The sequence below is a fragment of the Vitis riparia genome, chromosome 12, assembly GCF_004353265.1.
Source record: "Vitis riparia cultivar Riparia Gloire de Montpellier isolate 1030 chromosome 12, EGFV_Vit.rip_1.0, whole genome shotgun sequence".
Classification (NCBI taxonomy): domain Eukaryota; kingdom Viridiplantae; phylum Streptophyta; class Magnoliopsida; order Vitales; family Vitaceae; genus Vitis; species Vitis riparia.
In genome coordinates this window covers 20,738,348-20,793,092 of record NC_048442.1, presented here as the reverse complement: position 1 = coordinate 20,793,092, position 54,745 = coordinate 20,738,348, and the positions used below count along the sequence as shown (strand labels likewise).

At 31.8% G+C, this 54,745-nt stretch overlaps 4 protein-coding genes and 1 pseudogene across 4 annotated transcripts; all 5 read left to right on the top strand.

Moving 5' to 3' along the window:
• Nucleotides 1-8,003: 8,003 nt before the first annotated feature.
• Nucleotides 8,004-14,916, top strand: LOC117926225 (receptor kinase-like protein Xa21). Its single transcript, XM_034845303.1, has 4 exons — nt 8,004-8,493; nt 10,244-10,729; nt 10,849-13,935; nt 14,286-14,916. Exons 1-4 carry the CDS (start codon nt 8,139-8,141, stop codon nt 14,621-14,623), a joined length of 4,266 nt encoding a protein of 1,421 aa, XP_034701194.1. The 5' UTR covers nt 8,004-8,138; the 3' UTR covers nt 14,624-14,916.
• A 12,586-nt stretch (nt 14,917-27,502) lies between these two features.
• LOC117926091 (LRR receptor-like serine/threonine-protein kinase GSO1) lies at nt 27,503-31,458 on the top strand. The gene is made up of 3 exons (XM_034845175.1): nt 27,503-27,775; nt 29,298-29,783; nt 29,900-31,458. The coding sequence occupies exons 1-3, from the start codon at nt 27,670-27,672 to the stop codon at nt 31,456-31,458; spliced, it is 2,151 nt and encodes a 716-aa protein (XP_034701066.1). The 5' UTR covers nt 27,503-27,669.
• Nucleotide 31,459: 1 nt separating this feature from the next.
• LOC117926227 (receptor kinase-like protein Xa21) lies at nt 31,460-33,377 on the top strand. The gene is made up of 2 exons (XM_034845304.1): nt 31,460-32,550; nt 32,888-33,377. The coding sequence occupies exons 1-2, from the start codon at nt 31,470-31,472 to the stop codon at nt 33,235-33,237; spliced, it is 1,431 nt and encodes a 476-aa protein (XP_034701195.1). The 5' UTR covers nt 31,460-31,469; the 3' UTR covers nt 33,238-33,377.
• An 11,060-nt stretch (nt 33,378-44,437) lies between these two features.
• LOC117926090 lies at nt 44,438-47,582 on the top strand (annotated as a pseudogene).
• A 5,326-nt stretch (nt 47,583-52,908) lies between these two features.
• On the top strand, nt 52,909-54,512 carry LOC117926260 (trans-resveratrol di-O-methyltransferase). The gene is made up of 2 exons (XM_034845343.1): nt 52,909-53,694; nt 54,041-54,512. The coding sequence occupies exons 1-2, from the start codon at nt 52,924-52,926 to the stop codon at nt 54,341-54,343; spliced, it is 1,074 nt and encodes a 357-aa protein (XP_034701234.1). The 5' UTR covers nt 52,909-52,923; the 3' UTR covers nt 54,344-54,512.
• Nucleotides 54,513-54,745: the final 233 nt, after the last annotated feature.

The window sequence follows — 54,745 nt, the reverse complement described above, 5'->3', positions numbered from 1 at the left end:
TTTTTTGACAAATGTAATAATCATTTGAAACTACCAACAACATAATGAGATTCAACATCTACAAAATTGACAGGATTTATGTTAGGATTTATAACATAATCTAATTAGATTTATATGTTAGCATGAGCAAATTACAAATAAATTATTTAGTTGAGTAAATTACAATAGATATGATATTTTATATCAAAAGATAATTTTTACTAATGAATACATTAACTATATAATATTGGAAATGAACATTGAAATTTTTTAATAGAAAGAGTGTAGGGTTAAATTAAATTCAATACATTGAACTATCATACCAAATGCTTTTCACTTTGATTGATTTAGCAATTATTATAAAGCTTATAATTTTTAGAAAATAAGAAAATAAATTTTAAAAATCATTCACAAAAGGTATATAGCTCTATTTGCAAGTGGGGTTTTGTCTACCGTGGCATGTGGACTACGACACCGTGATAGCCCACTCTTCACTGCACCAGGCTTGACTCGAGGCTAGCTCTTTTGTCCCTTTTGGAAAACTGCACCGTAGCTGCCGCCCCTTCTTGGCCGGCTTAACCCACTTCTCCAAAAGCGGTTGAGGGTGTTCTTGTCACTTTAGGGACCACCACACAGGGGTTACCCAGCAATTACTTTGTTCTTTCTTCATTCTTCCTACATTGCTCCGATTGCATTATGACATATGCAAATGCTGTAGAATTGTTGATATGTCTAACGAGAGACAGCTGTAGCTGCTCTAGTCATAATCCACGCATTCCATGAGGTGTAGGAAACACCAAACTTTGTGTTTGGTCAATCAGAAAATGACTCTGGATTTATAATTTTTGTGGGAGTTGGAAAAGTCTTGCTTCTTTGATGATTATCCAATGATTCAATCAGGACAGATAGAAAATGTAAATCTTCATGTATATAGGTTTGGAAGTTATTTCTTCAGAAAATATAAATATTCATGTATATATGAATCTTCAACAAGCCCTAATTTCACCTCTATAAATTTGTTATTCCACTCCCATAATTTGTGTCATGCTCCCATATTATATTACTCTTCTCCAATAATCGTTGATTCTGCTTTATTAATTCCACTCCAATATCTTTTAATTTCGCTTTCAAGGACAAAGATATAAATCTTCTATTCTATTAATTTATATCATGATCTAATTGCTTTGTGTCCTTAGTCACATTGCTTTGTACCCTTGATCACATTGCTTTGTAGCGAGGTTTCATTTCTTCATGTTTTTGTCCCAACTGGTTGATCGTACCATAGTTCCTTTTGCTTTGCATCCCCGTTGGTACAAATCAAATAAATAAGCTATACTCAACTGTCAATGGTGTGCACCCAATTCATTTGTATTACAACCATATGCTATATATCACATTCAAATGGAAGTATTCTTATAGAATTGATATTGATGTTAAACACTTGACCAAATGTTTCATTATTTAGACCAAAGCTCAATGGCAAAAACAATGAAGGATAAATTATTAGATCAAGTAGACTTTAGGCTTTTTATTGAGCTAAAATATTTTTATTAGATTATTAAAAATCGGATACATGCTCAAACCTAGCGCTTAATTAAGTACTCAAATTTGGCGCTCAAGCACGAGAAGCACTCTAATTTTGAGCATTTGAAGTAGATCTTTCCAAATTTGAATTCCCAATTTTGTTTTGATTCTTTTCATGTTTTAAGAATTGGTTTTTGGAAACTTTAGGTGTCTATCCACTAGGGTTTCATCCTTGAATAAATATTATGTCTAGGAATTGTTTTCCTTATTGATGGAAATTTGAAAAAAAGATTATTAGCCTTTATGGATTTTAACATTCCTAGGTTTTTGTAATTCTCAATCTTTGAGTTCATGAGAGAGATCTGTATTGCTTTAGGTTTTGAGATAGTCCATTTATTGTATGTGTGGTTGTTGTGTTTCGGATTTGAAAACTAGTATATGTATTGAAGAATAAAACTTAAGGATAACATCCACCATATAAATTTGTATATTTTTCTTCCAAAAGAAGATTTGTGTTTTGTGGTCTCTAATCCTATGGTTTTTATATCTGTATAGTCTTTGGGAGACTTTGTGGATGGTTTTCCACATAAAAATTGTTAGTTTCTCTTCTTTCTCCCTAATTATTAAAGAGGAATTAAAAACAAAAATATGGATAACTTAGATTTCCTATGAAGGAATTTGAAAATATGGAAAATAAGTCTTTCATAAAATATCATGGTTTTAAAAATCGGACTGACCGGTCCAACTGCCGATCAGTCTGACCGCCATCCGATCATGGTTCTGGTCCGGTCTGGTCCATTGGGCAGGAATAGCATTGAACCAGGGTCGGATCGCTTGAGCCAACAATCCAACTGGTGAACCGGACGAACCGGTCGGTTTCTTTCGAATCGGCTGGTTCAATTAAATTAATTTTTTTTTAAAACAATATCAAAACGACGTTGTTTTGGAGGGCATATAATGAAAATCAAAGTTGCAAACTGCAAACCCTTCCTCCTTCCCTCGGAGGAGCTGCCGAGCTGCCGCTCCGCCCGCCATCAAAGCGTCGCGGCTTGTGACAACCAGACAGCTCCCGCCAGCGGCCGTTACAAGCCGACAACCCTCCTTGGCATCGCCTCTTCCCAGTTCCCTGCTGCGGCATTGGAAGCCAACGTTGGAAACTTCCTTGCTGCTGGAAACGATCCCAATCGGCTAATTATTTGATGGTGTTGGACGACATTTGGGACATCAACATTGACTGGTATTTCAAGTTAAAGGAAAAGTTGAAGTTTCTAAGTGGTGATGGTAGTGGTGATGGGCACGTCATCATCACAAGCCGACTCCCCCAGAAAGCATGAATGATGGTGGGCCCTCACAATTTGTATCACATGCCACCTCTATTAACATCCATGGAGCACGTGGTAATTCAGAGGAAAATTGGATGCACTTAAAAAATATAGGTTGAAATTGAAGGATGAGGTTATAGAGCAGTGTGATGCCCTACCATTAGCAATGCACATTGTGGGAGCTGTGATTGAGGACCAAATCTTGGGAAAAGGGTAATGTTTGAGCAATTATGGTATTGTTGGTTTTTATTTGTTTTAATGGTTTCATAATTTAATTCATTTAGAAAATTTTATATTATGAAATAAGGTTTAAAAGTTATTTGTTAATTGTTAAAAGAAAATCCATGATTTCAACTTTAGATGAAATTTATTAATTTTTTAATTTTTAATAATATATAAAATAATAAAATATATATTTATAACATCACTGGTTTGATTGTGGTTCGACCACTGGTCTAACCAGTGAATTATGAACTAGTAACTTTTTTTATTCAATGACCAGTACAATTCTAAAAACATTGTAAAATATATTAAAGCATCTTTTAGGAACAATAATCCTAAAAAATATGGAATTATTTAAGCAAATTAGATTAAAAAAAAAAAGCAATTCATCAAACAAATTCATAATTGAATGAAATAGCATGACCATTACTATTGATACATCTATGTCAAATTATTAAATAGATTATATCAAAGTTGTTAAAACAATTTTTTCCAAGGAGGTGGTTTCCGACCAATCTCTTTCTTCTTGAATACACCATTAGATCGTGATATGCAGACAGATCTATATGCAAATTGAGTTTTGTCTCCTGTGGAATGTGGACTAGAGCACCGTGATAACCCACTCTTCACTGCACCAGGCTTATTTCTTTAGAAAATGTAAATCTTCAGAATCTCCAATAATCCCTAATTTCACATCCATATCAATGGTGTGTGTACCCCATTCATATTTATTACAACCATCGGTTATATATATCACATTCAAAATCATAGACAAAGAAAGAGAAGCGAAATGGCATCTTTTAGCAAATTTTTGCTTGCAAAAATGGGGATTGGTAGTTGAAAATTTTATTATTATTGATCTATCATTTCCAAGTAAAATCATCAAAACCTTCTAAATGTGATTATTCTTTCATTAGAGGGTTGTCAAATTTCTTGTTAATAAAGTTTCACAAAAGATAAGAAAATAAAATTATAAGGTATAATATAAGTACTTTTTAATATTATTATTATTATTATTATTATTATTTCTATTTTGTCTATCATTAATTAATTAATTATATATATATATATATATATATATATATATATATATATATATATATATATATATATATATATATATATATATATATTGATAATTTATTTAAAGTTATAAATTTGTTAATATTATTACATAGTTATGGATTTCTTTAATATAATATGTTAAATGTTCTTTTGAGTAAAGGAATATTGTTATTGCTTTTATAATAATATATAGAAAAAAAACAGTTAATGATGTATTTTTTGACAAATTTAATAATCATAATTCCATATTTGAAACTACCTACAACAATAATGAGATTTGACATTTATAAAATTTAAAGGATTTATAACACAATGTAATTAGATTTATATGTTTAATTTACATGAGCAAATTACAAATAAATTATTTAGTGGACTAAATTACAATAGATATGATATTTTATATCAAAAGATAATTTTTACTATGAATACATTAACTATATAATATTTGAAAAGAACATTGAAATTTTTTTATATAATGTGTAGGGTTAATTTTGCAAAATAAATTATCTTTAGTCTTTAATGACTTTCATTATCAAGAGTTAAATTAAATTCAGTACATTAAACTATCATACCAAATGATTTTCACTTTGATTGATTTATCAATTATTATAAAGCTTATAATTTTTAGAAAATAAGAAAAAAAATTTTAAAAATCATTCACAAAAGGTAGACAGCTCTATTTGCAAGTGGAGTTTTGTCTACCGTGGCATGTGGACTACGGCACCGTGATAGCCAACTCTTCACTGCACCAGCTTGACCCAAGGCTAGCTCTTTTGTCCCTTTTGGAAAACTGCACCGTAGCTATCGCCCCTTCTTGGCCGGCTTAACCCACTTCTCCAAAAGCGGTCGAGGGTGTTCTTGTCACTTTAGGGACCACCACACAGGGGTTACCCAGCAATTAATTTGTTCTTTCTTCATTCTTCCTACATTGCTCCAATTGCATTGTGACATATGCAAATGCAGGTAGAATTGTTGAATATGTCCTAATCCATGCATTCAATGAGGTGTAGGAAATACCAAACTTTGTGTTTGGTCATGCAGAAAATGACTCTGGAATTATAATTTTTATGCAGAAAAGATTATTGGCCTTTATGGATTTTAACATTTCTAGGTTTTTGTAATTCTAATCTTTGAGTTTGTGAGAGATCTGCATCCCTTTAGGTTTTTAGATAGTCCATTAATTGCATGTGTGGTGTTGTGTTACGGATTTGGAAACTAGTATACGTATTGAAGAATAAAACTTAAGGATAACATCCACCATATAAATCTGTATATTTTCCTTCTAAAAGAAGATTTGTGTTTTGCGGTCTCTAATCCTATGGCTTTTATATCTGTGTAGTCTTTGGGAGACTTTGTGGACGGTTTTCCACATAAAAATTGTTGGTTTCTCTTCTTTCTCCCTAATTATTAAAGAGGAATTAAAAACAAAAATATGGATAACTTAGATTTCCTACGAAGGAATTTGAAAATATGGAAAATAGGTCTTTTATAAAATATATTAAAGCATCTTTTAGGAACAATAATCCTAAAAAATATGGAATTATTTAAGCAAATTAGATTAAAAAAAATCAGCAATTCATCAAACAAATTCATACTTGAATGAAATAGCATGACCATTTCTATTGATACATCTATGCCAAATTATTAAATAGATTATACCAAAGTTGTTAAAACAATTTATTAAATTATTAAACAGATTAAATAGATTGAATTATCCAAAAAGGAAAGAGTAGCATGTCAATAACCAATGTTTTTGCACCACTTTAATAAGTGAACTGCACCATGGTTATCACTCTGGATGGGACTGCATTGAAGCCCTTTCTCACCTCCTAGGACATCTTTTTCCAAAAAAGGTTATTGCTCACGAATTACTTGATAGACGTTAAGATTACTCACAGCTCTCACTGATCTCACGGGTATAACGGCTGCTGCTTGCTGCTGTGCTTCAGAAGTTGTTGCACTTCTAAAGTTAGGTAGTTTGTTAGACTTTGTTAGATTAGTTAAGCTGTTACACAGCGGAAAATTCTGCCGTACGGAAGTGGGTAGCGTACCTGCAAAATTCCTGTTGTTGGATCAAAAGCTTCCAATCAAGACTGAATGCCTTTGCACCACTTAGCTGGACTGCACCATCGTATTGCCTCTTCTTGAATCCGCTTTGCTTGACCAACTTTTCAGGTTTCTTTCTCGGTTTTGGCAGGACTGCACTGTCGTTGCCCGAGCTTGCCCTCCATGACCCACATTTTTCCAAGGAGGTGGTTTCCGACCAATCTCTTTCTTCTTGAATACACCATTAGATCGTGATATGTGGACAGATCTATTTGCAAGTGGAGTCTTGTCTATCGTGGCATGTGGACTACGGCACCGTGATAGCCCACTCTTCACTGCACCGCAGCTGTCCCTTCTTGACCGGCTCAACCCATTTCTCCAAAAGAGATTGAGGGTGTCTTGTCCCTTTAGGGATCACCACACAGGGTTTACCCACCAATTACTTTGTTCTTTCTTCATTCTTCCTACATTTCTCCAATTCCATTATGACATGCAAATGCTTGTTGCATTGTTTTGAGTGTGTCCAGCTGGAGACAGTTGCAGCAGCTCTGGTCATAATCCTTGCTTTGAGTGATGTGTAGGAATATCAAACCTTATGTTTGGTCATGCAGAAAATGACACTTGAATTATAATTTTTATGGGAGTTAGAAAAGTCTTGCTTCTTCGATGATTATCCAAAGATTCAATCATGAAATCCAGAAAATGTAATGAATGTCCAACAATCCCTAATTTGGCACCCATGTCAATGGTGTGTGTACCCCATTCATATGTATTACAACCATCTGTTATATATATCAGATTGAAATGAAAGTATGCTTATAGAATTGATATTGACTTTAAATGCTTGATCTAATATTCCACTACTTAAATCAAAACTCAATGGCAAAAACAATGAAGGATAGAAATTAAAAATTAAAATAAAATTATTTTATATAAAATGAAATAAAAATACCTTTGAAGCTCTTCATGTATATAGGTTTGGAGTTATTTATTGCTTCTTCATTGACTGGATTTCTTCTATGTTGTCTAGAATATATACTAGAGATAGCTCAAAACACCCACAATCATATACAAAGAAAAAGGAGCGATATGGCATTTTTTTAGCAAATTTTTACTTACAATCTATTTGAAAATAAAAATAACAAACATGCTTATTTTTTGTTTTATTTTTAAGGTTCAATAGACTTGATTTTCAAAGCATATAATAAATTTGTTTTTGAGAAAATAAATGTCTTTACCCTATTACTTATTTCAAAATACATTTTCTAAAAGTATAATGTTTTTGAAAAATTTCGAGTTTTTCACGATTTTTTTTTTCTTGAGTAATATTACATTTTGGATTTGGCTATACTTCTAATTGTTTTTTCAATATATTCCATAGAGAAGTTAAAATACATACTATCACTGTTTCTCTCTTTCTAAATTAATTGAAAAAAGTGGACTAGAAAAAGCATCATTTTCCTTTCTAATTAGCATGCACGACCAATAATATAGTCACTCCATTCATCTATCTATCTATCTATATATAATGTCATATTGTACAATGAACTTGTAAAATGAGTGGAGAAGATCTCCAAAATGTAATTAAGATGGCAAATTCCAAGCATAAGATTGATGGATTTAGTTTGAATGCAATCATGGTTGAGTTGTAATTATATCAAAATTGTTAAAGTGATTTATTAAATTGATTATTAAATTGATTATTAAATAGGTTACAATCTTCTAAAAAAGGATCGAGTAGCATAGGAAGTGAGAGTACCAAGTTAATAACCAATGCTTTTGGATCCACTTATATAGTTCCATGGTTGTCACTTTGGATGGGACTGCATTGAAGCCTTTGTCCACCTCTTTCACCCACTTCTTCCATGAAGGTTGTTGCACACCAATTACTCTCCCTTCCTTATCCCCTACATTTGTAAACCACATCCTCTCCTTCGACATTTATCAACAACCTTTTTTTCTTGCTCTTTGAAAGGAAAGATGCATCTCTTTTCACCTTGTGTTTCAGTGTTTGTGTTAGTGCATTGTTGGGTGGCTTGCTTCACTCCCACAGTGTTCTCCATCAATTTAGTTGATGAATTTGCTCTTATGGCCTTCAAAGCCCATGTCACATATGATTCCCAAGGCATTTTGGCAACAAATTGGTCAACCAAAAGCTCCTATTGCACTTGGTATGGTATTTCTTGCAATGCTCTTCAGCAAAGAGTTTCTGCAATCAACCTCTCTAACATGGGTCTTGAAGGAACTATTGCGCCACAAGTCGGCAACCTCTCATTTCTTATTTCTCTTGATCTTAGCAATAACTACTTCCATACCTCTCTTCCTAAGGAAATTGGTAAGATTCTCGTAATTGTTGTCTACTTTACAGGTTAATACTCATGTTTCCTGCTTCAACATATAATATCAATAAAGGTTGGGGTTATCATGATTTTTGGCTTTCAATTGTGATGAAATAGTTGAGTAATTGATAAATTATAGTTCAAAAAATAATATTTATATATTTGGTAGATTGGATTGTTGAATTATTGTGACCATGAATGATAACTAAAATAGGAATGATACAACTTTAACTTATTCTCTTTATTTTGATATAAAATTCATTTTAATTAAATAAATCATTATACAATTTAAAAATTAGTTTTATTTTTTTAATTTCCTAAAAATTATTTTCTTTTTTCTATTTTGAATGAACTCAAGTAAACACAATTATAGTAATGGTAATGATTTTTTATTCTAATTTTTAGAATGAATAATATCAAATACAAGTCAGAATAAACATACACAACGATAATAAAAAGTTTCAGCTAACAGTGTATTTTTCTTTTTCAGTTATAAAATTAAATAATTTATTTATAGTGATATTTTACAATTGATAGATATTTTCAAATATAGAAAATTTTGATCCAACAAATTATATTATTAAAAAGTGAACATAATTTAATGTAATATATATACATTAAAATGTAATAAAATATTTAATAGATATCAAATAATTTATATATATATAGCTTTAATTTAATTTACTATAAAATATTTAAAGCTACAATATAATATTTATTTGTGATAAACAGTAGTGGATAATTTTTTTGTTAACATTCCCAATAAAAAAATAAAAAAATATCAATTAGTTAATTATATTCTATCTAATACCCAACATTTGTGTTAAGTGTACAATTAATTTCACAAATTGTTATTATAAAGTAAGAAACATCATTGTGCACACAATTCAAACCATCGTATAGGTTCCAAATTGTATTCAATCAAACCAAAATGCACTACCCTTAAATGCTTGGCAACCATCAATATGTAGTTCATGATAAGTTTTCCTCAATATTAATGTCTCTTGCAAATGTTATCATCATGTTTGATTCCATGAAAGTACTAAGAAAAAAATACTGAAAGAAGTCATTTTCTTATATTTGATTTTAGCATAAAAATATGAAAAAAAAAATCAAATATAATTAAAATTAATTTATTTTAAAATTATTTAATTTTAAATAGAAAATTTAAAACAAGTGAAGCATATTTCAAGTAACATATAAATAATTTGTTGACTTTAAATCTAATTTTTCTATTTTTCTTTTAATTTTTTTCCTATTTTTCCTCTTTATTTTCATTCCCTCCTATTTCTTTGGAACTAAATAAAACCTATGACTATGTTTGGTTCCCAAAAAGTTATAGTGACAATACAAAGGAAAGAAAATAAAGAGTTTCTTAGAAAAAAAGAAAAAGTGAAAACAATAAAAAATAAATAAACTTGAAGTTAATAAATTATTTTTATATGATCATTCAAATTCATTTAACATAAAAAAATAGATTTAAATTTAATAAATTAATTTTATATGTTTCTTCAAATTTATTTACTTATTTTAATTCTTCCATACGAAGATATAATAATTTTAAAATACATAACATTATAATTAATTTTAATTATATTTTTTTCCCTATTTTCTACTATAAAACCAATAATGAGAAAATTATTTTCCCTTAATATTTTCTTTTCTTTCTTTAATACTCTTCTCAACCTAACATAGTTTTTATGTTCATAATAATAATATTTTAGATATTTTTTCATTTTATTTTAGGTAAGTGCAAGGAGCTTCAACAGTTGAATTTATTCAATAATAAACTGGTTGGAAGCATTCCAGAAGCCATTTGTAATTTATCAAAACTTGAAGAGCTATATCTTGGCAATAATCAGTTGATCGGTGAAATTCCAAAGACGTTCAGTCATCTTCGTAATCTGAAGATATTGTCATTGCGAATGAACAACTTAACAGGTTCCATACCTGCCACCATTTTCAACATATCTTCTTTGCTCAACATTAGTCTCTCCAACAATAGCCTCTCTGGAAGTCTTCCCATGGATATGTGCAACACCAATTCAAAGCTCAAGGAGCTTAATCTTTCATCAAATCACTTGAGTGGAGAGATCCCCACCAGTTTAAGCCAATGCATAAAGCTTCAAGTAATTTTCTTACCATATAATGAATTCACGGGAAGCATACCAAAAGGAATTGGTAACTTGGTGGAGCTTCAGAGATTGTCTTTCCGGAATAATAGCTTGATAGGTACACTTTTTCTTTCCTTTCTTTTCTTCCTTTTTATTTGCTCACTTTCTCTCGAGCTTTCAAAGATGTAAGCAACGCATTGAAGTTTTTCCAACCCACTCATTTTAATATTCTTGCAGGAGAAATACCTCAATCACTGTTCAACATATCTTCATTGAGGTTTTTGAGTCTGGCAGCAAATAACCTAGTAGGTATCCTCCCTACAGGCATGGGTTATGATCTTCCCAATCTTGAATTCATTAATCTCTCAGCCAATCAACTCAAAGGTGAAATCCCCTCCAACTTGTCGCATTGTCGAGAGCTCCGAGTACTATCATTATCATTCAATCAGTTTACTGGAGGCATTCCACAAGCCATAGGGAGTTTATCGAATCTTGAAGAATTATATCTTGGTCATAACAATTTGGGAGGTGGAATTCCTAGAGAGATTGGGAATCTTCATAATTTAAATATTGTGAACTTTGCGTCTGCCAGACTTAGTGGTCCTATTCCTGCTCAAATTTTCAACATCTCTTTGTTGCAAAAGATTGATTTCAGTAATAATAGCCTTTCTGGGAGTCTTTCAATGGATATCTGCAAACATCTTCCTAATCTCCAAGAGCTCTATCTTTCTTGGAATCAGCTCAGTGGTCAACTTCCTACAACTCTGTCCTTATGTCGAGAGCTCCAAGTACTATCATTATCATTAAATCAGTTTACTGGAGGCATTCCACAAGCCATAGGGAGTTTATCGAGTCTTGAAGAATTATATCTTGATTATAACAATTTGGCAGGTGGAATTCCTAGAGAGATTGGGAATCTTTCAAATTTAAATGTTTTGAACCTTGCGTCTAGTAGAATAAGTGGCCCTATTCCTCCTGAAATTTTCAACATCTCTTTGTTGCAAAAGATTGATTTTAGTAATAATAGCCTTTCTGGGAGTCTTCCAATGGATATCTGCAAACATCTTTCCAATCTCCAAGGGCTCAACCTTTCTTGGAATCAGCTCAGTGGTCAACTTCCTACAACCATGTCCTTATGTGGAGAGCTTCTGTCACTGTCACTATCTTACAACAAATTCGCAGGAAGCATACCAAGAGAAATTGGCAACTTGTCCAAGCTTGAAGTGATTTATCTTGGAAGAAATAGCTTCACAGGTACTATTCCACCTTCATTTGGTGATTTAAATACCTTACAAAAACTTCATTTGGCAGAAAACAATATTCAAGGTAATATCCCCATGGAGTTGGGGAATCTCACCAACTTACAAATATTGAATCTTGGCCAAAGCAATCTAACGGGGATAGTACCAGAAGCTATTTTTAACATCTCTAAGCTGCAGGTCCTTTCACTGGAAGGAAATCACCTTTCAGGCAGTCTCCCATCAAGTATTGGAACTTGGCTCCCGGATCTTGAAGGGCTTTTTATAGGAGTCAATGAATTCAGTGGAAAAATTCCAACGTCCATTTCCAATATGTCGAAACTTATCTTCATGGACATAAGCGACAGCTACTTCACTGGGAATGTGCCAAAAGATCTAGGTAACTTGAGACGACTCCAGATCCTCCACCTTTCACGAAACCAGTTGACTAATGAACATTCAGACTCTGAGCCTGACTTTTTTACATCATTGCCGAATTGCATTTCTTTGAGAAAATTGTGGATCGATGGTAATCCTTTAAAAGGCATTATTCCAAATTCATTGGGGAATCTCTCCATTTCTCTTGAATGTATTGAAGCGAGAAGCTGCCAACTCAGAGGCACCATCCCTACAGGGGTTAGTAATCTAACCAACTTGATTGGTTTAGGACTTGATGATAATGACTTGACAGGGTTGATTCCAACATCACTTGGACGCCTACAGAAGCTCCAGGCGTTGGGTATTTCTCAAAATCGAATACACGGATCCATTCCTAGTGGTCTATGCCATTTGACAAACTTGGGATTCTTGGATTTGAGTTCGAATAAACTTTCCGGAACAATCCCTAGTTGCTTTGGGAATCTTACTGGACTTCGTACCGTCAATCTTCACTCCAATGGACTAGATTCTGAGATACCTTCATCTCTGTGGACCCTTAGAGATCTCTTGCTTCTTAACTTGTCTTCAAACTTTCTCAACAGCCAACTACCCCCAGAAGTTGGAAGCATGAAGTCCTTAGTGGCATTGGACCTGTCAAAGAACCAATTTTCAGGAAACATCCCAAGCACCATATCACTTCTTCAAAACCTGCTCCAACTTTACCTATCCCATAACAAGCTACAAGGTCATATTCCCCCCAATTTTGGTGATTTGGTGAGCTTGGAATACTTGGATCTGTCTGGGAACAATTTATCTGGTTTTATTCCCAAGTCATTAGAGGCTCTGAAATATCTCAAATACCTGAATGTTTCTTTCAATAAGCTACAAGGAGAGATTCCAAACGGTGGACCCTTTGCAAACTTCACTGCTGAATCTTTCATCTCCAACCGAGCACTTTGTGGAGCACCTCGGTTTCAAGTCATGGCATGTGAGAAAGATACTAGAAGGAACACAAAATCACTTCTCTTGAAATGTATTGTCCCACTGAGTGTATCATTATCAACAATAATACTAGTGGTTCTCTTTGTTCTATGGAAGCGAAGACAGACTGAGTTAGAAGCTCTGGTTCAAGTTGATTTATCGCATCCCAGAATGCGTATGATGATTTCACAACAAGAACTCCTTTATGCAACCAGCTACTTCTGTGAAGACAATTTGATTGGGAAAGGAAGCTTAGGCATGGTATATAAAGGGGTATTATCCGATGGGTTGATTGTTGCTGTGAAGGTTTTCAATTTGGAATTGCAAGGAGCTTTCAAGAGTTTTGAGGTAGAATGTGAAGTAATGCGGAATACTCGCCATCGAAATCTTGCCAAGATTATTAGTAGTTGCTCCAACTTGGACTTCAAGGCCTTGGTGCTTGAGTATATGCCTAATGGGAGCTTAGAGAAGTGGTTGTACTCTCACAACTACTTCTTGGATTTTGTCCAACGATTAAAAATTATGATAGATGTGGCATCAGGGCTAGAGTATCTCCATCATGATTATTCAAATCCTGTGGTTCACTGTGACTTGAAGCCCAGCAATGTCTTGTTAGATGATGACATGGTTGCACACATTAGTGATTTTGGCATTGCGAAACTGTTGATGGGAAGTGAGTTTATGAAGCGAACCAAAACCTTAGGCACCATAGGCTATATGGCACCAGGTGAAGTTTCCAACAACTTCAACACATTCACATATTACAATGATATGAACATATGCCATTTTTTTTTTCTCTCAACAAGCTGGTTTTCCTTTTGACCAACAAGCACTAGTTGGCATCAAAGTTTTACATAATGAACAACTAATATTACATGCAGGTAGCAGGTTAGAGGATAAGTTATTGCAAGTTTTCTAGGTTTTTAAAATTGTTTTCAATCATTGGCTCTTCATAAATGTCTTATATCTTTTTTGACTTCTTAATACTTAATATTTTTTCACAAGAAGGTCGTTTTTTATTAATATTTATCTTTCTTAGTTCATTTTATTAATGAAAACTAATATGCAAGCATGCAGAGTATGGTTCAGAGGGAATAGCATCCACAAAAGGTGATATATATAGTTATGGGATCATGCTGATGGAAACTTTTGTGAGGAAGAAGCCTACAGATGAAATGTTTGTGGAGGAACTAACCTTGAAGAGTTGGGTGGAGTCATCAGCCAACAACATAATGGAGGTTATAGATGTCAATCTTCTAACAGAAGAAGATGAAAGTTTTGCCTTAAAACAAGCTTGTTTTTCTTCCATCATGACATTAGCCTTGGATTGTACCGCTGAGCCTCCTAAGAAGCGAATTAACATGAAAGATGTTGTGGTTAGACTCAAGAAGATCTTCAACAAATTGCTGATATAAGGACTCCACAATTAAGAAAAAAAAAAGGCATGAAGATCATGTCCCTTTCTTCCACCCTGAGCTTGTTTAAGAGTTCACAAATCAAGAATTGAGGGACCATTGGGCATGGCCTGCTAGGTAGTTCAAAGTTCCTCATTATATGAACCCTATGCAAATTATGCTCAAGTGTTTGTGTAGTTCCATCCATTTTCCTTAATGTAATTCAACTTGAATAATGTCATGGATCTGAATGCTTTTATTTTGTATTTTTCTAATAGCATAATATTAAGTGAAGGTGCCCAATGCATAACTTCTAGAAGAACATTTTGTGCTTTTCGTTTTAAGATATGATAGACTTTACTACAATAAATTATTTGTCTATGATTGATCACTTTAGCAAACTGTCTAGTCAAAATTGACCTTTGCTTGCAGACATCTTACTTAATTTCTTATAACTTGCAATTACTTCCAAATTATGTATAATTGGATTTCGCTTATTTCAAAATTATGGCTCATGAGAATTAAGAAGTTCGATAATTCATATTCAAATGTGTCTTTCATCTTCCAAACATGTTTTATGGTTTGAAAAGAATATAATATAAATTGACAACAATTAGCTATTGAAAGAATAGAGTAAAAGTGGTGCTCGTTTTACTCAATCAGATATATGACATGATCAATATTTATCATGTAATCTGAACAATTTTGAAAAGGTCAACAATTTTAATTCTGTGTTTGTATTTGTGAGAATTGAGATCTCAAATTTGAAAAAGAATTTAGAAAAATTAATGTTAAAAAAAAAATTGAGTGAAGATTAACTTTGGGGATGATATATACAAGTCATTTGTCAATAGGAAATAACTTTTTTGAAAATAACCATCATGGTAATGTGGGTGTCACATAGCATTGCTAACCATGGTTTTGTTTCTATAAACAAAAATTTGTCATTTCATCAAAGTCATATAGTAATCAACGAAGTTCGAACTCAGATTGAATTTTTGAATCAAATAGATATAACTTAGATTTCCTATAAATACTACAAATTAGGAATTTGAAAATATGGGAAATAAGACTTTCACAAAATATATTAAAACATCTAGTAGGAACAATAATCCTAAAAAATATGGAATTATTTAAGCAAATTAGATTTTTTTTTAAAAAAATCAGCAATTCATCAAACAAATTCATAGTTGAATGAAATAGCATGACCATTAGAATTGATACATCTATACCTATAAAAGAATATTAAGGTAGGGAATTCTAAGCACAAGGTTAAGGAATTAATTAGTTTGAGTCCAATTAGATGTAATTATTATTTCGAAGTTGTTAAACAATTTATTAAATTATTAAATAGATTACATAGATTAAATTATGAAAAAAAAAAAAAAAGTAGCATCGGAAAGTGTGACTACCAAGTCAATAACCAATGTTCTTGCACCACTTTGGTAAGTGAACTGTTATCACTCTGGATGGGATTCCATTGAAGCCCTTGTTCACCTCTGAGGACATTTTTTCCAAAAAAGGTTGTTGCTCACGAATTACTTGACCAACGTTAAGATCACTCACAGCTCTCACCGGTCTCACCGGTGTAACGGCTGCTGCTTGCTTCAGAAGTTGTTGCACTTCTTAAGTTGGGTAGTTTGTAAGACTTTGTTAGATTAGTTAGACTGTTACACAATGGAAAATTCTACGGCACCGAAGTGGGTACCGCACCTGCAAAATTCCTGTCGTTAGATCAAAAGCTTCCAATCACGACTGAATGCCTTTGCACAACTTAGCCGGACAGCTCCATGTGCAATTGGTTTTTTTTTTACCCCTTTGGTAGGTGGACTGCACCATCGTTGCCTCTTCTTGAATACGCTTTGCTTGACCAACTTTTCAGGTTTCTTTCTTAGTTTTGGTAGGACTGCACTGTTGTTGCCCCTGCTTGCACTCCATGATCCACTTTTTTCCAAGGAGGTGGTTTCCCACCAATTTTTCTCTTCTTGAATACGCCATTAGATCGTGATATGCGGACAGCTCTATATGCAAATTGACTTTTGTCTCCTGTGGAATGTGGACTACAGCACCGTGATAACCCACTCTTCACTGCACCAGGCTTGACCCGAGGTTAGCTCTTTTGTCCTTCTGGAAAACAGCACCGCAGCTGTCCCTTCTTGACCTGCTCAACCCACTTTGTTCTTTCTTCATTCTTCCTACATTTCTCAAATTGCATTATGACATGCAAAGTTTTGTTGAATTGTTTTGAGTATGCCCAACTAGAGACAGTTGCAGCAGCTCTGGTCATAATCCATGCTGTCAGTGATGTGTAGGAAATATCAACTTTATGTTTGGTCACGCAGAAAATGACACTTGAATCATAATTTTTACGGGAGTTAGAAAAGTCTTGCTTCTTCGATGATTATCCAAAGATTCAATCATGAAATGCAGAAAATGTAAATCTTCCTGTGTATTGGTTTGGAACTTACTTCTTTAGAAAATGTAAATCTTCATGTATATATGAATCTCCAACAATCCCTACTTTCGCACCCATAAATTCCTTATTCCACTCGCTTTCAAATGAAAGTATTCTTATAGGATAGATATTAACTTTAAATACTTGATCAAATATTCCACCACTAAAACTCAATGGCAAAAACAATGAAAGGATAGAAAATAAAAAATAAAAAATAAAATTATTTTATATAAAATGAAATAAAAATACCTTTGAACCTCTTCATGAATATAGGCACCGTTTGGAGTTATTTACGACTGATTTCTTCAATGTTGTCTAGAATATCTATTAGAGATAGCTCAAATACTCACAATCATACACAAAGAAAGAGGAGCGATATAGCATCTTCTTACTTGCAAAATGGGGATTGGTAGTTGAAAATTTTATTATTATTAATCTACCATTTCCAAAGTAAAATCATCAAAACTTTCTAAATTTGATTATTCTTTCATTAAAGGGTTGTCACATTTCTTTATAATAAAGTTTGATAGAAGATAAGCAAAATAAAATTATAAAGTACAATATAAGTACTTTTCAATAATAATAATAACATTATTATTATTATCATTATAGTTATGGATTTCTTTAATACAATACGTTAGATGTTCTTTAAGTAAAGGAATTATTGCTTTTATAATAATATATAAGAACATTAGAAAAAATAGTTAATGATCGATGTAATTTTTGACAAATTTAATAATCATAATTTAACATTTAAAGCTATCATCAACAATAATGAGATTCGACATCTATGGAATTTAGAGGATTTATAACATAATCTTGTTAGATTTACATGTTTAATTTACATGAGCAAATTACTAATAAATTATTTAGTCCAGTAAATTGCAATAGATGTGATATTTTATATGAAAATAATTTTTACAAATTAACACATTAACTATATAATATTTGAAAATAACATTTAAAATTTTTTATATAACGAGTATAGGGTTAATTTTGTAAAATAAATTATCCTTAGTCTTTAACTATTTTCATTATCAAAGAGTTAAAAATAATGTGAAACTAAATAAAACAAAAGGTTAATTAATACTACAGTTTTTTTTTCCTTTTTGGACTAAAAATATCCATATTTGCATCATGAAAAACCATATCCTTGAGTAAAAATTTTTTTAAAAAAATATTAAACAATGTGTATTGAACCAAACCAAAACTATAAAATATAAAACTTCGAATATACTTCCTATTTTTTTATGTTTAGAAACAGAAATAAAAAAGTTCTATGTAAGGGTTGGTCGGGCCATGTGCTCTGATTAGTTCAACTATTAAACTGGCAAAATGATTTAACAAGTCGAGTTTGAGAACTAGTTAATTTACATAAAAAAAAAAATTTAACTGTTTTCTTCTAAACAAATGTTTTTTGTTTGAGCTATATATTTGAAAACTAAAATTTCCATAAAAATTTATTAAAACATTAAACAAGTAATCAATATAAAAAGATTAATTTAATCACTCATATTTCTAGTCATTAAACTGAACGTTGTCATCAACAAGTACTTAACATTTATATAACCTTGCTAATCAAAAACATAAATATGATTTTTCTTAATATATATATTAATCATTATTTGGTTGTACAGGAATTTTAAGAAATTTAATTATTTTACTAAGAAATTCATCATGAAGCCTAATTTGTAAAGTTACAAAAAAAGTCCATGAAATGGAGCTTTTTGTTGAAAGTTGATATCTTATACCATATTTTAGTTTTTTATTTTCATTTTTTTCCTTATTCTTTTTTATTAAACATAAAATTTAAAATGGCATAAAAATTTACTTTTTATGTGAGATTATATTTTAATATTTACTTTGAATAACTTAAATTAATTTTTTGATCAATATTCATCATTGAATTTGAACAATTTTGAAAAGGTCAACAATTTTAATTTTATATTTTTTCTTTGTGAGAATTAAGATCTCAATTATGAAAAGAATTCAGTAAAATGTTTAAAAAAAAAAAGGAAAAAAAAAATTGAATGAAGATTAACTTTCGGGATGTTATTTACTGTTGATTCTTCAATAGGAAGTAACTTTTTAGACAATAATCACCATGGCAATGTGGGTGTCTCATTGCAGTGCTAACCATGGTTTTATTTCTATACACAAAAATCTGTCATTTCATCAAATCATACGGTAATCAATGAATTTTAAAATCAAATAGAAATAACTTAGATTAAAAAAAATATAAAAAATATAAAAAAAAAAAATCACCAATTCATCAAACAAACTCATAGTTGAATGGAATAACATGAACATTCATATTAATACATCTATATCTATATCTAAAGTGATATAGATATGAAATGATAAATATTTTGTTTACAATATATTATGATGTGTAATTAATTTACTTCTAAAAAGAGGAGAAAATGTTAAGAATATTAAGGTGGAGAATTCCAAACAGAATCTTAAGGGATTAATTAGTTTGAGTGCAATCATCCATGAGTTGTAATTATATCGAAGTTGTGAAAACAGTTTTGTTAAATTGCTAAACAGATTACATCAAAGTTGTTAAAACAATATTTTATTAAATTATTAAACAGATCAAATAGATTCAATTATCTAAAAAGGGGTACCACTGGAAATGGTGACTACCAAGTCAATAACTAACCAATGTTTTTGCACCACTTTGGTGAGTGGACTGCACCATGGTTGTCACTCTGATGGGATGACATCTTTTTCTTAAAAAGATTGTTGCCCACTAATTACGGACATCTTTTTGTTAAAAAAGTTGTTGCCCACTGATTACTTGATAGACATCAAGATCTCTCATCGCTCTCAGTAGTGGAAGACGACTGCTGGTGTGCTTTAGAAGTTGTTGCATTTAGATAGATTAGGTGGTTTGTTAGACTCTTTGGATTAGTTAGACTGTTACACAATGGATATCATGAAAGAATAAAAATAGAAGGAGAGTTGAGTTTTCTGAAAAAACTTTCGTTACTTTCCCTTCCTTATGTCACGCACCAAAACTCATTCCAAGGGCATGATGGTCATTTCACACCTCCTTCATATTGTTACTAAAAATTACCAATTACCAAATTCACAAAATTCTAAAATCTCCAAGTATTAACTTTAAAAAAATTAACACATCAACCAAAGTGTTATTGTCCAAATAACTCCAAATTCAAATAATTTAAATGGAGAATTAAATTTTAACATCTAAATAATGTCCAAAATAAAGTTTGAACTAAAATCCTAATAAAGAAAAATTCCCTAACCTAGCCATCACTCATCACCTGAACTAAGAGTACCTGAAAAATTATCAACGAATGGGCATGAGCTTAAAGCTCAATAAGGAATATCAATGCACTTTCATGGATCAAACATTTTCAATCATACTTGCCAATAGGAAATATAAAATATACTTATTTTCATAAAAACTTTTGAGTTCAAAATATTAATACATTCAAACTTTTTAACAAAACTTTCTCATATTCATTTCAAAACAACTTCTCATCAAAACCAAATCAAATGCATTCAAAATATCTTTACTCTGGTTATAATAACAAATGATGTCCAATTAGGTGGGACTTCACAAATGAGTGGTTAGTTTCAAATTTGTTATAGTTAAGGTGAACAAAACCAAATGTCAACAATTATAACCCATTGACTAGGGTCATATAATATCAACTATTATAACCCGTTAATTAGGGTCGAAAATGTCAACAATTATAACCCGTTAACTAGGACCATATAATCCAGAGTCAAACATTTTATTTCGTTAATTCAAACTTACAAAACAAAATATCATATCTCTTCATTTTTTCATTTTTCATAAATAAACAAAGAAAATTCTAAAAAAAAATACTTTCATACAAAACACATATTTGATCCATGTGAAAAGATAAAAATAATATTTTTACACATTTCAAAATATAATATAAAAAGAAAATTATTTTCTTTTATAAAAATCTGCATTAATTTCCCTTACCTTGAAGAAGCACTCAAAAACTTGAAGTATTTAGCTTGACGAATTTACTCATCACCTAACATAATATCATATACAATATTGATTATCTATCTAAATATATAAATTTGACAATCTTAAAAATATTTTATTTAGTATTAGGGATCCTAATTAATTTTTCATATTAATATTATTACCATCCAATATTATTTTCAACTTCCTAAACAATAATTTATTTCTTTTTTTCTAACTTATCTAAATTAAATCTTTTACGAATATTTATTTGCATTAAACTATTATTATTATTATTATTTAAATCTCCTACTGAAACTTAACAAATACCCCATGCAATTCTTTTTTTTTTTTTTTAACATGCCAAATCCTTCCTACGCATCTTTCATCATTTTTTTTTCCTCTCTAAAGTCAAAATTTTTAACCTCCATACTCACAAATTTTGTGTAATTTTCACATCTGAAACTATATATATATATATATATATATATATTTATCTGGATCTATTCATTTGAGTAATCAAAATTTATCGATCTCCATTAATAAATCAAACTATGTTCATAAATTTTTAATCTTTTTGACCTAGAAATTAATTAAACGAACTCTAATCAAAATTGAGATATTCTAAAGAATATCTAAAGTGTTCAAAACTAATTAACGAATATAAAATATTAATTTAAGGATTAAAAATTTTACTTGAAAAATTAATCTTCAGATCCTAAACCTCCGAATCTTCAACTCTATGCTTTCTGATCTTTCTGATTTCTGTGTAAAAGGGTTTTCTTAATAGAGAATATAGGAAATATCTAATATATATTTAGGGGTTTTAAATACGAAAAGACCTTTTTACCATTATTAAATTACTCTAATTAATTAATAATTTTTAAATTATGATTTTACCCCTAAATTGGGTTTTGGGCATTACACCTTAACCTTAGCGTTTATGACACATCCTAATCTTCTCCAACCTCCTTACCTCTGGTGAGTGTAACAACACTCCATAATCCACTCATCAAACAGAAAATAATAAGTTAAAATAGTAAAGATTTTTCTTCTTCTCATACTTGTGGCTACAAACATTTTTTTTTCTCTTTTTCACTTAACCCTAAATCATAAGGGGTTAAATACATTTGGGGCAAACTCATCCATTCAATAAATAATTTTTTTTTATAGTTCAATTTATCGACTTCTGATATCCTCTGTTTAATATAACAAAATCGGCAAACTTTTGATGTCCTCTATCTAGTATAATAAAACCAATTTAGGTTTCATAATCTTATAATTAAAACATTTTTATTAAATCGTTAAACAAGTTAATAAAGAAGTAGCGTTGGATGTGAGACTAGCTAGTCAATAACCAATGCTTTTGCATCATTGAGACAGCTCCATGTGAAAGCGGTGTGCTTCTTAATTTTTTCCTAATTTCTTCTTGAATACACTTTGCACTAAAGATGCATCCTTTTGACCTTAGGAAAAAAAAAAAGGTTTTTGCCCACCAATTACTTCACCTTAAAGATAGCTTCATGTACTAAAATAACATTTAAAATTTTTTATATAACGAGTGTAGGGTTAATTTTGTAAAATAAATTATCCTTAGTCTTTAATTATGTTCATTATCAAAGAATTAAAAATAATGTGAAACTAAAAAAAAACACACAAAAAAGGTTAATTAATACTACAGTTTTTTTCTTTTTTTCTTTTTGGACTAAAACTATCCATATTTGCAGCATGGAAAACCATATCCTTGAGTAAAAATAAAAAAAATATTACACAATGTGTATTGAACCAAACCAAAAATATAAAATATAAAACTTTGAATATACTTCCTATTTTTTTATTTTTAGAAACAGAAATAAAAAAGTTGTATGTAAGGGTTGGTCGGGCCATGTGCTCTGATTAGTACAACAATTAAACTGGCAAAATGATTGAACAAGTCAAGTTTGAGAACTAGTTAATTAAATATAATTTTTTTTAACTGTTTTCTTTTTTCAAAGTCTAAACAAATGTTTTTTGTTTGAGCTACATATTTGAAAACTAAAATTTCCATAAAATTTTATTGAAACTTTAAACAAGTAATCAATATAAAAAGATTAATTTAATCACTCATATTTCTTGTCATTAAATTGAACATTGTCATCAACAAGTGTTTAACATTTATATGACCTTGCTAATCAAAAACATAAATATGATTTTTCTTAATATATATATTAATCTTATTTTAGTTGCATAGGAATTTTAAGAAATTTAATTATTTTACTAAGAAATTCATCATGAAGCTTAATTTGTAAAGTTACAAAAAGGTCCATGAAATGGAGCTTTTTGTTGGAAGTTGATATCTTATACCATATTTTAGTCTTTTTTTATTTTTTATTTTTTTCCTTATTCTTTTTTCTTAAACATAAAATTTAAAATGGCTTAAAAAATTTACTTTTTATGTGAAAATTTTTATTTTTGTATTTACTTTAAATAACTTAAATTAATTTTTTTTTATCAATATTTATCATTGAATCTGAGCAATTTTGAAAAGGTCAATAATTTTAATTTTTTATTTTTTGTGAGAATTCAAATCTCAAATTATGAAAAGAATTCAATAAAATGTTAAAAAAATAAAAAGAAAAAGGAAAAATAAAAACAAATTTGAATGAATATTAACTTTTCCGACAATATTAATCACCATATAGCAGTGTAAACCATGGTTTTATTTCTATAAACAAAAATTTGTCATTTCATCAAATCCATATGGTAATCAACTAAGTTTGAACTTAGATTGAATTTTAAAATCAAATAGAAATAATTTGGATATCCTATGAATACTTCAAAGTAGGAATTTGAAAATATGGGAAATAAGTCTTTCATAAGATATATTAAAGCATCTTTTAGTAACAAAAATACTAAAAATATGGAATTACTTAAGCAAATTAGATTTAAAAATAAAAATAAAAAAAGAAAAAGAAAAATCAGTAATTCATCAAACAAACTCATACTTGAATGGAATAATATGAAAATTCATATTAATACATCTATATCTATATGTAAAGTGATATAGATATGAAATGACAAATATTTTGTTTACATATATATTATGATGTGTAATCAATTTACTTCTAAAAAAGGAGAAAATTTTAAGAATATTAAGGTAGATAATTCCAAGCAGAATCTTAAGGGATTAATTAATTTGAGTCCAATCATCAATGAGTTGTAATAATATCTTAAAACAGTTTTGTTAAATTACTAAACAGATTACATCAAAGTTGTTAAAACAATATTTTATTTATTATTATTAAATAGATCAAATAGATTCAATTATCTAAAGAAGTGGTAGCACCGGAAATGGTGACTACCAAGTCAATAAATAACCAATTTTTTGGCACCACTTTGGTGAGTGGACTGCACCATGGTTGTCACTCTGATGGGATGACATCTTTTTCTAAAAAAAGGTTGTTGCCCACTAATTACTTGATAGACATCAAGATCTCTCATAGCTCTCAGTAGTGGAAGGACTGCTGGTGTGCTTTAGAAGTTGTTGCATTTAGATAGGTTAGGTAGTTTGTTAGACTCTTTGGATTAGTTAAGACTGTTACACAATGGTTAGTATGAAAGAATAAAAATAGAAGAAAGAGAGTTGAGTTTTCTGGAAAAACTTTCTTTACTTTTGCTTCCTTAACCTCAGCTTTTATGACACATCCTAATCTTCTCCAACCTCCTTACCTCCTGTGAGTGTAACAACACTCCAGAATCCACTCATCAAACGGAAATAAAAAGTCATAGTAGTAGAGTTTTTTCTTCTTCTCATACTAGTGGCTACAAACATGTTTTTTCACTTTTTCACTAAACCCTAAATTATGAGTTAAATACATTTGGGCAAACTCATCCATTCAATAAATAAATTTTTTTTCGATAGTTCAATTTATCAACTTCCCATATCCTCTGTTTAATATAACAAAATTGGAAAACTTTTGATATCCTCTATCTAGTATAACAAAATTAATTCAGGTTTCATAATCTTATAGTTAAAATATTTTTATTAAATCATTAAATAAATTACTACTCGAATTATCTTCTAATAAAGGAGTAGCATTGGATGTGAGACTACCTAGTAAATAACCAATGTTTTTGCACCATTGAGACAACTCCATGTGAAAGCGGTGTGCTTCTTAATTTTTTTCCTCATTTCTTCTTGAATACACTTTGCACTAAAGACGCATCCTTTTGACTTCAGGAAAAAAACACAGAAAAAGGTTTTTGCCCACCAATTACTTCACCTTAAAGATAGCTTCATGTACTACCACATCCTCGTCTAACATTAATTAATTCCTAATCACTCAAGGAAAAGATAGATGTATTTGTAAACTTGAAATTTGTCCTAGGGTCTTTTAAAACCCATTGAATTAGAAATATTTTTACCCTCTTACATTTGACCTATAAACTTTTTATATTTGTTTTGGAAAGAGAGAAATCAGAAATTTTTAAGGGTAAAATTAGGATGTTTTGAGAGAATATCATAATTTTTTGAAATAGAAAATGAGAATTTTTTTGGGGTAAAATAAAAAAAAAAATTGAAATATCAAATTTTTAATCGGAAAATTAAATTTTTTTTAAGGGAGAACTCGAATTTTTAAATAGAGAATAAAAATTATTTTTAGAGAAAATTGGACTTTTTTTTAAGGGGGCATTTTCTCACAACCAAGGAAGGGAGAGAGGGAGAAGAAAAGGAAAAGAAAGAGAGAGAGAGAGAGAGAGAGAGAATGAAAAGGATGATTTTTGCGTGTTTTCCATGTTGTACCCGTTGGATATGGTCATAACTATACACTTTTCTACTTGTAGAGAGTAAAGGTGGTATTATTGTTTTACTTAATAAGATATATAACATGTCAATATTCACCATCAACCATTGAATTTGAGCAATTTTTAAAAGGTCAATGATTTTAATTTTATATTTTTTACATATGAGAATTAAAATCTCAATTTAAAAAAAAATAAAAATCCAGTAAAATGTTAGAAAGAAAAAAAATCAAATTTAAATGAAGATTAACTAATGGGATGATATGTACCTTTGATTTGTCAATAGGAAGCAACTTTTCCGAAAAATAATTACCATGACAATGCGGGTGTCACACCACCATGACCATTATGGTTTTATTTCTATTAAAAAAATAATATATATATATATATATATATAATCTCATCTCATCCAATTAACACAACAATCAATGAAGTTTAAACTTGGTTTAAAGTTTAGAATCAAATTGAGATAATTTAGATTTTCTATGAATATTTCAAATTAGGAAATTGAAAATATAGGAAATAAGTTTTTCATAAAATATATTAAAATATCATTTAGAAATAACAATACAAAAAACATGGAATGATCACTTAAAGCAAATTAGATTAAGAAAAAAAATCAACAATTTGAACAAACTCATACTTGAAATGGAATAACATGATCTACTAATGTCTCTAATCTCCAATGTGATAGAGATATAAAATGATAAATATTTTGTTCAAATATATATTATGGTACATATGCCATCCAATTAACTTATAGAAAGAAAATTCTAAGCACAAGGTTGATGGATTAATTACTTTGAGTGCAACCATCATTGAGTGTGTAATTATATCAAAGATGTTAAATTAATTTAATAAATTATTAAACAGATTACATAGATTGAATGATCCTCTAAAAAAAGAGTAGCATGGGAAGTTGGACTACGAAGTCAATAGCCAATGCTTGAGCACCACTTTGTTAATTTGTGTTTCCTTTTTTTTTTTTTTTCTCCTTTGGTAAGTGGGCTGCACCATGGTGTTGTCAATCTCCATAGGACTACACTGAAGCCTTTTCCACCACCCTAGACCCCTTTTTCCCAAAAAAAAGGTTGTTGCCCACTGGTCACTTTCCCTTCCTTAACCTCAACTTTTAACCTTATTCTAATCTCCTCCAACCTTTATCAACTACCAACTCAATGATCGATTACTGCAATAATCATTAAGTTGTAAATATATGGAAGTTGTTAAAACATTTTTTATTGAATATATAATGCATTGAATTGCCTTCTAATAAAAAAGGAGTAGCATTTGAATGTGAGACTTCACAATCAATAACTAATGCTTTTGCACCATTCAGACAACTACATGTGAAAGTGGTGTAATTCTTAATTTTTTTTCCCATTTAGTAGGTGGAATGTAACATGGTTGTTCCCTCTTGAGTATACACATTGCTGTAAAGATGCCTCTTTTTGACCTCATTAACCCCTCTTTTGTAGAAAAAAAGAAAAGGTTATTTTTGCCCCCAATTACTTTCCCTTGACCCCAACTTCATATACTATATAACATCCTCGTCCAACATTATTGTGTCCACTTCATTTTCTTCTTGCTTTTTCTCCAAGGGGAAAGATGTACCTCTTTTCTCCTTTTGTTTTAGCATTTGTTTTGGTATATTGTTGGGTGGCTTGCTTCACTCCCATGGTTTTCTCCATCAATTTAGTTGATGAGGTTGCTCTTATTGCCTTGAAAGCCCATATCACATATGATTCCCAAGGCATTTTGGCAACAAATTGGTCTACCAAAAGCTCCTATTGTAGTTGGTATGGTATTTCTTGCAACGCTCCTCAACAAAGAGTTTCTGCAATCAATCTCTCTAACATGGGTCTCCAAGGAACTATTGTGCCACAAGTCGGCAACCTCTCTTTTCTTGTTTCCCTTGATCTCAGTAATAACTACTTCCATGCGTCTCTTCCCAAGGATATTGGTAAGATTCTCTTAAACTTTGTCTACTTTATAGGTCAATACTCATGTTTCCTACTTCAATATATAACATCAATAAAAGCTAGGATTACCATAATATTTTACTTTCAACCATGATGAAATAGTTGAGTAATTGATAAATTATAGTTTCAAAAATAATAATTAAATATTTGGCAAATTGGATTGTTAAATTATTGTGATCATGTATAATAATACAGGTTTAATTTATTCTCTTTATTTTGATACAAAATTCATTTTAATTAAATCAATCATTATACAAGTTAAAAATTAGTTCTAGTTTTTTTTTTCATTTCTTAAAAATTATTTTCTTTTTCTATTTTGAATGAATTTAGCATAACTATAGGAACGGTGATAAATTTTTGTTTTAAATTTTAGAATGAGTAATACCAAATACAAATCTAAATAAATATACACAACAATAATAAAAAGTTTCAACTGACTTAGTTCTTTTCTTTTTAAGTTATAACATTAATTGATTTATTTATTGTAACATTTTACAATTGATAGATAATTTCAAGTATAGAAAATTTTGATCCAAAAAAAATTAAATTATTTAAAAAACAGCATAATTTAATGTAATATATTATACATTAAAATGTAATCAAATATTTAATAGATATCAAATAATTTCATATATATAACTTAATTTAATTCAATACAAAATACTTAAAGCTACAATATAATATTTATTTGTGATAAACAATAGTGGATTATTTTGTTGTTAATATTCCTAATAAAAAAATGAAAATTAGTTGATCATATTCTATGTAATACTCAACATTTCTATGAAGTGTATAGTTAATTTCACAAATTATTATTATAGAGTAAGAAACATTATTGTACACAATTCAAACCAACGTAAAGGTTTCAACTAAACCTAATTTCGTAGCAAATGTCAATTTGTGATTCATTCTGTGAAAGTACTAAGAAAAAAATATTAAAGCAAATAATTTCCTTATATTTGATTTTTTTGTAAAAATATAAAAAATCTAATATAATCAAAATTAATTAAAAATTATCTATTTTTAAATTATTTAATCTTTATATAGAAAATTTAAAAAAAATTAAATGTGTTTGAAATAGCATATAAATAATTTATCAACTTTAAATTTTTTTTTCTTTATTTTGTCTTCCTATTTTTCTTCTCAAGTTTCTTTCTCTCATATTTTTTTCCAACCAAATAAAACCTATGACTATATTTGGGAAAATATAAGGGAAAGAAAATAAATAAATAAAATAAATTTAAAGTTAATAAATTAACTTTTTTGTGTTTCTTCAAATTCATTACCTTATTTTAATTATTTGATGCAAAGATTTAATAATTTAAAAATACATAAAATTCTAATTAATTTTAATTATATTTTATTTTTTTTCTTATTTTTTATAGTAAAACTAGAGAAAATTATTTTCCCTTAATATATTTTTTTCTTTAATACTCTTTTGAACCAAGCATAGTCTACATGTTCAAAATAATAATATTTCAATTTTTTTTTCTTTTATTTTAGGTAAGTGCAAAGAGCTTCAACAACTGAATTTATTTAATAATAAATTGGTTGGAAGCATTCCAGAAGCCATTTGTAATTTATCAAAACTTGAAGAGCTATATCTTGGCAATAATCAGTTGATCGGTGAAATTCCAAAGACGTTCAGTCATCTTCGTAATCTGAAGATATTGTCATTGCGAATGAACAACTTAACAGGTTCCATACCTGCCACCATTTTCAACATATCTTCTTTGCTCAAGATTAGTCTCTCCTACAATAGCCTCTCTGGAAGTCTTCCCATGGATATGTGCAACACTAATCCAAAGCTCAAGGAGCTTAATCTTACGTCAAATCACTTGAGTGGAAAGATCCCCACCGGTTTAGGCCAATGTACAAAGCTTCAAGGAATTTCCTTATCATATAATGAATTCACAGGGAGCATACCAAGAGCAATTGGTAATTTGGTGGAGCTTCAGAGATTGTCTCTCCGCAATAACAGCTTGACAGGTACACTTTTTCTTTCCTCTGTTTTTTTCGATCCTCTCTCACTTTTCCTTAAGCTTTCAAATATGTAAGCATAGAGTTGTTGTTTTTCCAACCCACTCATTTTATTTTTCTTACAGGAGAAATACCTCAATCACTGTTCAACATCTCTTCATTGAGGTTTTTGCGTCTGGGAGAAAATAACCTAGTAGGTATCCTCCCTACAGGCATGGGTTATGATCTTCCCAAGCTTGAAATCATTGATCTCTCAACCAATCAATTCAAAGGTGAAATCCCCTCCAGCTTGTCGCATTGTCGACAGCTCCGAGGGCTATCATTATCACTCAATCAGTTCACCGGAGGCATACCACAAGCCATAGGGAGCTTATCGAATCTTGAAGAAGTATATCTTGCTTATAACAATTTGGCAGGTGGAATTCCTAGAGAGATTGGGAATCTTTCAAATTTAAATAGTTTGCAGCTTGGGTCTAGTGGAATAAGTGGCCCTATTCCTCCTGAAATTTTCAATATCTCTTCTTTGCAAATGATTGATTTGACTGATAATAGCCTTCATGGGAGTCTTCCAATGGATATCTGCAAACATCTTCATAATCTTCAAGGGCTTTATCTTTCTTTCAATCAGCTCAGTGGTCAACTTCCTACAACTCTCTCCTTATGTGGACAATTGCTGTCACTGTCTTTATGGGGGAATAGGTTCACAGGTAACATTCCACATTCATTTGGTAATTTAACCGTCTTACAGGATCTTGAATTGGGGGAAAACAATATTCAAGGTAACATCCCCAATGAGTTGGGGAATCTCATCAACTTACAGAATTTGAAACTTAGCGTAAACAATCTAACAGGGATAATACCAGAAGCTATTTTTAACATCTCAAAACTGCAGACCCTTTCGTTGGCACAAAATCACTTTTCAGGCAGTCTCCCATCAAGTATTGGCACTCAGCTCCCCGATCTTGAAGGGCTTGCTATAGGAGGCAATGAATTCAGTGGAATAATTCCAATGTCTATTTCAAATATGTCAGAACTTACGGTGCTGGACATATGGGACAATTTCTTCACTGGTGATGTGCCAAAAGATCTAGGTAGCTTGAGAAGGCTTGAATTTCTCAACCTTGGATTCAATCAATTGACCGATGAACACTCTGCCTCTGAGGTTGGTTTTCTTACTTCTCTGACAAATTGTAAATTTTTGAGAAGATTGTGGATAGAAGATAATCCTTTAAAAGGTATTCTTCCAAATTCATTAGGGAATCTTTCCATTTCTCTTGAAAGTTTTGATGCATCAGCCTGCCAATTCAAAGGAGCCATCCCCACAGGAATTGGTAATTTGATCAACTTGATTGATTTGAGACTCAATGATAATGACTTGACAGGGTTGATTCCAATATCATTTGGACACCTACAGAAGCTGCAGTGGTTCGCTATCTCTGGAAATCGAATACACGGATCCATTCCTAGTGTTCTGTGCCATTTGACAAACTTGGGATACTTGGATTTGAGTTCAAATAAACTTTTCGGAACAATCCCAAGCTGCTTTGGGAATCTTACTTCACTACGAAGCATCGATCTTCACTCCAATGGACTAGCTTCTGAGATACCTTCATCTCTGTGGACCCTTAGAGATCTCTTGGTTCTTAACTTGTCTTCAAACTTCCTCAACTGCCAACTACCCTAGAAGTTGGAAACATGAAGTCCTTACTGGTATTGGACTTGTCAAAGAACCAATTTTCAGGGAACATCCCAAGCACCATATCACTTCTTCAAAACCTGCTCCAACTTTACCTATCCCATAACAAGCTACAAGGTCATATGCCCCCAAATTTTGGTGCTTTGGTGAGCTTGGAATACTTGGATCTGTCTGGGAACAATTTTTCTGGTACTATTCCCACGTCATTAGAGGCTCTGAAATATCTTAAATACCTAAATGTTTCCTTCAATAAACTACAAGGAGAGATTCCAAACAGAGGACCCTTTGCAAACTTCACTGCTGAATCTTTCATCTCCAACCTAGCACTTTGTGGAGCACCTCAGTTTCAAGTCATGGCATGTGAGAAAGATACTAGAAGGAACACAAAATCACTCCTCTTGAAATGTATTGTGCCACTAAGTGTATCATTATCAACAATGATACTAGTGGTTCTCTTTATTCTATGGAAGCGAAGACAGACAGAGTCAGAAAGTCCGGTTCAAGTTGATTTGTTGCTTCCCAGAATGCATAGATTGATTTCACATCAAGAACTCCTTTATGCAACCAGCTACTTTGGTGAAGAGAATTTGATTGGGAAAGGAAGCTTAGGCATGGTATATAAAGGCGTATTGTCCGATGGGCTGATTGTTGCTGTGAAGGTTTTCAATTTGGAATTGCATGCAGCTTTCAAGAGTTTTGAGGTAGAATGTGAAGTAATGCGGAATATTCGCCATCGAAATCTTGCCAAGATAATCAGTAGTTGCTCGAACTTGGACTTCAAAGCCTTGGTGCTTGAGTATATGCCTAAAGAGAGCTTAGAGAAGTGGTTGTACTCTCACAACTACTGTTTGGATTTTATCCAAAGATTAAAAATTATGATAGATGTGGCATCAGGGCTAGAGTATCTCCATCATGATTATTCAAATCCTGTGGTTCACTGTGACTTAAAGCCCAGCAATGTCTTGTTAGATGATGACATGGTTGCACACATAAGTGACTTTGGCATTGCAAAACTGTTGATGGGAAGTGAGTTTATGAAGCGAACCAAAACCTTAGGCACCATAGGCTACATGGCACCAGGTAAAGTTTCCTACAACGTCAACACATTCATATATTACAATGATGCGAGCTTATGTCATTTTTTTTCTCTCTCAACTAGCTGGTTTTCCATTTGACCAAGAAACACTAGTTGGCATCTTAGTTTTACATAATGAACAACTAATATTACATGCAGGGAGTAGATTAGAGGATAATTAAGTTATTGTAAGTTGAAAAATGGAGAGGTAATCATTGGCTCTTTACAAACGTCTTACATCTTTTTTAACAAGAAGATTGGTTTTTTATTAATTATTTATCTTTCTCTATATTACTATTTATTGTTCATTTTATTAATGAAAACTAATATGCAAGCATGCAGAGTATGGTTCAGAGGGAATAGTATCCACAAAATGTGATACATATAGTTATGGGATCATATTGATGGAAATTTTTGTGAGGAAGAAGCCTACAGATGAAATGTTCGTGGAGGAACTAACCTTGAAGAGTTGGGTGGAGTCATCAGCCAACAACATAATGGAGGTTATAGATGCCAATCTCTTGACAGAAGAAGATGAAAGTTTTGCCTTAAAACAAGCTTGTTTTTCTTCCATCATGACATTAGCTCTTGATTGTACAATTGAGCCTCCTGAGAAGAGGATTAACATGAAAGATGTGGTAGCTAGACTCAAGAAGATCCTAAATCAAATTGTTGATGTAAGAACTCCATAAGAAGAAGAAGGCATGGAGATTGTGTCCTCTTATTCCACCCTGAGCTTGTTTAAGAGTTCACAAATTAAGAATTGAGGGACTATTGGGCATGGCTGCCAAGTATTGAAAGTTAGTTATTATATGAACTCTATGCAAGTTATTCTCAAGTGTTTGTGTAGTTCCTTCCATTTTCTCTAAAGAAATTCAGCTTGAATGATGCCATGAGTATATGCTTTTATTTCATATTTTACCATTAGCATAATATTAAAGTGAAGGTATCCAGTGAATGACTTCTAGAATAACATTTTGTGCTTTTCTTTTTAAGATACGGTATAATTTACAACAATAAATTATTTGGTTGTGCTTGATTTGTACGCACAAATTTAATGTTCTACATGATCATTTCCGCAAAGTGTTTGGTCAAAATCGACCTTTTCTTGTAGGCATACTGTACTAAATTTCTTATAACTTGCAATTACTTCCAAATTGCGTATAATTAGATTTGGCTTATTCAAAGTCATGGTTCATGAGGATTAGAAAGATAGAGAATTCATATTCAAATGCCTCTTTCTAATTCCAAACATATTTTATGGTTCAAAAAGAATATAATATAAATTGACAACAATCAACTATTGAAAGAATAAAGTAAAAGTGGTGTTTCTTTTATTTTATCAGAGATGTGACATGATCAATATTTATCATTGAATTTGTGGAATTTTGAAAAGGTCAATAGTTTTATTATTTTATTATTATTATTATTATTATTTTGGTGAGAATTAAGATCTCAAATTGTGAAAAGAATTTAATAAAATGTTAACAAAAAAAAAAATTGAATGAAGATCAATTTTTGGGATGATATATACATGCCTTTGATTTGTTAATAGGAAGTAACTACAAATTCAAACATACATTATGCCTGCAACTCCAATTGATTCATGGCTTCCTGGAACGCATGAAAAGATTTCACACCAGCAACTTCTTTATTCAACAAACTACTTTGGTGAATATAATTTGATTGGGAAAGGAAGCCTAGGCATGATATATAAAGGCATATTATCTAATGGCTTAACTGTTGCTATAAAGGTTTTCAATTTAGAATTCCAAGGAGCCTACCAGAGTTTTGATTCAGAATGTGAAGCGATGCAAAGTATTCGCCATCAGAATCTCATCAAGATAATTACTTGTTGCTCAAACCTTGACTTCAAAGCCTTGGTGCTCGAATATTTGTCTAATGGAAGTCTTGACAAGTGGTTATATTCTCACAACTATTTTTTGGATCTCATCCAAAGATTAAACATCATGATTGATGTGGCATCAGCATTGGAGTATCTTCATCATGATTGTCCAAGCCTTGTGGTGCATTACGACTTAAAGCCCAACAATATTTTGTTAGATGATGACATGGTTGCTCATGTGGACGATTTTGGGATCACAAGACTGTTGACTGAAACAGAGTCTATGCAACAAACAAAGACCTTGGGCACAATTGGAAGTTCCTCACTACTTCTATGCCTATTTACTACAATTTATTTTTGAATTTGTAAATTTGTTTCCTTTCTTTGAACTAGCTTTCCAATTTTTTGATTTTATAATAAAAATAACATGATGCGTAAGTAGAGTATGGCTCAGATGGGATAGTATCCACAAAGGGTGATGTTTTTAGCTATGGGATCATGCTAATGGAGGTATTTGCAAGGAACAAGCCTATGGATGAAATGTTCAATGGAGATCTATCCTTGAAGAGTTGGGTGGAGTCATTAGCCGATTCGATGAAAGAGGTTGTGGATGCCACTCTATTGAGGAGAGAGGATGAAGACTTTGCCACAAAGCTGAGTTGTTTGTCCTCCATTATGGCTTTAGCTTTGACATGTACAACCGATTCACTTGAGGAGAGGATTGACATGAAAGATGTGGTAGTTAGACTTATGAAGATCATAATCGAATTGTTGATATAAGGATTACCTCAAATTGTTACACAACGGTTCATGTCAATAGTTCGAAACATGTGGGAGTTGGTTAAGAGTACAAAAATAACGATCCTCACCATTCTTAGGTATATGTCATGGGTCTTAATGTTTTTAATTCTATCTTTTCTCCATTAGCAGAGTTTTAGAATAAGTTATATCCAAGTGAGTCATGGAAGGGCATATCATGCTTTTATTTTTAAGGTTTAGTAGAGATATTGTGCTAAAGGTTGCTTTGTTCTCAAATAATTTAGCAGATGGGTTTAGTAGAGATATTGTGCTAAAGGTGACTCTTAAAGGCATTTGGCAACAAACTGATCCATTCAACCTTTTCTATTTAATTCATTTATAAGAATTATTTTTTCATGTTATTTATTTTTTAATTTATGTATCATTATTTATATAACATAGTAGTTATTTTTATTTATTTTAAATTCCTTAATGTAATAAAATTAAAATTCTAAATAAATTATATTTAACTAATTTATAAGAATTACTTTTTCATTAAAAGGTTCTAAAATTTCTTGTTTCATAAATTTACACAAAAAAATTAACATAGAAAGCGAAAAAAATTAAAAGGTAAAATATAAGAACTTTTTTATTTTATTTATTTATTTATTATATTTTCTACTTTTATGAATATATTGTGAAAATTATTTTAATTTTATTTCTAATTCCTTAACATAATAAATTTATAATTAGAAGTAAACTCAGTTTGATTGGTTTATATGATTACTCTTTAATTAAAGTGATTTCATTAAAGGGTTCCCAAAGTTAGTATAGTTTCACAAAAGATAAGAAAATAAAATTATAAGGTATAATACAAGTACTTTTGTCGATCATATATTATGATAATATATTTAAAATTATAAATAAATTTGTTATTATAATTGGATGTTTTTTAAGTAAAGGAATATTGTTATTGCTTCTATAGTAATACTTGTTCTTTAATAATGTATTCTTTTGATGAATTTAATAATCATAATTTCATATTTGAAACTATCAACAAATAATGAGATTCGACATCTAGGGAATTTAGAGGATTTGGAACATAATTTGGTTAGATTTATATGCTTAAACTACATGAGCAAATTGCAAATGAATTATTTAATTAGTTGAGTAAATTGTAATACATATGATATTTTATATCAAAAATAATTTTTACTAATTAATATATTAATTGTATAATATTTGAAAGAATATATACTTAGTAAGGCGATTCAGCATCAACTATCCCTAGTTCAAGGTGCATCATTGAGGTCATGGTGATAGCTTTTAAGTAAGGACTCTTGGAGAGGTCGAAGCTATTCAGGTTGCCATCAAAATTGCCCCCTATTACTATAGAAGAATTGTTTTTCAAAGCTCAAAAATACATTATGCTTGAGGAAGATTTGAAATCACAACAATCTCATCGAAAGGATCATGTGGAAGCATTGTTATCAACTAGGCCCTTTAATGGAAGCCAACTCAAACATGGTATAGGAAGATAGGAAGACTGGGAGGATGGGTGAGACCACAAAAACAAGCAGCCCACACACCATGTTAACCAAAGGTGAGAAACCTAACCTCGTCCATGCTATACTTTATTGCAAGTATCATATGAACAAATCTTATAAGAGATAAAAAGGATGAAAAGATACCCAACTCTAATGCCACCTAGGATAACAAAAGAAACGTATACATACTCTCATTCTCACAAGGAACAAGGTCATTGGACCAACAGCGGAAGGAAAAAGATAAGGACTTAATCAAGCTATGTCACTTAAGCAAGGGAAGCTTCAACACTTCACAACATAGTAAGGACTTAATAGGGAAAGGAAAAAGATAAGGAAGAATGATTGTTACCTCTTCTAATAAGGTCTCCTCAAGCTATATATGATAACCATGATCATGGATAATGTGTGCAAAAGTGTGAGAGGAGCTATGTAAGAAGGATTATAATAGCCATGATCATGAACAATGCAGCATGCACAAGCTTGTTGTGGACAACAGCCAGGGCATCATATAGTAATTGATCCAATTCTTTCATTAAAGAAATTATCATTAGAGCGTACTAGTTTTAAGATTTTCATATTCAATCTATTAAAGCATTTAGGGTGACCAGAAATCACAAGTGAGTTGAGCAAGTACTTCTTTTCATTAAATGCAACTTTGACATTCATCATCCCCTAAAAGAAAAACCTAGCAAGCTTAAGCTCAAAAAATAACTTTCTTCTCACAAAATAGGAATTAAGGCAAAATGCATTCCTCTCTTAAGATTTTGTAACCAACCTATGTTATGTTCAAGTTTGAGGATAGTGTTTCTTTTACTTTCTTCTTAATTTGTGTTAGTATTTGATTTCATTGTTTTTAATTAAATTTATAAAGCTTAAGCTCCACTTTCTTAATTAAGAAGAAAATGCTTATTCTCCAAAAACCTTCCTATTCTAGATATACAACTTCTAAACATTTTCTTAAGCATTTTACTTAAAAAGGAAAATTTGAAAATGCTAGCATTTTAATTTTGCATTCTTGATTAAAAAATTAAAATGTCAAATAGGCACAAAGAAAAGAAAAGTGACATCTAATAAAATGTTCAAAGAACCCAACTTTTCAGGTTTCTTTCTCGGTTTTGGCAGGACTGCACTGTTGTTGCCCTCCATGACCCACTTTTTTTCCAAGGAGGTGGTTTCCCACCAATTTCTTTCTTCTTGAATACACCTTTAGATCGTCATATGCTGACAGCTCTTCACTGCACCAGGCTTGACCCGAGGTTAGCTCTTTTGTCCTTTTGGAAAACCGCACCGCACTGTCCCTTCTTGACCGGCTCAACCCACTTCTCCGAAAGTGGTTGAGGGTGTCTTGTCCCTTTAGGGATCACCACACAGGGTTTACCCAGCAATTACTTTGTTCTTTCTTCATTCTTCCTACATTTCTCCAATTCCATTATGACATGCAGATGCTTGTTGCATTGTTTTGAGTGTGTCCAGCTGGAGACAGTTGCAGCAGCTCTGGTCATAATCCATGCTTGCAGTCATGTGTAGGAAATATCAAACTTTATGTTTGGTCATGCAGAAAATGACACCTGAATTATAATTTTTATGGGAGTTAGAAAAGTCTCGCTTCTTTGATGATTATCCAAAGATTCAATCATGAAATGCGGAAAATGTAAATTCATGTATATAGGTTTGAAACTTATTTCTTTAGAAAATGTAAATCTTCATGTGTATATGAATCTCCGACATTCCCTAATTTCAAACCCATATCAATGGTGTGTGTACCCCATTTATATTTATTACAACCATCGGTTATATATATCACATTCAAAACACCCACAATCATATACAAAGAATTTTAGCAAATTTTTGGTTGCAAAATGGGGATTGGTAGTTGAAAATTTTATTATTATTGATTATTATTTCAATAGAGGGTTGTCAAATTTCTTGTTAATAAAGTTTCACAAAAGAACAGAAAATAAAATTATAAGGTATAATATATGTACTTTTTAATAATAATAATAATAATATTATTATTATTATTAATAGTATTATTATTTGTATTTTGTCTATCATTATATATATATATATATATATATATATTGATAATTTATTTAAAGTTATTAATTTGTTAATATTATTACATAGTTATGGATTTCTTTAATATAATATGCTAGATGTTCTTTTGAGTAAAGGAATATTGTTATTGCTTTTATAATAATATATAAGAACATTAGAAAAAAACAGTTAATGATGTATTTTTTTGGCAAATTTAATAATCATAATTTCATATTTGAAACTACCAATAACATAATGAGATTCGACATCTATAAAATTTATAGGATTTATAACATAGTCTAATTAGATTTATATGTTTAATTTACATGAACAAATTACAAATAAATTATTTAGTTGAGTAAATTACAATAGATATGATATTTTATATCAAAAGATAATTTTTACTGATGAATACTTTAAATATATAATATGGGAAAAGATCATTGAAAAGTATTAATAGAGTGAGTGTAGGGTTAATTTTGTAAAATAAATTATCTTTAGTCTTTAAATTTCATATGTGGCAATTTCGCCAAGATCTCTTCGTTAGTTGGGGGAAAAATCCGCACGAATCGGATTTTTTGAGGAACATATCGAGAGAGAATTGGATTTGGTTAGACAATGTGTGGTTGGTAAACAAGGATCGGTTTTTTAGCAATTGCTTTGGGTCGTTTACCAATGTCAGTAATTGACGATTGCACAATTCGAACAATTTTGAATTCACCTCAAATAACAAGTGAATAAACGCATGAGTTAAATTAAATTCATTACATTGAACTATCATACCAAATGCTTTTCACTTTGATTGATTTAGCAATTATTATAAAGCTTATAATTTTTAGAAAATAAGAAAATAAATCTTAAAAATCATTCACAAAAGGTAGACAGCTCTATTTGCAAGTGGAACTTTGTCTACTGTGGCATGAGGACTACGGCACCATGATTGCCCACTCTTCAATGCACCAGGCTTGACCCGGGTAGCTCTTTTGTCCCTTTTGGAAAACTGCACCATAACTATTGCCCCTTCTTGTCCGGCTTAACCCACTTCTCCAAAAGCGGTTGAGGGTGTTCTTGTCACTTTAGGGACCACCACACAGGGGTTACCCTAACCCCAACAATTACTTTAATATGTCTAACGGGAGACAGTTGCAGCAGCTCTAGTCATAATCCATGCATTCTATGAGGTGTAGGAAATACCAAAATTTGTGTTTGCTCATGCAGAAAATGACTCTGGATTTATAATTTTTATGGGAGTTGGAAAAGTCTTTGCTTCTTTGATCCATGATTATCCAATGATTCAATCAGGACAAGCAGAAAATGTAAATCTTCATGTATATAGGTTTGCCAGTTATTTCTTCAAAAAATATAAATATTCATGTATATATGAATCTCCAACAAGCCCTAATTTCACCCCTATAAATTCGATATTTCACTCCCATAATTTGTATCATGCTCCCATATTATATTACTCTTCTCCAATAATCGTTGATTCTGCTTTATTAATTCCACTCCAATATCTCTTAATTTTGCTTTCAAGGACAAAGTTATAAATCTTCTATTCTATTAATTTATATCATTATCTAATTGCTTTGTGTCCTTAGTCACGTTGCTTTGTACCCTTGATCACATTGCTTTGTAGAGAGGTTTCATTTCTTCATGTTTTTGTCCCAATTGGTTGATCGTACCATAGTTCCTTTTGCTTTGCATCCCCATTGTTGGTACAAATCAAATAAATAAGCTATACTCAACTGTCAATGGTGTGCACCCAATTCATTTGTATTACAACCATATGCTATATATCACATTCAAATGGAAGTATTCTTATAGAATTGATATTGATGTTAAACATTTGACCAAATGTTTCATTATTTAGACCAAAGCTCAATGGCAAAAACAATGAAGGATAAATCATTAGATAAGGTAGACTTTAGGATTTTAATCGAGCTAAAATATTTTTATTAGATTATTAAAAACCGGATGCATGCTCAAACCTAGCGCTTAATTAAGTACTCAAATTTAGGCTCAAGCGTTTGAGAGCACTCAAGCACGCGAAGCACTCTAGTATTTGAGCGTTTGAAGTCGATCTTTCCAAATTTGAATTCCCAATTTTGTTTTAATTCTTTTCATGTTTTAAGAATTGGTTTTCGGAAACTTTAGGTGTCAATCCACTAGGGTTTCATCCTTGTATAAATATTATGTCTAGGAATTGTTTTCGTTATTGATAGAAATTTGAAAAAAAGATTATCAGCCTTTATGGATTCTAAAACTCCTAGGTTTTTGTAATTCTCATTCTTTGAGTTTGTGAGAGAGATCTGCATCCCTTTAGGTGTTACGAATTTGAAGACTAGTATATGTATTGAAGAATAAAACTTAAAGATAACATGCACCATATAAATTTGTATATTTTTCTTCTGAAAGAAGATTTGTGTTTTGTAGTCTTTAATCCTATGGGTTTTATATCTGTATATTTACAATGATATAGATAAGGAATGATAAATATTTGTTCATATATATATTAGATTATTAAGGTAGAGAATTCCAAGCACAAGGTTAAGGAATTAATAAGTTTGAGTCCAATTAGATGTAATGACATTGAAGTTGTTAAAACGATTTATTAAATTATTAAACAGATTACATTAGATTGAATTATCTAGAAAAAGAGTAGCAAGGGAAAAGTGTGACTACCAAGTCAATAACCAATGTTTTTGCACCACTTTAATAAGTGAACTGTACCCATATGGTTATCATTCTGGATGGGACTACATTGAAGCCCTTTCTCACCTCCTAGGACATCTTTTTCCAGAAAAAGTTGTTGCTCACGAATTACTTGATAGACGTTAAGATCACTCACAGCTCTCACTGGTCTAACTGATGTAACGGCTGCTGCTTGCTGCTTGCTGCTGTACTTCAGAAGTTGTTGCACTTCTAAAGTTAGGTAGTTTGTTAGACTTTGTTAGATTAGTCAGGCTGTTACACAATGGAAAATTCTGTTGTACGGAAGTGGGTACGGTACCAGCAAAATTCCCGTTTTTGGATCAGAAGCTTCCAATCAAGACTGAATGCCTTTGCACCACTTAGCTGGACTGCATCATCGTATTGCCTCTTCTTGAATGCGCTTTGCTTGATCAACTTGCCCCTGCTTGCCCTCCATGACCCACTTTTTTCCAAGGAGGTGGTTTCCGACCAATATCTTTCTTCTTGAATACACCATTAGATCGTGATATGCGGACAGCTCTATATGCAGATTGAGTTTTGTCTCCTGTGGACTACAGCACCGTGATAACCCACTCTTCACTGCACCAGGCTTGACCCGAGGTTAGCTCTTTTGTCCTTTTGGAAAACTGCACCGCAGCTGTCCCTTCTTGACCGGCTCAACCCACGTCTCCAAAAGAGGTTGAGGGTTAGGGATCACCACACAGGGTTTACCCACCAATTACTTTGTTCTTTCTTCATTCTTCCAACATTTCTCCAATTGCATTATGAAATGCAAATTCTTGTTGCATTGTTTTGAGTGTGTCCAGATAGAGACAGTTGCAGCAGCTCTGGTCATAATCCATGCTTTCAGTGATGTGCAGGAAACATCAAACTTTATATTTGGTCATGCAGAAAATGACACCTGAATTATAATTTTTATGGGAGTTAGAAAAGTCTTGCTTCTTTGATGATTATCCAAAGATTCAATCATGAAATGCAGAAAATGTAAACTTCATGTATATAGGTTTCGAACTTATTTCTTTAGAAAATGTAAATTTTTATGTGTATATATGAATCTCCAACAATCCCTAATTTTGCACCCATATTAATGGTGTGCGTACCCCATTCATATGTATTACAATCATCTGCTATATATCACATTCAAACAAAAGTATGCTTATAGAATTGATATTGAATTTAAATACTTGATAAAATTAATATTCTATTACTTAAATCAAAACTCAATGGCAGAAACAATGAAGGATAGAAATTAAAAAAGAAATAAAATTATTTTACATAAAATGAAATAAAAATACCTTTTGAAGCTCTTCATGTAGATAGGTTTGGAGCTTATTTATTGCTTATTCATTGACAGATTTCTTCCATGTTGTCTAGAATATATACCAAAGATAGCTCGAAACATCCACAATCATATACAAAGAAAGAGGAGAAATATGACATCTTTTAGCAAATATTTATTTGCAAAATGGGGATTAGTAGTTGAAAATTTTATTATTATTGAGCTACCATTTCCAAGTAAACTCATCAAAACCTCCTAATTACAAGGTAGTAGCTGTTGGGGTGTTCTCTTGAAATATAAAATTCCATATAGACTCTTGAACACTTAAATGTATAGCAAAAATTTAAATGGTTTCAAAAATATTTTCGGTTTAAAAAAAAAAAAAAAAGACTAACACGCTTACTTTTGGTTTTATTTTTAATGGTTCGATTGCCTTGATTTTTAAATCATATAATAAATTTATTTTTGAAAAATGAAATGTCTTTACCCTAATAATTGTTTAAAATTTTTTCTGAAGGGCAGCTTTTTGAAAAAATTTCAAGTCTTTCACCAATCCTCTTTTTCCACAAGTAATGTTACATTCTAGATTTGGCTATATTTTTATCTGCTTCTTCAATATATTTGATAGAGAAGTTATATGCAAATTATCACACACTTTCTCTATTTAAATTGATTGAAAAAAGTGGACCAAAAAAAGTATAATTTTCCTTTCTAAATGGACATAACCAATAGTATAGTGTCACTATAATGAAATGATAAATCATTTGTTATGATGTGATATAGATATGAAATGATAAATCTTTTGTTCAAATATAAATTAGGTTGTTTTGTTTGAATTAACAATTTTGTTCTATTCATCTCGACTTAGCAATTGTTTACTTGACTTTTCTTACTCTCTATTGAAGATTCAAAATTGTTGTGTCATCAACCCAAAATTAAACAAGTACAGAGAGATTCAAAAAAGGCTAATTAGGATAAATTATGAGATAAAACTGGCTTTAGGTTTTTAATTAAGCTAAAGTATTTTTAAATAGATTATTAAAAACTAGACCAACACTCAAACCTAGTGCTCAAGCACTTTAAGAACACCCAAGCGTTTGAAGCAAATTTTTCCAAATTTGAATTCTTGATTTTGTTTTAATGATAGGTGTCTGTCCACTAAGGTTTCATCTCTATATAAATATTGTGCCTAAAAATCATTTTGGTTATTGATGCAAATTTCATAAAAAGATTATTAGCCTTTACTACATCCCAATATTCCCATATTTTTGTGAGTCTCATTCTTTGGGTTTGTGAGAGAGATATGCATCCCTTCAAGTGTTAAGGTAGTCCACTTGGTGCAAATATGATCTTGCATTTTGGACTTAAAAACTAGTATATATATTAGAAATTAAAACTTAGGAAGAACATTTGCCATGTAAATTTGTGTACTTTTCTTTTAATAGTGGGCTTCTGCTCTATAGTCTCTTACCATGTGATTTTTTTACATTTATATGGTATTTGGGAGATTTTACGGATGGTTTTTCATGTAAAAATTGTTGGTTTTTTTTTTTTTTCTAATTATTAAAGAAGAATTAAAAAAAATTGTATTAAAAAGAAGATAATACGATTTACCCCGTAGGTGTTTCGTAATTGAAATATACAAACTTTTAAAATGTCATACATTTAACATATAAAATGTGGAGAAGATTTCTAGTGTATAATTAATATAGAGAATTCCAAGCATAAGGTTAATGGATTTAGATCTTTCATCAAATCATTTGAGTGGACAGATCCCTAATGGTTTAGGCCAACGTATAAAACTTCAAGTAATTTCCTTATCATATAATGAATTCACGGGAAGCATACCAAGAGGAATTGGTGAATTGGTGGAGCTTCGGAGATTGTCTCTCCAGAATAACAGTTTGACAGGTACACTCTTTCTTTTCTTTTTTATTTTTCCTTCTTATTCTTTCACTTTCCCTCAAGCTTTCAAAGATGTAAGCATAGGGTTAATGTTTTTCCAACCCACTCATTTTAATTGTGTTGCAGGAGAAATGCCTCATTCTCTGTTCAACATTTCTAGCCTGAAGTTTCTGAATCTGGAAGTAAATAACCTAAAAGGTGAAATCCCCTCCACTTTGTCACATTGTCGAGAGCTCCAAAAGCTATCATTATCATTCAATCAATTCACTGGACGCATTCCAGAAGCCATAGGGCGTTTATCTAATCTGGAAGGATTATATCTTGGTTATAACAAATTGGCAGGTGGAATTCCTAAGGAGATGGGGAGTCTTCGTAATTTAAATATTTTGAGCCTAACTTCTAGTGGACTAAGTGGTCCTATTCCTACCGAAATTTTCAATATCTCTTCATTGCAAGAGATTTATTTAAGTAATAATAGCTTTTCTGGGAGTCTTCCAATGGATATCTGCGAACATCTTCCTAATCTCAAAGGGCTTTATCTTGCTATCAATCAGCTCAGTGGTCAACTTCCTGCAACTATATCCTTATGTAGGCAACTTCTGTCACTGTCCCTATTTTACAACAAATTCACAGGAAGCACGCCAAGAGAAATTGGCAACTTATCCAAGCTTGAACAGATTTATCTTGGGAGAAATAGCTTCACAGGTACCATTCCACCTTCATTTGGTAATTTAACTGCCTTACAGGATCTTCAATTGGGGGAAAACAATATTCAAGGTAATATCCCCAAGGAGTTGGGGAGTCTCATCAACTTAAAATTCTTGAATCTTGGCCCAAGCAATCTAACGGGGATAGTACCAGAAGCTATTTTTAACATCTCTAAGCTGCAGTCCCTTTCACTGGTACTAAATCACCTTTCAGGCAGTCTCCCGTCAAGTATTGGCACTTGGCTCCCGGATCTTGAAGGGCTTTATATAGGTGGCAATCAATTTAGTGGAATAATTCCATTGTCTATTTTAAACATGTCAAAGCTAACAGTCCTAGACATCAGCGTTAACTTCTTCACTGGATATGTGCCAAAGGATCTAGGTAACTTGAGACGACTCCAATACCTCTCCCTTTCATGAAACCAGTTGAGTAATGAACACTCAGACGCTGAGCTTGCCTTTCTTACATCATTAACGAATTGCAACTCTTTGAGAAATTTGTGTATCAGTGGTAATCCTTTAAAAGGCATTATTCCAAATTCATTAGGGAATCTCTCCATTTCTCTTGAAAGTATTGTCGCGAGTGGCTGCCAACTCAGAGGGTTCCATCCCTACAGGGATTAGTAATCTAACCAACTTGATCGATTTGAGACTTGATGATAATAACTTGACAGGGTTGATTCCAACATCATCTGGACGGCTACAGAAGCTCCAGGTGTTGTATTTTTCTCAAAACCAAATACACGGGCCCATTCCTAGTGGTCTATGCCATTTGGCAAACTTGGGATTCTTGGATTTGAGTTCCAATAAACTTTCCGGAACAATCCCTGGCTGCTTTGGGAATCTTACTTTACTACGAGGCATCAATCTTCACTCCAATGGACTAGCTTCTGAGGTACCTTCATCTCTGTGGACCCTTAGAGATCTCTTGGTTCTTAACTTGTCTTCAAACTTCCTCAACAGCCAATTGCCTCTAGAAGTTGGAAACATGAAGTCTTTAGTGGTATTGGACCTGTCAAAGAACCAATTTTCAGGAAACATCCCAAGCACCATATCACTTCTTCAAAACCTGGTCCAACTTCACTTATCCCATAACAAGCTACAGGGTCATATGCCCCCCAATTTTGGTGATTTGGTGAGCTTGGAATACTTGGATCTGTCTGGGAACAATTTATCTGGTTCTATTCCCAAGTCATTAGAGGCTCTGAAATATCTCGAATACCTAAATGTTTCTTTCAACAAACTACAACGAGAGATTCCAAACGGAGGACCCTTTGCAAACTTCACTGCTGAATCTTTCATCTCCAACCTAGCACTTTGTGGAGCACCTCGGTTTCAAGTCATGGCATGTGAGAAAGATACTAGAAGGCACACAAAATCACTCCTCTTGAAATGTATTGTGCCACTGGCTGTATCATTATCAATAATAATAGTAGTGGTTCTCTTTGTTCTACGGAAGCAAAGACAGACTAAATCAGAAGCACTGCAGGTTCAAGTTGATTTGACATTGCTTCCCAGAATGCGTCCAATGATTTCACACCAAGAACTCCTTTATGCAACCAACTATTTTGATGAAGAGAATTTGATTGGGAAAGGAAGCTTAGGAATGGTATATAAAGGGGTGTTATCCGATGGGTTGATTGTTGCTGTAAAGGTTTTCAATGTGGAATTGCAAGGAGCTTTCAAGAGTATTGAGGTAGAATATGAAGTAATGCAGAATATTCGGCATAGAAATCTTGCCAAGATAACCAGTAGTTGCTACAACTTGGACTTCAAAGCCTTGGTGCTTGAGTATATGCCTAATGGGAGCTTAGAGAAGTGGTTGTACTCTCACAACTACTTCTTGGATTTTGTCCAATGATTAAAAATTATGATAGATGTGGCATCAGGGCTAGAGTGTCTCCATCATGATTATTCAAATCCTGTGGTTTACTGTGACTTGAAGCCTAGCAATGTCTTGTTAGATGATGACATGTTTGCACACATTAGTGATTTTGGCATTGCGAAACTGTTGATGGGAAATGAGTTTATGAAGCGAACCAAAACCTTAGGCACCATAGGCTATATGGCACCAGGTAAAGTTTCCAACAACTTCAACACATTCATATATTACAATGATATGAACTTATGCCATTTTTTTCTCTCTCAACTAGCTGGTTTTCCATTTGACCAACAAGCACTAGTTGGCATCAAAGTTTTACATAATGAACAACTAATATTACATGCAGGGAGCAAGTTAGAGGATAAGTTATTGCAAGTTTTCTAGGTTTTTAAAATTGTTTTCAATCATTGGCTCTTTATAAATGTCTTACATCTTTTATGACTTCTTAATACTTAATATTTTTTCATAAGAAGATCGTTTTTTATTAGTATTTATCTTTCTTTGTTCATTTTATTAATGAAAACTAATATGCAAGCATGTAGAGTATGGCTCAGAGGGAATAGTATCCACAAAAGGTGATATATATAGTTATGGGATCATGATGATGGAAACTTTTGTGAGGAAAAAGCCTACAGATGAAATGTTCATGGAGGAACTAACCTTGAAGAGTTGGGTGGAGTCATCAACCAACAACATAATGGAGGTTATAGATGTCAATCTTCTAATAGAAGAAGATGAAAATTTTGCCTTAAAGCAAGCTTGTTTTTCTTCCATCAGGACATTAGCTTTGGATTGTACAGCTGAGCCTCCTCAGAAGAGGATTAATATGAAAGATGTGGTGGTTAGACTCGAGAAGATCCTCAATCAAATTACTGATGTAAGGACTCCACAATTAAGAGAAAGAAGGCATGAAGATCAGGTCTCTTTCTTCCACCCTGAGCTTGTTTAAAAGTTCACAAATCAAGAATTGAGGGACCATTGGGCATGGCCTGCCAAGTAGTTGAAAGTTCCTTATTATATGAACTCTATGCAAATTATGCTCAAGTGTTTGTGTAGTTCCATCCATTTTCCCTAATGTAATTCAGTTTGAATAATGTCATGGGTCTAATTAAATGCTTTTATTTTGTATTTTTCCATTAACATAACATTAAATGAAGGTGCCCGGTGAGTAACTTTTGGAAGAACATTTTGTGCTTTTCTTTTTAAGATATGATAGACTTTACTACAATAAATTATTTGTCTATGATTGATCATTTCAACAAACTATCTAGTCAAAATCGACATCTGTTTGCAGACATATCTTAATTTCTTATAACTTGCAATTACTTCTAGATTGTGTATAAATGGATTTGGCTTATTTCAAAATCATGGCTCGTGAGAATTAAGAACTTTGAGAATTCATATTAAAATGTGTCTTTCTTCTTCCAAACATGTTTTATGGTTTGAAAAGAATGTAATATAAATTGACAACAAACAACTATTGAAAGAATAGAGTAAAAATGGTTTATTTTACTCAATTAGAAATGTAACATGATCAATATTTATTATGTAATCTGAACAATTTTGAAAAGGTCAACAATTTTAATTTTGTGTTTTTATTTGTAAGAATTAAGATCTCAAATTGGAAAAAGAATTTAGTAAAATGTAAAAATAAAATAAAATAAAAGCCAACAATAAATTGAGTGAAGATTAACTTTGGGGATGATATATACAAGTCATTTGTCAATACGAAGTAACTTTTTTGAAAATAATCACTATGGTAATGTGGGTGTCACATAGCACTGCTAACCATGGTTTTGTTTCTATAAACAAAAATTTGTCATTTCATCAAAGTCATATAGTAATCAATGTAGTTTGAACTTAGATTGAATTTTAGAATCAAATAGATATAACTTAGATTTCCTATGAATACTACAAATTAGGAATTTGAAAATATGATGAATAAGTCTTTCACAAAATATATTAAAACATCTTTTAGGAACAATAATCCTAAAAAATATGGAATTATTTAAGCAAATTAGATTTTAAAAAAATCAGCAATTCATCGAACAAATTCATACTTGAATGAAAAAGCATCTATATCTATATTTAAAGTGATAGATATGGAATGATAAAATATTTTATTCATATATATAAAAGAATATTAATGTTTTATATCAAAGTTGTTAAAACAATTTATTAAATTATTAAACAAAATTTCTAAAAAAAGAGTAGCATCGGAAAGTGTGACTACCAAGTCAATAACCAATGTTCTTGCACCACTTTGGTAAGTGAACTGCACCATGGTTATCACTCTGGATGGACTATATTGAAGTCCTTTTTCACCTCCTAGGACATCTTGTTCCAAAATAGGTAGTTAGTTAGACTTCCTTAGATTAGTTAGACTGTTACACAATGGAAATTTCTACGGCACCGAAGTTGGTACCGTACCTGCAAAATTCCTGCCGTTGGATCAAAACCTTCCAATCAAGACTGAATGCCTTTGCATCACTTAGCTGGACAGCTCCATGTGCAAGTGGTGTTTTTTCCCCCTTTGGTAGGTGGACTGCACCATCGTCGCCTCTTCTTGAATACGCTTTGCTTGACCAACTTTTCAGGTTTCTTTCTCGGTTTTGGTAGGACTGCACTGTTCGTTGCCCCTGCTTGCCCTCCATGACCCACTTTTTTCCAAGGAGGTGGCTTCCGACCAATTTCTTGGCCGGCTTAACCCACTTCTCCAAAAGCGGTTGAGGGTGTTCTTGTCACTTTAGGGACCACCACACAAGGGTTACCCAACAATTACTTTGTTCTTTCTTCATTCTTCCTACATTGCTCCAATTGCATTATGACATATGCAAATGCTGTAGAATTGTTGAATATGTCTAACGAGAGACAGTTGCAGCAGCTCTGGTCCTAATCCATGCATTCAATGAGGTGTAGGACATACCAAACTTTGTGTTTGGTCATGCAGAAAATGACTCTGGATTTACAATTTTTATGGGAGTTGGAAAAGTCTTGCTTCTTTGATGATTATCCAAGCAGAAAATGTAAATCTTCATGTATATAGGTTTGGAAGTTATTTCATCAGAAAATATAAATATTTATGTATATATGAATCTCCCACAAGCCTTAATTTTGCCCCTATCAATTCGTTATTCCACTCCCATAATTTGTGTCATGCTCCCATATTATATTACTCTTCTCCGGTAATCGTTGATTCTGCTTTATTCCACTCCAATATCTCTTAATTTTGCTTTCAAGGACAATGTTATATATCTTCCATTCTATTAATTTATACCATGATCTAATTGATTTGTGTCCTTAGTCACATTGCTTTGTACCCTTGATCACATTGCTTTGCAGCGAGGTTTCATTTCTTCATGTTTTTGTCCTAATTGGCTGATCGTACCATAGTTCCTTTTGCTTTACATCCCCATTGTTGGTACCAATCAAATAAATAAGCTATACTCAACTCTCAATGGTTTGCACCCATTTCATTTGTATTACAACCATATGCTATATATCACATGCAAATGGAAGTATTCTTATAGAATTGATATTGATGTTAAACACTTGACCAAATGTGTCATTATTTAGACCAAAGCTCAATGGCAAAAACAATGAAGGATAAATTATTAGATAAGGTGGACTTTAGGATTTTAATTGAGCTAAAATATTTTTATTAGATGATTAAAAATTGGATACATGCTCAAACCTAGCACTTAAGTGCTCAAATTTGGTGCTCAAGCGCTTTGAGAGCACTCAAGCATGAGGAGCGCTCCAGTGTTTGATCATTTGAACTAGATATTTCCAAAATTGAATTCCCGATTTTGTTTTAATTCTTTTCATGTTTTAAGAATTGATTTTTGGAAACTTTAGGTGTCTATCCACTAGGGTTTCATCCCTATATAAATATTATGTCTAAAAATTGTTTTCGTTATTGATGCAAATTATGGATTGTAAAACTCCTAGGTTTTTGTAATTCTCATTCTTTGAGTTCATGAGAGAGATCTGCATCCCTTTAGGTATTGAGATAGTCCATTGATTGCATATGTGGTGCTGTGTAATGGATTTCCAAAGATTCGATCATGAAATGCAGAAAATGTAAACTTCATGTATTTTTATTTACATGAAATGTTAGAAAAGTCTTGCTTCTTTGATGATTATCCAAAGATTCGATCATGAAATGCAGAAAATGTAAACTTCATGTATATAGGAAAAAACAGTTAATGATCGATGTATTTTTTGACAAATTTAATAATCATAATTTAACATTTAAAACTACCATTAACAATAATGAGATTCGACATCTATAGATTTTAGAGGATTTATAACATAATCTTGTTAGATTTATATGTTTAATTTACATGAGCAAATTACTAATAAATTATTTAGTCCAGTAAATTGCAATAGATGTGATATTTTATATGAAAATAATTTTTATAGATTAATACATTAACTATATAATATTTGAAAAGAGTATTTAAATTTTTTTATATAAGTTATATAAAAAAAAATTATATAACTTAAATTAATTTTTTTATCAATATTTATCATTGAATCTAGGGGAGGACAATAACAGACTTAAATACCAAAAATGTCCTTCAACTAAAACTTTTAAAATTCAAAGCATTTAAAACACTTCACTCGATTTGTCAAGACATTTATGGTGCATGGGCCTCACATTTATTATAATTATTGACATTCAAATTTTAAATCAAAATTTTGGGTTTAACCCTTACAATTATTACATATAGTGATAGTATAATTTGTTATTTAAATTAACTATTTAAAACCAAAATACTTCTAAAAAATATTTTCAAAATATCATTTATTTTTTTAATGGTTTTTTCTACATTTTTATTTTTATTCTAATTTTAATTTTATTAAGAAAAAAATAAGTTTTACAATTATATAATAAAAATAAATTTAATAAAGGAAAAAAAGTTTTTCTTCCTTCGATTTTTTGTACATCAGTGTGAGATAAATGGACCAATGGGTAGGTTGGATTTTCATTTTGAAACCAAAGTGTCCGCCCATGGGCAGTGAAAAACGTGGTGGGATCATCATTTTGAAACCAAGCACTTACATAATCCCATGGTTCCGTTAAATCTGGGTCGAGCATTAGCAAGAAGGGTGTTACGCTCAAAGGATGGTCCTTCAGGAGGAGCCTAGAAGCATTTGCAAGTACATAACCCTCTTCGTCCGCACTTTCTTGGACTCTTTGCTTAGTAAAGAATCCAGAATGAACAAGAATGCGCATGAGGCGATGAACGCACAGTGTCTCATTCGGACGGACAGGTAGCAACCAGCTCATGAAGAGTCATGGGCTGACAATGGTAGTGAATGATGTATGGGATGCCAAGTTGAATAGCACATTTCAGAGACATGGAATTTATGAAGTTGAATAGCACATTCCCACGTGTAAAGGGCATAAAGAGCTTTATATACAACAGGTCCAAATCGGCGGCCCCGTCAGTTCAGCGACAGTACGATGGCACTCTGGGCCCGGTGCTGCATCTGTCCACAAAAGTACACCACAGTTGTCTTTCACTCTCTCTGCCCATTCACTAGTCAAACACGTGTATTATGTTTTTAATATTAGGACCCACTCTTATACACAGAACGCAACGTTTCTCTTTCAGTGGCGTGGTTTTGGAATATTACGTGCCTTGGCTATATAAAGAGGTCGAGGTTCAAGGTTGGAATATGTAAAAATCAGCGGTAAGAGATCGGTGTGAGATACATGGATTTGGCAAACGGTGAGATATCGGCTGAGCTGCTTCATGCTCAAGCTCATGTCTGGAACCATATATTCAACTTCATCAAGTCTATGTCACTAAAATGTGCTACTCAACTAGGCATCCCAGACATCATCCACAACCATGGCAAGCCCATGACTCTTCCTGAGCTGGTCGCTAAGCTCCCAGTCCACCCTAAAAGGAGTCAGTGCGTGTACCGTCTCATGCGCATTCTTGTTCATTCTGGCTTCCTTGCTGCGCAAAGAGTCCAACATGGTCAGGAAGAAGAGGGGTATGTGCTTACAGATGCCTCTAGGCTCCTTCTAATGGATGACTCCTTGAGCATAAGGCCCTTGGTGCTTGCCATGCTCGACCCAATTTTAACTAAACCATGGCATTATCTGAGTGCTTGGTTTCAAAATGATGATCCCACTCCGTTCCACACTGCTTATGAGCGGTCATTTTGGGATTATGCCGGCCATGAACCTCAGCTCAACAATTCCTTCAATGAAGCCATGGCTAGCGATGCTCGCTTACTCACCAGCGTGCTGCTTAAGGAGGGCCAGGGCGTATTTGCGGGGTTGAACTCATTAGTTGATGTAGGGGGTGGCACCGGAAAAGTGGCCAAGGCCATTGCTAACGCTTTCCCACATTTGAACTGCACCGTGTTAGATCTCCCCCACGTGGTTGCTGGCTTGCAAGGGAGCAAGAACTTGAACTACTTTGCAGGTGATATGTTTGAGGCAATTCCTCCTGCAGATGCAATTTTACTCAAGGTATACCCCAATTTTCTCTTGTCAGTTACATAACGTTGTCTGGATCACAAAGAAATAAGAAAGATTTTTTTTCTAAATGTTCAAAAAATAAATAAATAAATAAAAAATCATTCTACGTTGTCAGTCAGTCCGGGTTCAAATATGCTACATGTTATACAGGGGTTCGGCTGGAAAAGCCAACTGAAATAAGGTCACACCGATCACAAAATACTAGGTGTCGAATTCATCATGTGGCTCTTTCATAGTTTTTATCCATGGACATGAATTGAATTGGATTTCTGGTGAAGCTTTCTCCATCCGAATCTAATTATATACTTCCATGTCTAACTGGAATTCAAATGACTAGTGGATACTGCACGACTGGAGCGATGAAGAATGCGTGAAGATACTAAAGCGATGCAGGGAAGCAATTCCGAGCAAGGAAAACGGAGGAAAGGTGATTATCATAGACATGATCATGATGAAGAATCAAGGAGACTACAAGTCCACAGAAACACAGCTGTTCTTTGATATGACGATGATGATTTTCGCCGCGGGTAGAGAGAGGGACGAGAACGAATGGGAGAAGCTATTCTTGGATGCTGGTTTCAGTCACTACAAGATAACTCCCATTTTGGGTTTGAGGTCCCTCATTGAGGTTTATCCTTGATGCTCTGTTTGTTTGTAGTATGGCAAATTTATGCACGGTTAATTCACAAACTCTGCTAAGATTAAGATGGTTCTTGCTCCGTTTGATTGGGCAGAAGTACTGTTCATCTTTGTTATATGAATTTCAATAATAATAATGAATTTCTTCATATAATCTACGTGTTTGTTTTGGAGTAATGAATTATTATTTTCTGTAATATTAAATTTGGTGGTTCATGGTTGAGTAGTGTTAGAGTGCATGATTGTGTGCCTAAATTCTATAAGTTTAAAATTTTAGAAAAATTGGTTGTTTAATATGATATTATACCCTCTTTGAATCTAATCCTCTATGTTTTTCCCTCAATTTATCAAAAAGAAAAAAAGAAAAAAGGAAAAAAATTACCTTTCCATTTTATTAAAGCCA

Bases quoted from the DNA above. Each gene is read 5' to 3' on its own strand.
- LOC117926260 (XM_034845343.1), top strand. From the start codon at position 52,924: ATGGATTTGGCAAACGGTGAGATATCGGCTGAGCTGCTTCATGCTCAA. The intron at 53,695-54,040 runs GTATACCCCAAT...TCAAATGACTAG, and splicing joins CAGATGCAATTTTACTCAAG to TGGATACTGCACGACTGGAG.
- LOC117926225 (XM_034845303.1), top strand. From the start codon at position 8,139: ATGCATCTCTTTTCACCTTGTGTTTCAGTGTTTGTGTTAGTGCATTGT. The intron at 8,494-10,243 runs GTAAGATTCTCG...ATTTTATTTTAG, and splicing joins CTCTCTTCCTAAGGAAATTG to GTAAGTGCAAGGAGCTTCAA. The intron at 13,936-14,285 runs GTGAAGTTTCCA...GCAAGCATGCAG, and splicing joins CATAGGCTATATGGCACCAG to AGTATGGTTCAGAGGGAATA.
- LOC117926227 (XM_034845304.1), top strand. From the start codon at position 31,470: ATGAAGTCCTTACTGGTATTGGACTTGTCAAAGAACCAATTTTCAGGG. The intron at 32,551-32,887 runs GTAAAGTTTCCT...GCAAGCATGCAG, and splicing joins CATAGGCTACATGGCACCAG to AGTATGGTTCAGAGGGAATA.
- LOC117926091 (XM_034845175.1), top strand. From the start codon at position 27,670: ATGGGTCTCCAAGGAACTATTGTGCCACAAGTCGGCAACCTCTCTTTT. The intron at 27,776-29,297 runs GTAAGATTCTCT...CTTTTATTTTAG, and splicing joins GTCTCTTCCCAAGGATATTG to GTAAGTGCAAAGAGCTTCAA. The intron at 29,784-29,899 runs GTACACTTTTTC...TTTTTCTTACAG, and splicing joins CCGCAATAACAGCTTGACAG to GAGAAATACCTCAATCACTG.